The sequence below is a fragment of the Nicotiana tomentosiformis genome, chromosome 3, assembly GCF_000390325.3.
Source record: "Nicotiana tomentosiformis chromosome 3, ASM39032v3, whole genome shotgun sequence".
Lineage (NCBI taxonomy): Eukaryota > Viridiplantae > Streptophyta > Magnoliopsida > Solanales > Solanaceae > Nicotiana > Nicotiana tomentosiformis.
In genome coordinates, this window is record NC_090814.1 from 81913454 (window position 1) to 81985142 (window position 71689).

Below are 71689 nucleotides of genomic sequence, written 5' to 3' on the forward strand. Positions count from 1 at the left end.
TCGTGAGTTATTGTAACAAAATTCTAAACTCATCTTTATTGAAAGCAATAAAAGGTCGGGAATGGTGTACCCCGAAAACAAAATAGAGACTAGACAATGGAGACCCTATGACTAAAATAAAAGAAACTAGGGAGTGGAGACCCTATATTGGAAAAACGACTAGGGATTGGTATACCCTGATACTGGTAAGGAAATGTAACCAGGGGGTTTGTACCCTGTATTACGGAAAAAGAATGTAATCAAGGGTTGGTACCCTGTATTACTGAAAAGAATGTAGTCATGGGATGAAGTCCTGTATTACTGAAAGGAAATGTAACCAGAGGATGACACCTTGTATTACGGAAAAGAAATATAACCAGGGGTTGGTACCCTGTAGTACTGAAATGAAAATGAATCCCCTAGGAGAAAAGGTTATACCTAGGTTAAAATGCGAAAAGCGAGACTAGGCGAAGAGTACTTCTACCTGGAATATAAGCTGGATCCCCATAGGCGAAAAGTTTCTACCTGGGTCAAGCTACGTAAAACAACCTGAGCGAAGAATACTTCTACCCGGAATATGAGCTGGATCCCCCTAGGCAAAAAGGTTCTACCTGGGTTAAGCTATGTAAAACATCTTGAGCGAAGAGTACTTCTACCCGGAACTATGAGTCGGATCCCCCTAGGCGAAACGGTTCTACCTGGGTTAAGCTACGAAAAACAGCCTAGGCGAAGAGTACTTCTACCCAGAACTATGAGCTGGATCCCCTTAGGCGAAAAGTTCTACCTGGGTTAAACTATGAAAAACAGCCTCGGCGAAGAGTACTTCTACCCGGAACTATGAGCCGGATCCCCCTAGGCAAAACGGTTCTACCTGGGTTAAGCTACGAAAAACAGCCTGGGCGAAGAGTACTTCTACCCGGAACTATGAGCTGGATCCCCCTAGGCGAAAAATTCTACATGGGTTAAGCTATGAAAAACAGCCTGGGCGAAGAGTACTTCTACCCTGAACTATGGGCTGGATCTCTCAAGGCGAAAAGGTTCTACCCTGGTTAAGCTACGAAAAATAGTGTGGGCGAAGAATACTTCTACCCGGAACTATGAGCTGGATCCCTATAGGCGAAAAGGTTCTACCTGGATTAAGCTACAAAAAATAGCCTGGGCGAAGAGTACTTTTACCCGGAACTATGGGCTGGATCCCCCTAGGCGAAAAGGTTCTACCTGGGTTAAGCTACGAAAAACAAGCCTGGGCGAAGAGTACTTCTACCCAGAAATATGAGTTGGATCTCCCTAGTCGAATATGTTCTACCTGGGTTAAGCTACGAAAATAATCTATAATAGTGATGCATGCTGAAAATAAAAGAAAATAGAGATTTTGCGAAACTCACCTTTGGTGACATTCGTCCTTTAGGAAACGCCATTCTGTACTGCTTTGTTCCTGCTGCAAACAAAGAAAAATTGTGAGTTTTAAAAGTGGTGGTCGGTTTGTGGCCTTGATGTCTTTGGCAGCTTGGCTTTGTGCCTATCTTCTTTTGATGATGATTTCAACCTGCCACTAGATGTTTCATGAATACCACTTGCATTTCTGGCCCCGGAGAGCCTTTGACTTTTCAAATTTTTAATTGATAGCTGGTCGCGTGGGACTTAACCTTTTCAACTTTATTTTGTCTTTATGACATTTCATTTTCGACTTCTTTCCTCCAAAACTTTCAATTCTAGAGCATTGGGGAACCTTTGGCTTTTCAAACTTTGCCAAAACGGTTAGCTACTTGGGACTTAACCTATTCAACTTTATTTTGCCTTGTAGGCACTTTTAATTTGATTTCCTCCTTTCAAGAGTTTTTGATTTCAAAGCATCAACCACCATGGCCAATCAGGGTTGACTTGATGCCCCTGCCAAGGCTGGGTGCCTCTTGAATATTAGCTTGTATCAAACGAAAGCCTTGTAAATCAGTCTTGCTATCCCTTCTTTGCCTTAGTTTTGGAACAGAGTTAGACCGAAATGGATTCAAAGAACAAACAATGGAATGAACGATGAATTTAGATAAGAGATATCCCTTTCGGGGGTAGGAAAGAAGGACTTATCCGGAGTATATGCGGACTTCAATGAACATGACATGCCTTTTGGACTGGATGCCCAATCTGTGTTCACTGTACGACTCTCAGAAATTCATCACAACTTTTGCCTTGAAACCGAGAAACCTTGCCTAGGACTGTGTCAATGCCAATGGGTGTGAGGATCCTCTTTTCGATCAGTAGTGCCCTTTGCGGATTTTCACCAACTAACCTTTCTCATTTCTCTTCTCGTCATCGCCTTATAGTGCTCTTTGCGAGTTTTCACTAACAAGACTCTCATTTTGGTTTCTTTACTCACCATCGCCTTGCAGTGACCGTGAGGGTTTTCACCAATAAGACTCTCATTTTACTTCTCTTATTTTGTTGTATCATATCCAAGTAACTATATCCTTCAATTCTTGAACACTCTCGTTGATTGATCGGAAGGACTTGAAAAAGATTTGGGTAAAAAGGATTTGGATTGAATTACAACTTTGGAACCTTTCAGGCGAAACTATCGCCGAACCATTGTAACATCTTCCCCAGTTTCAACTTTTGGGGGAATGTGGATTTTTGTTTTGGTGTGACTGAATCCCAGAGAAAGGCTGCCTACGTATCCTTTTAGAATCAAGTCAAACGTAGTTCAATGTAATATAAACTATTTTTTTTTCTTTTGTCTTTTTGTCTGCTTTGTTTTCTTTCTCTTTCCTTTTCCTTTTTTTTTTTTTTTGTTCTTTCTTGTTTTTCTTTTCTTTTCAATAACTCCTTCAGGTTCCAAAGAGGGTAATCAAATAAAGGTAACCGGCTCAAAGGGTTGGCAAAAAGGTTTAATGGTGTTTGGGTAGCGAGAATGAAAGCCTTCGTCATCTCAATCAAAGAGCATTAAAGGTGCGTGAAGGGTCAAACATAGTACCTTTTTGACTGCATCAATTTGGAGCCAATTTCCTTCAGCTTCTTCATGATGCGGGAGGATACATCTTAGAACGAGTTACCCCACTTCAAATTTCCTGGGCCGCACTTTCTTGTTGTAGGCACTAGCTATTCTTTGTTGGTACAACTGCTCGTGACAAATTGCGGCCAATCGCTTTTCATCAATCAGTGTTAATTGTTCCAATCGATTCTTGACACAATCTTTATCCTCAATTTCGGCTTCAACAATGATCCGAAGAGAGGGAATTTCAACTTCTTCTGATTTTATTCGGACTTGGCCTAGACCTACTATTCCAATTCTTTGTTTATTTTCTCACAAGCCTTATCTTCAACACATTCTGCTTCTTGATTCATTATTTCAAGGCCTGACAGCATTTTAGGATCTAGGCATGAAGTCCGCAAGCATGTCATATCATTAAAAGCTTTATTAACAGAACTGAAAAGAGAATAAAAAAGGTGACAAGATTAAGAAAAGAGACATTCAATGAAATATTAATTTCATTTGATTTGATTTTTTTGTTTTTAAAAAAAAATATTTTAAAGATTGAAGGGTTTACATCACAAAGTAAGACAATAAAAGTAAAACGTCCGTATTACACCCTGAAATAATCCAGACACAGAAAAGATAGCAAGACCGGCTACCGAGACTCCCATCTGACAGAGAACATTTCAGGTTTGGCGCCCGTTTTTAGGTTTCTCTTCTGCCGCGGAAATGGCTACTATGGCTTTCAGTGCTGGATCAAATTCCTCATCTTCACAGATCATTCCGATTACTGGCCCATTAGTGTGAGTAGGAAGAGGGTTGTTCATCATATTAGGGGCCTCTTCATCCCTAAGTACTATTGCCTTGACCTCGATGATGTCTTCCACTGCTCTATTAAGAATCTGACAGTCTTCTGTATCATGTCCCACTGCTCCAGAGTGGTATTCACATCTAACATTAGCCCGGTGCGCCGGTTCGGGGCTACTAGATGCAGTAGACCTAGCCCGACTAGCTTTTTTGAACAAGCTCGAGTATGATTCACCAACAGGGGTGAACTGATTCCTTCTTGGGAGGCTCTCCTTTTTTTCCTATTTTTTTTCTGAATTTATTTTTCATACCTTGATTTCTTTTTTCTTTATCTTTTTGTTGTTTTTCACTCTTTGTTTTTCTTTGTTATTTTTTTTGTCACTCTTTTCTTTCTTTTTTACTCAATTTTTTTCTTCTTTTTATTTTTGATTTATTTTTTCACCCAATTTGTTTATGGCTATGATTGAATCCGATGGGGATTGCCTACGTATCACGACGCCGCATGAATCAGATCATTACGTAGTTCAGGGAGATCAGGAATAGACTGGCCCATTTGTTTTTTATATAAAGAATTTTAATTTTTTTTTGAGTTTTTTTTTTCTTTTTATGGAATTTTGATTATTTTTAAAAAGAAGGAATTCTAAATAAGGAAGAAAATATTTTGGATTTTGATTTGAAAATTGTTTTTGTTCTTTTTTTTTCGAATGAAAGACTTCGGAAAAGAAAGAAAATATTTTGGATTAAATTTTTCTTTTTTGGATTTTCTAAGAAAATAATTCTAGAGAGGGAATAAAGGAAAGTGAAACTATTTTTTAATTTTCTTTTTTTGAAAAGTGGGGCCGGAACCAATGAGGTTTGCCTACGTATCTCACATCCGGTGAGAATCAGACCCGCGTAGTTCAGTCAATATTTCAGAAATGGGATGACACTTTTATTTTTGAGAAACATTCAATCTTATTTTGTAATAATCGTTTTGGGGTAAAATTTTGATAGGGTTTTTGGATTTTCAAATACTGAGATTTTTTAAAAACCAAGTAAATTTTCTCTCTCCTATTTTCTTTCTTCTGTTTTTCTCTCAATTCTTATTTTGTTTTTTAGAAGCCAGTCAACATGAACAAACAGAATCAAACATAATGTACATGTAGCACATAAGATGCATCAGGATAGTATTGTAATTTTCAGGTACACCTGTACTCGACGGACCCAACTCCTGTGTTGAGTCCCATAAGTCAAATGCACATGATGCAAACAAACGTTCCTACTAGGGATCCAGCGTGAGGATATGTTATTGTAGGTTTAAAATCCTGGCGAGTGTTTTAGACCTGCCTTACCCAAGCGGACAGCTCGAGCCGAGGTGGGGGCAACATACCCGGCCTAGTTACTGATCCAACCTCGTTCTATTTGGTATGACCTCTAACAGAAAAGTGGGTCACGCGTACGTGTGCCCCATAAATTCAGAAGACTCTAAAGGGAGGCGTAAGAAGGCAGTTTATATAGTTCAAATAATATCAAAGCGGTAAATGATCGGTAATTAGCACATTAGGCCCACAAACGCAGTAATATCAACAATCAAGAAAGCCAAGTATAGATCATATTACAAGCTCGAATTCTAAACCCTGAACCAGAGGTTATGGGTTCTTGTCCCCGGCAGAGTTGCCAGAGCTGTCACACCTCTTTTTTTCCGAAAAGATATATGTATTATGGATTGTTGTGGGTTAAAGAGTTTTTCCAATTAAAGTGATAAATTTGAATAGGGATTATTTTATTTACAGAGTCGCCACTTGAAATTGATATTTTGGGTATTCCAAGTCACCTTTTATTTGAATCCCTAGTCAAAGGAAGGTTTGACTCTATTATTATTGGTCTGCAAAAACAAAGGGAGGATAAGCAATGAACCTTTAAGCAGAAAAATTTCTTAAGAACTTGAATAATGAAAAAATAATTTAGAACCGAACAAGTACATCAAACCAAGGGCAAATCGGCAGATGAGCAGAAAATCTATCGACGAACCTTCTAAAATTCGAGTACGGACCGAAACTCGACTGTACCTCGTGAGGCTGCTGGTTTTTGGCGTGAGAGAGGTGACTATCAATGAAGTTTCACAAGGTGTTTTTAGGCTTAAATTTAAGGCATTTTTGGGTCTTAAACAAGGTGATAAATTACTTGAATTTTCGAAAGAAAAAATGAAATGAGTAGAAATGCCCTTAGCGTAAAAGAAGAATTTCTTTTTCTCAATTCTCTCCTCTATTTTTTCCTTCTTTCTCCTCTTTTCTCCTTACATTTCTCTTCTATTTATAGGGAAAAAATTCGGAATTTTTTCAGATTTATTATTTTATTATTATATTATTTTATTATTTTTTAATTAAAAAAAATTCCCACTTCCTATTTTTCTTCTTTCTTTTATAAAAAATAATTCCCCATTTTCCTTTACTTTTATTTTTAAATTTCCCACTTTTTTTACTTTACTTTTTTTTATTTTCCACTTATTTTACTTTTCTTTTTTTAATCTTCACTTATTTTACCTAACTTTCTTTTACTTTTTTAAAAATAAATTTCAGTTACCTTTACTTTTATTTTTTAATTTCATCTTTCTTTTACTTTTCATTTTTTTTAATTTCATCTTTCTTTTACTTTTCATTTTTTTAAATTTCCACATTCTTTTACTTTTATTTTTATAATTTTCCGCTTTCTTTTCCTTTTAAAAAAAAATCATTTTCCACCTACTTTTACTTTTAATTTTTTATTCCATACTTTTAATTTTCCTATTATTTTATTTCCATCCGAAAATTAAAAAAATATTTAATTTTTTCGTTTTTTTTTATTTTATTTTAAAATAAAGATAAAAATAAAAATAATACTAATAGTAATAATTTGTCCTTTTAATTTATTTTTAATTCTTACCCTATATTAAAAAAATGTAACAAATCTAAAAACATATATATTAAATTTTTAAAAATATTTACATAGTAAAAGATGGTAAAAATTCAAATATAGTAAAAGATTAGGTGCTCACAGCTGCCCCTCTTTGCTTGGAAACATGAAAAGTTTTCAGGCAAAGACTAGTTTAGTCATGTGACTAATTTTTGACCAAACCGTTATTCAAAAGAAAAAAAAATAAAAGATAGGGTGTAACCGAGTCCTGGTTTTGGACAGCCTACATATCCCGGGTTATAGGGGAATCAGGTCATGTGTAGTTCAAGGAGAATGGTGGAATGATGATTTGAGGAGTCGAGTGAGGTTTCGTCGAGGCTCCGGTCCGCAGTCCTGCTTTTATAAAAAAGAAACTAAACAAGCCTATCAGCTATGAGTTACAAGATTCCTATCTATAAGTCTTCTGAAACTTGATCTTGAGTCTTAACTGGTTCTTTATGCAGACTCTGATCTAAACATTGATGCTCGCTAGCTGTAGGTCCTAGTTCATTGTTCTATAGCTTTTTCTAATCAAAACGAGAATTCGGTGCTCGTGGCTTCAGTCATGTCTTGAGCATTCCACATCTTTTCAACTACTTTTGCATTTTAGATTCATTTATTTTTTCTTTTCATTTATTCTGAATTGAGACTTCTTCTTTTTCATCTCGAACCCTGTGCCTCGAGGTAAAACCTACTCAGACACCCCCAACAAATAAACGAGCAAATATTTTCTGCCCCAGTTTGCACTAGAAAAATTTCGTGAGTTATTGTAACAAAATTCTAAACTACTTCTTTATTGAAAGCAATAAAAGATCGGGAATGGTGTACCCCGAAAAAAAATAGAGACTAGGGAATGGAGACCCTATGTCTAAAATAAAAGAAACTAGGGAGTGGAGATCCTATATTGGAAAAACGAATAGGGATTGGTGTACCCTGATACTGGTAAGGAAATGTAACTAGGGATTTGTACCCTGTATTATGGAAAAAGAATGTAATCAAGAGTTGGTACCCTGTATTACTGAAAAGAATGTAGTCATGGGATGGCGTCCTGTATTACTGAAAGAAAATGTAACCAGGGGATGACACCCTGTATTATGGAAAAGAAATATAACCAGGGGTTGTGCCCTGTATTACTGAAATGAAAATGAATTCCCAAGGAGAAAAGGTTATACCTAGGTTAAAATGTGAAAAGCGAGATTGGGTGAAGAGTACTTCTACCCGGAATATGAGCTGGATCCCCCTATGCGAAAAGTTTCTACCTGGGTTAAGCTACGTAAAGCAACCTGAGCGAATAGTACTTCTACCCGGAATATGAGCTGGATCTCCCTAGGCAAAAAGGTTCTACCTGGGTTAAGCTATGTAACACATCCTGAGCGAAGAGTACTTCTACCCGGAACTATGAGCTGGATCTCCTAGGCGAAACGGTTCTACCTGGGTTAAGCTACGAAAAATAGCCTAGGCGGAGAGTACTTCTACCCGGAACTATGAGCTGGATCCCTCTAGGCAAAAGGTTCTACCTCGGTTAAGCTATGAAAAACAGCCTGGGCTAAGAGTACTTCTACCCGGAACTATGAGTTGGATTCCCCTAGGCGAAAAGGTTCTACCTGGGTTAAGCTACGAAAAACAGCCTGGGCAAAGAGTACTTTTACCTGAAACTATGAACTAGTTCCCCCTAGGCGAAAAGGTTCAACCTGGGTTAAGCTACGAAAAATAGCATGGGCGAAGAGTACTTCTACCCGAAACAATTAGCTGGATCCCCCTAGGCGAAAAGGTTCTACCTGGGTTAAGCTTTGAAAAACAGCCTGGGCGAAGAGTACTTTTACCAGAAACTATGGGCTGGATCCCCCTAGGCGAAAAGGTTCTACCTGGGTTAAGCTACGAAAAATAGCCTGGGCAAAGAATACTTCTACCCGGAACTATGAGCTGGATTCCCATAGGCGAAAAGGTTCTACCTGAGTTAAGCTACGAAAAATAGCTTGGGCGAAGAGTACTTTTACCCGAAATTATGGGCTGGATCCCCCTAGGCGAAAAGGTTCTACCTGGGTTAAGCTACGAAAAATAAACCTGGGCAAAGAGTACTTCTACCCGAAAATATGATTTGGATCTCCCTAAGCGAATATGTTCTACCTGGGTTAAGCTACGAAAATAATCTATAATAGTGATGCATGCTGAAAATAAAAGAAAATAGAGATTTTGCAAAACTCACCTTTGGTGACATTCGCCCTTTAGGAATCGCCATTATGTACTGCTTTGTTCCTGCTGCAAACAAAGAAAAATTGCGAGTTTTAAAAGTGGTGGTCGGTTTGTGCCCTTGATGTCTTTGGCAACTTGGCTTTGTGTCCATCTTCTTTTGATGATGATTTCAACCTGCCACTAGATGTTTCATGAATACCACTTGAAACATTCAGAATACTGATTCATAGTACTTCTGAAGTAAGACATAAAATAATCTCCAATGAAAAAAAACTTGACTTACATACACCCATTGAAACATCTTTCAACACATATAAGTATCTATTTTCTTTTGGTATCTTCCATATTCAACACCAAAGTAAAATTTTCTAAACATAGAAGTAACTTAACTTCTACAAAAATATCTCAAATTAGTAGGAAATGGGTCATATTTTAGAAACAGGTCATAATTCAATAATTTCTTCACCCAAATGACTAAGAGACCCAAAGCAAAATAATATTTTAGAACCAAAAGTACAACATATTTTTTTATCTTCCAATATAAATTGGTGATAGGATAGTCTAACTGTTGTCTCACAAACTCTTCGAATTTTTTTATTATTGTGACAAAGTGAGTTTGTCAAAAAGAAAGTGTAGGTGACTAAATACATGCCTATCAGAATTGTATGACCTAAAAAATATATCTTGGTTTTATACAATTAGATTAGTTGAAAAATATGATTAATCATAGTCAATATTAATATTCAATGACAAACCTAGCACTTTGAGGCCCGTATTTACTATATACTATTATAGAAAATAATCGTGAGACCATAATGGAGCTGTAATGAACAGAAAATGTTAAGAAGAGCAATAAATAGTAATAAATGACTTTCGAGTAGTAAATGAGATAAAGACAACCCGACAAAGATGAGATTTTTGGATGTCTTTCTGACAATGATGGATGATGATGAGCATATATTCCAATCCTTCTTGGATTGGGGAGAGATAAAAAAAAAGGAAGTGTAAAGTTAAACTTTATTTCTATTCAATAAAGTGGGAATCCTGTACAGAGAATGTTGATGAAATTCTTCATAAAATGTCCAATTCCCTTTCTAATTTACATCTCTTCCTATTTGTAAGAGCACATGTGTCACTAAACCTTAGAGAGTGCAACATAAAGGAATATCCATTAGAATATTCTCTAGGGAATCTAAATCCTAAAACTGGTCGTCACTTCGTACCGAAGGCGGATGCTCGTCCTCGTCCTCGTCTTCTGTTAAACCATTTTGACATTCGACAATGATTCATCCTCTACATCTAACCTCGACCTTTTGGAGTCAGGTTGACATGTCACAACCTTCAGGGGCTCTATTGCCATTGACCGGATCAAACACATAAAATGAAGTTTTCGCCCATACAGTTAGTCCTTCCGCTTGTCGAGGTCATCCTCAGGGACGAGCTTGATAAGTGGATAATAACAGTCATGGTTGTCGTCAGAGGCGGATGATGTGGCGTTACGAGAGTGCATATTTCGAACTCTTGTCATCTTAATTTTCTCATGTGCCCTTTGAAGATTACCTGACATGGATGAGATGCGACGTCATTCATCATAATGACGTCTGTTCCCAATGCGTCCGTTTCGACTGTGGCTGCCATTATGACGAGTCGCTTCGAATCCCAAGGTTCTTCCTTTTAAAAAAGGGATGATCACTGTTATTTGAATCTTTCCTTTACTTTCGCCGCAAGAATTTTCTTCACTTTCTCTGAATTTTCCTTCCTTGCCCACCATTCTCGAAAGCTTCCTCCCATTTTCGCAACTCTTTCCTTCCCTAAACTACATACCTCTACAAACATGTCTAGCTCACCTTCTGGCATTCATGATGGAGGTTTTTCTAATGTGAATGAGAAGATTATGGTCACTCCATTGGTTGTTGCGGCCCCTGTCCGCGGGGGAGATGCCACCACCACCATTGAAGTAGAGGCCCTTCCTTCTGTGTCCTAATGTAAAATCGGACCTACGACGGTATCCGGAGGTGATGGCTAAGGTTTTCCGATCTTCTTTAACGGCCAAGCATTTGGCGGAGTTTAAGGCCAAATATGATGTTCCTAATCAAGTGGAGCTCGTACATGCGGACGATGGCGAGGTGTATATTCATCGGCCAGGATATTATGCCCTGTATGCCTACCCATTCACCGTCGGCTTTTCATTTCCTCTTCCCCCTTTGGTGGAGGAATTCTTCCACCATTATCGGGTCTGCCTGGCGCAACTTGCACCCTTGGTGTACAAAGTAATAAAAATGTTGTCCAAGTTCACCGAGTTGGCCAACGTAGATATCACTCTGTGGCATATCACACATCTATTCATGCCCAACTTTTATCTGGGTATGATGTTGAACATTCGCCACTGTGGAAGTAAATCCTTGGTCGTCAAGGCGGACGTAAGGTCATATCCTCGGGGGGCAAGGGGTGGGCCAGAGGATAGAGGTGGAGCAGGAGACAAGGGAGGTAAGGGGAACAATAGAGCCCAGAGGTTGAGAATTGGGTCATGGAATATAGGAACATTAACTGGTAAGTCTATAGAGTTGGAAAAGATGCTCCATAAGAGGAAGGTCAATATAGCGTGTGTCCAGGAGACAATGTGGGTAGGATCGAAGGTGGGGGATGCAGACTGGTATAAGCTTTGGTAATCTGTAGTTCGGAAGGGTAAGAATGGAGTAGGTATTCTGGTGGATAGGGAACTTAGAGAGTCTGTGGTAGAGGTTAGGTGAGTAAATGATAGATTAATGACTATTAAGTTTGTAGTTGGAGAGTGCACCCTAAATATCGTTAGCGCTTACGCGACACATGCGGGCATGAATGAGGAGGTTAAAAGGCACTTCTGGGAGGGGTTGTATGAGATTGTGCGTAATGTTCTGCCTGCTGAGAGGTTATTTATAGAAGGGGATTCCAATGGACATATTGGGTCGTCTACAAGTGGCTATAGCGAGGTGCATGAAGGCTTCAGTTTTGGGGATATGAACGGAGGAGGTACTTCACTGTTGGATTTCGTTAAGGCTTTTGAGTTGGTGATTGCAAACTTAAGTTTTCCGAAGAGGGAGGAGTACTTGGTTACTTTCCAAAGTGCGGTGGCGAAGACTCATATTGACTATCTCCTCCTCAGGAGATGTGACAGAGGGCTGTGTAAGGATTGCAAGGTTATCTCGGGTGAAATCCTCGCGACGCAGCATAGGCTCTTAGTGATAGACACTGGTATTATGTGGACAATCGAGGATCATGTGGGGAGCCTTGACTAAGGATAAAACTCAGGAGTTGGAAGGGAGGTTAGCGGCAATGGGAGCCTGGAGTAGTAGAGGGGACGCGAGCGTTATGTGGGCGAAGACGACAGACTGTATAAGGGAGGCTGCAAGAGAAGTGTTAGGGGTCTCGACGGGCTACTCTAGCAGACACAAAGGTGACTGGTGGTGGAATGAAGTGGTCCAAGGTAAAGTGGAAGCGTAGAAGGCGACATACCTAAAGTTAGTAGGGAGCACAAATGAGGAGAAGAGAAGAGCGAGCAGGGAGAGGTATAAGGTAGGAAGGAGGCTAAGACTGTAACTTTTGGTCGTCTCTAAGAGGAACTGGGGGACAAAGGCGGGGAGAAGAAGTTATTCCGGCTGGCCAAGGTGAGAGAGAGGAAGGCCCGGGATTTGGACCAAATAAGGTCCATCAAAGACGAGGATTATATAGTATTGATGTGTAACGATCCGGCCAGTCGTTTTGAGTATTACAACCCTGTTTCCCCATTTACTGCTCAAATTATACTTTACAGTTGTTGTGTGAATTGCCGGGGCAATTGGTTCGGGTTCGGTGAGGTTTTGGAATGAATTGGAATACTTAGTTCCAAGGTTTAAAGCTTAAGTTAAAATAGTGACCGGATGTTGACTTATGTGTAAATGACATCGGAATTTAATTCTGATGATTCCAATAGCTCTGTATGGTAATTTTGGACTTAGGAGCGTGTCCGAAAAATTATTTGGAGGTCCGTAGTAGGATTAGGCTTGAAATGCCGAAAGATAATTTTTGGGAAGTTTGACCGGGGGTTGACTTTTGATATCGAGGTTGAAATATGATTCTGAAAATTTGAATAGGTCCGTAATGTGAAATGTGACTTGTGTGCAAAATTTGAGGTCAATCACACGTGATTTAATAGGTTTCGGCGTCGTTTGTAGAATTTGAAAATTTAAAAATTTATTAGGCTTGAATCTGTGTGTAGTTCGTATTTTGAGGTTGTTAGGTATGATTTGAGGTCTCGAGTAGGTCCGTGTTATGTTATGGGACTTGTTTATATAGTTAGTTGAGGTCCCAGGGACCTCGGGTGAGTTTGAGATGGTTAACGGATTGAATTTTGGACTTACTACTGGAGTGATCGCACCTGTAAAGAGTTTGATCGCAGGTGCGAAGCCGCATGTGTGTGAAAAAAGCCGCAGAAGCGGCCAAGAGTGGGAATGGGCAGTGCTCGCAGGTGCGAGGAATTTGCCGCATCTGCGAAGCCGCAGGTGCGAAGGTATTGGCGCAGATGCGGACTGGGACTGGCTTGGGGCGAACGCAGGTGCGAAGGGTTTGCGCATCTGCGAGCCCGCAGATGCGAGAAGGGCGCCGCAGATGCGAGGTTTTGAAATATTGGCATGGTCCGCAGGCGCGCAATTTGTTCCGCAAATGCGGATGCGCAGGTGCAAGCCTAAGCACCGCAAGTGCGAAAATGCCTGGGCAGTGTTTAAAACGAGGGTTCCGAGATTTTTTCTCATTTTGGACATTTTGGAGCTCGGTTTGGGCGATTTTGGAGAGGAAATTTTTCACACAACTTGGGGTAAGTGTTCTTAACTCCCTTATGATTATATTCTATGAATTAATCTTCATTTTTGGTGTAAGATTATTGAATCTTCAAGAGAAATAGAAGGAAATTTCTATATTGTCACAAAACGAATTTTTCAAGTTTGAATACCGATTTGGAGTCGGATTTGAGTGAAATTAGTTCTGTTGAACTTGTAATTGGATGGGTTACAGTATTTTGTGAGTTTCGTCGGATTTCGAGACGTGGGCACCACGGATGATTTTGGGGGCGTAATTTTGGATTTTGTGAAAAATATTAGCATTTTGATAGGGAATTAATTCCTATAAATTGTGTGGACTGAATCAAATTAATTGTGACTAGATTCGAGCCGTTCGAAGGTTGATATGTGCAGAATGGAATTTCTGAAGCATTGTTTAACTTGCTCGACATTGGATTCGGCTTGTTCGAGGTAAGTAACTCTTCTAATCTTTGAGTTGAGGGTATGAACCCTAAATATATGTATTTTATGAATTGTTGGGAGGTGACGCACATGCTAGGTGATGGGCGTGTGGGCGTGCACTATAGAAATTGTGACATAATTATTTCTGTGAAATTTTATAGTTAAATAATCTTGGCATTTTCCATGCGGTTTTATGAGTTAAAGAAATTGAGCTGAAAAGCATATTAAAAATCATGTTGAGGCTATGTGCCAGTATTATTGGGACCCACAAAGGTCATATTGCTGTGAATTATTGGTTATATTGAAATTTCATACTCAGTCATATTCATTTCATTGCATATCATATCTCACACTCTATTGTTATTTATTGATACATCATATCATCATTTTTGGGCTATTCTCATGACATTGTGAGCCCATGAGAGAGAGACTGGAGAAATTGATGACTGAGGGAGGCCAAGGGCCTGATTATGAGGATATTTTTGGGATCGGGATGCACGCCGCAGCAGGCCATATTGGCTTTATATATATTATTACTATTATATGGATTGGGGCTGCTGCCTGCAGCAGGCCTTATTGGCTTATTATTGCATGTAAGTTGGCCGTGCGGATCCTTATATTATTATTGCAAGTGAGTTGGCCGTGCAACACGTGAGTTGGCCATGCAGATCCTTATATTATTATTGCACGTGAGTTGGCCGTGTGGATCCTTATATTATTATTGCACGTGAGTTGGCCGTGCAGTACGTGAGTTGGCCGTGCGGATCCAGATATTTATATTATGGCACGTGAGTTGTCCGTGCAGCACGTGAGTTGTCCGTACTTATAGCGCTTGGGCTGTATGAGCCCCTCATGAGTCTGTACATACCCCTAGTGAGTGCAGTCGACTATAAACAGGAATCGGGCTGCACGCCGCAGCAGGTATTATAGTGCGCTGAGTGATTGAGTGTGCTGAGCACAGTGAGAGAGAATGCGAGACAATGAGAGTGAGTACTCTGAGAGAGTGTGAGTACATGAGTGCAATCTCTGAAATACATTGCATTGACATGCATACATGATATATATGCATAGAGATGTGTTTTTCTCATGTTGTACGGTATCACATTATTCATGATTTCTCACACATGTTGATAGATGGGCATAGTGATGCATTTGTTTTACACTGGTTATCTGGGAAGAAAATGAGATATTTTATTTATTATTGAAAGGATTTTGGAAAAATTACTGTTTTCAAACTTATTCATATTTTTGGTAATTTTGGTAAATGATTTGGGTTTTCATTGATGTACTTGAAAGGCAGAACTATTTTCAGAAGTCATGATTTAGCTGAGCATTTATTCTTTGAGTTACTTCTGGTATTACTTATTTAATATTGTTATGAACTATTATTGGTTATGGAAGTTGGACTCCGACCTTGGTAGAAGCTCGTCACTACTTTCATCCTACGGCTAGGTTTGTTACTTACTCAGTACATGGGGTTGGTTGTACTGATATTACATTTCTGCACATTGTGTGCAGATGTTGGCTGTTGTTGCAGCTGTGCTCGATGGTTGCGCGATTTGTAGATGTACCTGCGTTCCTGTTGTAGCTACCTTTTGTTCATGGTGACCTTAGATTTATAAAAGCTCTGTTTCTGTACTAATTCAAACAGACTATGTATTTATTTCATTTCCGCTTTGTATACTCTATTCTTAGAAGCTCTCGATTTGTACTACCAGTTCTTGGGGAAATGTATTGGTTTTAGTTATTCTCTTTTAAATAATTGCTATTGTAATTGGATAATTGAAAGTTGGCTTACCTAGCGGGTTGGGTTAGGTGCCATCATGACTAGTTAGATTTTAGGTCGTGACAGAGTGGTATCAGAGCTCTAGGTTTATAGGTTCTATAAGTCATGAGCAAGTATCTAGTAGAGTTTTGCGGATCGGTATGATGACGTCCATACTTATCTTCGAGAGGCTATAAGGCATTTAGGATATATACTTCCCATCTTTTTTTCTTTATCGTGCGGAATTGATTCAGCTTGAAATATAATTCTTTGAATTCCTTCCACGCTTTCGTATGTGCGCACATGAGCGCTCGGTATCAGCTGTGCATCGCCGACTTATGATTCCATAAATGAAGTTCGAGATGAGTATTCTATGTTTTGGTGATGGCCAGTCTGGAGGACTTGAGGCCAGGTTTAGACCGCAGCTTAAGCTCGGTAGCTTCAGTTGTAACTTGTACAATTGGACTCATATGTCCGGTGATGACCCTATAGTGAAATTTATGGCTCGATGAGCGGTGAAATGGCGGTATGATAGGTATGATGTGACCGCGGGATGTGTTAAGACGATTTGAACATAACGAGAAGTGTTTCCTTCATATGTAAAAGGAAGGCTATTGGATGCTTGATTTTTGATTTGATGTGACGTACAGTCTCGAGTGTGAATGTTTTGAAAGATCTTTCACGTGTTTAAATTGTGGGACAAATTAAAATCTCAGGTCTGCTTAATGAGTTTGGATTTAGAAAGATTTAGTGATTGCGTAGAAATTGTGGCTGCGAAAAGATATAATAAGATGCCAATTTGAGGCTAGAGAGGTGGGTTATCTCCTGGAGAGTAATCTATGTAGGTGTGTCCCTTGTAATATGGGTGAAGGGTTTCTTTTCTGCCAGTGGGGCATATGTGTGGAGATTTGAATTCGAATTTGGTTGAGAAAGTTGACTTGTGTGTTAAGAGGATGAATGCGAGCTTAGCGGATAATTGAGGTATTTTTATGGTTGGCGTTGCATGAGTTTGAGAAGAAGCTTTGTTGAACTGACTGTGGCATTATGACAGTAATAGAGTATTGGTATTGTGAGTTATGGAATGTTCTAATCTATGGCTTTGAGCCAAGTGGGGCAGCCTGCTATAGACAAATCAATTCATGGGTATGTGTCAAATTTTGTTTGGGTCTAAAGTATACTTGGGAATCAGTGATGAGTGGAGTTCGAAAATGACTCGAATAAGGAAAATTCCTGGTTACGGATTATATTGCACGGATGAGTATATAAAAAATTGTGGGATGAGTGAGTTGTTATTGGTGAATGATGTAGTGCGCACGGAGTATGAATTTGATATGTTGTGTTAAAGTAGAGTTACTTCTTTGAGTGTTGTGGTGCTAATGGAGCATGTGTCTTTTGGCCCATTTGGGCGGTGCAATTAAGATGTGAGCAAAGTGGGTGACTCCCGAGAAAATTCCAGTGGGTTTGAGAATTATATATAGCAATTGAGAATGTTTCTGGACTTATGTATGGATAAAATCTGAGATTTGCGTTTGATGGTGCATGGACTTGCGGAAATTTTATATGACTATGGATTCTACATTTTTGTGTAAGGAAGGTAAGAAGAACAATTTCAAATTCACATAAAGTATTCTCAGAGTGAGTGTTATAGTGTGGTATTTTTGAAGGTGCTTAAGAAGAATACAGTTGTTTATGGGTCATAGGGCGTTGTGGTTCAATGCTAAGGTCTGTAGGGTGAGTTGTGGTTAAAGATCATGGTATTTTAGCAAGAAGAAGTATCAATTTGAAGACAAATTCGGAAGGGACTCAGAGAAAATAGGACAACTAGGTAGTAGGTTGGATCAGTATGGTAATGGATATGATCGGTTCTTTGGGTGCTTATGATGTGGGGGTTTTCTACAGGATCCTTGTGGCAATACACCTGGACTTGGCGACCTGCGTGGCTTGGTCAAGTTAGAGGAATTTAGTTTTAAGGGCTTGATTATGTGCAAATGGATTCCAAAGTATTCTTAATGGTTTCTACCGGTGTGGAGAACGTGTTGTGTATTGTGATTATCTCCTGGAAAGAAGCAAGAGAAACGTGGGTATATAAATTATTGGTGACTCAAAGTTGATAATAAGATTCTTATGCTTTTCACATAAGGGCAAGATAGATGCGGTGTATTGTGTGGGATTAAGGTTGGCGTGTACAAGGTCATGATTTGGCTTTGAAGGGGAGGTCATAAATTCTTAGAGGGCATGAACGGTTTTCGATGTTTAGATGAATGCTATAACTATTTGGTATTGCGTGAGTAGAGTGTACATTTCAGAAGGCGCAATATGTCTTGAATTATGGATATTTCATAGGTATTGCGGCATTTTCCTGGTTGATCGACTGCTGATGTCCAAATTTTTGCCTTGTGGCATAGAAGAATTTTAGAAATATTCCTCGTGGGATGATCGTGTATGAGAGGTGTGTTAGACATTCAGGCGGTGGAGATGGGACCAGAAATGGTGGTGCGTGTGTTCTATGGATTTGGAGACTAGGAGTTGTCAGGAGCAGATTGTTTCATGGCGGTGGACTGTGAGGTCGTGGCCGAAGCTAGCCAGATGATAGTATGTATTATGATTCAGTCATTATGGATTTTCGGAGGAAATTTTTATCTATTTGTGGGTAACCCGAGTTGATTTGGGGGTCCATAGGTAGGCCCAATTAAGATGTGTATTCTACACTGAGCCGGAATGGTTGGCTCCATACTGCTATTATTAAGGGATGTGTCATCTGGTTGATGTTGAACTTATTCGTGTTCTTAAATGATCTGTGAGTTACTCCTTTATGCTACGAGGAGTTGTGATTCATTGGTTATGTGCACAGATGGTGCGGTTCTATTTGAGCTTTATAGCGAAATTTGAGTGTGATGAGTACTTGGGTATTGCATGATCGATAGCGTAATGGTTATGTCCTTTAAGGTTTTGTGTGGTATTTTTGTCATTTGCCTCTCTGTCATTATTAATTTGGAGCAGGGTGGCTCGGAGTATATAATATGAACCTCGTGTTAGAATCGGGTGATGCTTCTATGGTGTATGATGAATTTTTATCGTTTCGTTGTGGCAGTACTTGTTAATCTGGTGGGGCAATTCTCTCATTTGAGTCATTTTTTCATGACTGGGTACATTTGAATTGTTGCATATTGTGCACGGATGGCACGGGTTGAGGCTCCGAGTTATATTGGTGCGGTATGTCTGTGGAACAGTTATATTTAGTAATATAAGGTCATTGGACCTAGAATGGGTACTATCAGGTTTAATTTCGGTATATTCGAGAGTATAATATTGAAAGTTGGCTCAGAAAGTGATTATGGTTCCGGTAGGGGCGAGAGATCTCCGTATCTTGTTGATCTGGTAAGTGGTCATGAAATTTCGCGTGCTTCTTTTATTATCAACAGTGTACGAAGTTTTTGGGATGAGGTTTGGTTCGATATGGGTTTAATACTAGTATGCGGTTGGCTTTGGAGTAGTCACTGCGATCAGGAATGGTGCTACGAGCATGCGAGTTGTGTAATATGTTGGTTGGTTATATCCGTGGTTATAGTTATAGCTCGATGCAACTTGTTCGGACTTATACAGTGTGTAAATGTAAGATTTGTATCTTAAAAGAAATTCTAAAGGTTGGAAATTAAACTCAAAGGTTTATGAGCTAAGGTTAGATTAATGATTTTCAGTTGTATTGTGTAGTCAAGCCTATGTGGAATAGGGTGATGTGGGTTCACCCTCGGGTACATGTGTGGTAAGATGGAACAATGATTTTATGGCTTGGAAACAACTCTTGGCACGTTCGAGGACGAACATATGTTTAAGTGGGGGAGAATGTAATGACCCGGCCGGTCGTTTTGAGTATTACAACCCCGTTTCCACATTTACTGCTCAAATTATACTTTACAGTTGTTGTGTGAATTGCCGGGGCAATTGGTTAGGGTCCGGTGAGGTTTTGGAATGAATTGGAATACTTAGTTCCAAGGTTTAAAGCTTAAGTTAAAATAGTGAACGGATATTGACTAATGTGTAAACGACCTCGGAATTTAATTCTGATGATTCCAATAGCTTTGTATGGTGATTTTGGACTTAGGAGCGTGTCCGGAAAATTATTTGGAGGTCCGTAGTGGAATTAGGGTTGAAATACCGAAAGATAAATTTTTGGGAAGTTTGACCGAGAATTGTCTTTTGATATTGAGGTCGAAATCTAATTCTGAAAATTTGAATAGGTCCGCAATGTGAAATGTGACTTGTGTGCAAAATTTGAGGTCAATCGCACGTGATTAGATAGGTTTCGGCGTCATTTGTAGAATTTAGAAATTTGGAAATTTATTAGGCTTGAATCCGTGTGTAGTTTGTATTTTTGAGGTTGTTAGGTATGATTTGAGGTCTCAGGTAGGTTTGTATTATGTAATGGGACTTGTTGATATAGTTGGCTGAGGTCCCGGGGGCCTCGCGTGAGTTTCAGATGGTTAAAGGATTGATTTTTGGACTTAAGGAAATGCTGGAACTGCTGTCTACTGGTGTGATCGCACCTGCAGAGATTTTGATCGCAGGTGCGAAGACGCATGCGCGTGAAATAAGCCGCAGAAGCGGCCAAGAGTGGGACTGGGCAGTGCTCTCAGGTGCAAGGAATTTGCCGCATCTGCGAGGCCGTAGGTGCGAAAGTATTGGCGCAGATGCGGACTGGGGCTGGCCTAGGGCGAACGCAGGTGCGAAGGGTTTGCGCATCTGCGAGCCCGCAAATTCGAGAAGGGCACCGCAGATGCGAGAAGGGCACTGCAGATGAGAGGTTTTGAAAGGTTGGCATTGTCCGTAGGCGCGCAATTTGTTCTGCAAATGCGGATGCGCAGGTGCGAGCCCAGGCACCGCAGGTGCGAAAATGCCTGGGCAGTGTTTAAAACGAGGGTTCCGAGATTTTTTCTCATTTTGGATATTTTGGAGCTCGGTTTGGGCGATTTTGGAGAGAAAATTTTCCACACAACTTGGGGTAAGTGTTCTTAATACCCTTGTGATTATATTCCATGAATTAATCTTCATTTTTAGTGTAAGATTATTGAATCTTCAAGAGAAGTAGAAGGAAATTACTATAATGTCACAAAACGAATTTTTCAAGTTTGAATGCCGATTTGGAGTCGGATTTGAGTGAAATTAGTATGGTTGAACTTGTAATTGGATGGGTTGTCGTATTTTGTAAGTTTTGTCGGATTTCGAGACATGGGCACCACGGGTAATCTTTGGGGCGTAATTTCGGATTTTGTGGAAAATATTAGCATTTTGTATGGAATTAATTATTATAAGTTGTGTGGACTAAATCAAATTAATTGTGACTAGATTCGAGCCGTTCGAAGGTTGATATGTGCAGAATGGAATTTCTGAAGCATTGTTTAACTTGCTCGATATTGGATTCGACTTGTTTGAGGTAAGTAACTCTTCTAATCTTTGAGTTGAGGGTATGAACCCTAAATATATGTATTTTGTGAATTGTTGGGAGGTGACGCACATGCTAGGTGACGGGCGTGTGGGCGTGCACTATAGAAATTGTGACATAATTATTTCTGTGGAATTTTGTAGTTAAATAATCTTGGCATTTTTCATGCGGTTTTATGAGTTAAAGAAATTGAGCTGAAAAGCATATTAAAAATCATGTTGAGGCTATGTGCCAGTATTATTGGGACCCACAAAGGTCATATTGCTGTGAATTATTGGTTATATTGAAACTTCATACTCAGTCATATTCATTTCATTGCATATCATATCTCAGTCTCTGTTGTTATTTATTGATACATCATATCATCATTTTTGGGCTATTCTCATGACATTGTGAGCCCATGAGAGAGAGACTGGAGAGATTGATGACTGAGGGAGGCCGAGGGCCTGATTGTGAGGATATTTTTGGGATCGGGCTGCACGCCGCAGCAAGCCATGTTAACTTTATATATATATATATATATATATATATATATATATATATATATATATATATTATTACTATTATATGGATCGGGGCTGCCGCCTGCAACAGGCCTTATTGGCTTATTATTGCACGTGAGTTGGCCGTGCGGATCCTTATATTATTATTGCACGTGAGTTGGCCGTGCAGATCCTTATATTATTATTGCACGCGAGTTGGTCATCTAACACGTGAGTTGGCCATGCGGATCCTTATATTATTATTGCACGTGAGTTGGTCATGCAGCACGTGAGTTGGCCGTACGGATCCAACTATTTATATTATGGCATGTGAGTTGTCCGTGCAGCATGTGAGTTATCCGTGCTTATAGCGCTTGAGCTGTAGGAGCCCCTCATGAGTCTGTACACACCCCTAGTGAGCGCAGTCGTCTATAAACAGGGATCGGGCTGCACGCCGCAGCAGGTATTGTATGGCGCTGATTGATTAAGTGTGCTGAGCACAGTGAGAGAGAATGCGAGACAATGAGATTGAGTACTCTAAGAGATGTGAGTACATGAGTGCAATCTCTGAGATACATTGCATTGACATGCACACTTGACATATATGCATAGAGATGTGTTTTCCTCATGCTATACGGTATCACATTATTCATGATTTCTCACACATGTTGATAGATGGGCATAGTGATGCATTTGTTTTACACTGGTTATCTGGGAAGAAAATGAGATATTTTATTTATTATTGAAAGGATTTTGGAAAAATTACTGTTTTTAAACTTATTCATATTTTTGGTAACTTCGGTAAACGATTTGGGTTTTCATTGATGTACTTGAAAGGCAGAACTATTTTCAGAAGTCATGATTTAGCTGAGCATTTATTCTTTGAGTTACTTCTGGTATTACTTGTTTAATATTGTTATGAACTATTATTGGTTATGGAAGTTGGACTTCGACCTTAGTAGAAGCTCGTCACTACTTTCAACCTACAGCTAGGTTTGTTACTTACTCAGTACATGGGGTCGGTTGTACTGATACTACACTTCTGCACATTGCGTGCAGATGTTGGCTGTTGTTGTTGCTGTGCTCGATGGTTGCGGGATTTGAAGATGTACCTGCGTTCCTGTTGTAGCTGCCTCTTATTCATGGTAGCCTTAGATTTATAAAAGCTCTGTTTATGTACTATTCAAACAGACTATGTATTTATTTCATTTCCGCTTTGTATACTCTATTCTTAGAAGCTCATGATTTATACTACTAGTTCTTGGGGAAATGTATTCGTTTTAGATATTCTCATTTAAATAATTGCTATTGTAATTGGATAATTGAAAGTTGGCTTACCTAGTGGGTTGGGTTAGGTGCCATTATGACTAGTTGGATTTTGGGTCGTGACATGATGGGTGAGGCCCAGATAAAGAGGATATGGCAGACTTATTTTCATAAACTTTTGAATGAAGAAGGGGATCGGGATGTTGTGCTATGTGATTTGGAGAATTCCGAGAGTCACTATGACTTTGGGTAATGTAGGCGCATTAAGGTTGAGGGGGGTGGGAGCTATGCGTAATATGAGTAGGGCCAGAGCGACCGGTCGAGACAAAATTCCGATAGAATTTTGGAGATGTGTGGGAAGAGCAGGCTTGGAGTGGTTCACTGGGCTATTTAATATTATTTTAGGACGAAGAGGATGCCAGATGAGTGGAGGTGGAGTACGGTGGTTCCGTTGTATAAGAACAAAGGTGGTATCCAGAGTTGTAACAACTATAGGGGTATCAAACTACTAAGTCATACCATAAAAGTTTGAGAGAGGGTGGTAGAAATGAGGGTAAGAAGGACAGTGTCCATATCCAACAACCAGTTCGGGTTCATGCCGGATCGTTCTACTACGGATGCTATCCACCTTATTAGTAGGTTGGTAGAGTAGTACAATGATAGGAAGAAGGATCTGCATATGGTGTTTATTGACCCGGAGAAAGCGTATGATAAGGTTCCTAGAGAAGTTCTCTGGAGATGCTTGGAGACAAAATGTGTGTCGGCTGCCAACATTAGGGCGATTAAGGACATGTATGATGGATCTAAGACTCGGGTTAGGAGAGTAGGAGGCGACTCAGAGCATTTTTCGGTTGTTATGGGGTTACACCAAGGATCTGCGCTCAGTCCATTCTTATTTTCCTTGGTGATGGACGCACTAACACACCGTATTTAAGAGGAGGTGCCATGGTGTATGTTATTCGCTGATGACATAGTTCTGATTGATGAGATGCGAGGTGGTGTTAAATAGAGGCTGGAGGTTTGGAGACAGGACCTTGAGTCTAAGTGTTTTAAGTTGAGCAGGACCAAGACAGAATACCTGGAGTGCAATTTCAGCGTCGAACCGAGGGAAGCGGGCATGGACGTGAGGCTTGAATCATAGGTCATTCCCAGTAGAGGCAGTTTCAAGTACCTTGGATCAGTTATCCAGGGGAATGGGGAGATCGAGGAGGATGTCACACACCGTATTGGGGTGGGTAGATGAAGTGGAGGTTAGCATCTGGAGTCTTGTGTGACAAGAAAGTGCCACTGTTACTCAAATATAAGTTTTATAGAACGGTGGTTAGACCGGCCATGGGATACAGGGCTGAGTGTTGGCCAGTAAAGAACTCGCATATCACAAAAATAAAAGTAGCATAAATGAGGATGTTGAGGTAGATGTGCGGGCACACACGGATGGATAATATTAGGAATGATGATATTTGGGAGAAGGTGGACGTGGCTCCCATTGATGACAAGATGCGGGAAAAGAGACTCAGATGGTTCGAGCATATTTTCAGAGAAAAAGCCCAGATGCACCGGTAAGGAGGTGTGAGCGGCTGGTTTCGGAAGGCACGAGAAGAGGTAGGGGCGGCCTAAGAAGTATTAGGGAGAGGTGATCATGCAGGGCATGTCGCGACTTCAGATTTTCGAGGATATGGCCCTTGATAGGAAGCTGTGGAGGTTGAGTATTAGGGTTGTAGGGCAGGGTCATAACTTTGTGGGGCTAGTCTGATAGGATTTTTGTCTTAGACTGCTAGTGGTTAATATTTTGTTCTCACTACTCTTTCGTTTTATAGTGCATGATTTATTTACTAGTTATTGTTATTGTTTTCATATATTTTCTGTGTTTTATGATGCTATTATTATTCCTTTGGTTTCTGTTGAGGGTACTGATATATTGTCTCTTTTCATCTTCTTGAGCTGAGGGTCTTTCGGAAACAATCTCTCTACTCCCTCGGGGTAGGGGTAAGGTCTGCATACACATTACCCTCCCCAGACCCCACTAGTGGAATTTTACTGGTTCATTGTTGTTGTTGTTATTGTTGTTGTTGTTATTGTTGTTGTTGTTGTATGTTTATAACACTCAGAAGGTCACTCAACCAAAATTGTCAAACTTCCGATGGCCAAAAATCTATTTTACACTCTAAATTATCAATCTTTGTCTCTCTTTTTTAATTTTTAATGTTATGAAATAAGTAAAAAAGTGAAAAAGAATTTTCAATCATATAAATTATTGTATTAATAAAATAATTAAGTCAAAAATTTCCTTAGAATCATTTATTTGTATCATAATTTTGACAATAATAATAAAAACTCAAAAAAATCATTTACACAATTGAGAATAAGAGAGAATAAAGTTTTTAAAACATATATTTCATGCATGTGATATAAAAATAATTATTTAAAATAAAATATACAATTATATATGGTTGAAAACGGTTCTCATTATTCCAAATTAATGGTTAACTATCGACACAAAAATACAATGATCTAAGTTTTGGGGTACAGAAAACTTTTGACAGGACTGTTATATGAGCTGTTACTGAGATCATATGGGTAAATCATCTGAAAAACAACTAAAAGTTTAACAAAAGAAATTATGCACAGGAAGAACCTATGCCCTTCTCAGTTTTTGGCACACAAAGATAAAAGGAGATAAAAAGAGTCCTTTTGGATGGAGGGGCTATGCCTCAGGTATTTAAATTCATAACTAGGTTTTGTACGTGTTTGAGTGTATAAATAAAATTTGGATCTGAACTCACACAAAATCACCATAAAATTTCAACTATTATTTGAATTTGACTCATTCCAAATCTTAAATATTCCCTCTCATATATATCCAAATATCTCCAGACAAAATCACTCTAAATACGTCAAATAACCTATCATATACATGCCCATCTAATTTTCATTTTTGGGTTGGGAGAGAAGAGATTTTAATTTTTGTAACCGCATTTTGATCAGAATATCTAATTAAACTCTGGTATTCAAGATGATTCGTACTACTCAACTGCCAGAAAACACAACACAATTCATAAGTATTAACAGGAGGGTAAATTCTTGAGAAACCAAAACCATTGAGATCTTAAAAGTAACAAGTCCTGTCAATGTGCATGGCTTCCATCGAACAAGTGGAGCGGTCAATATCCATTTTCTAAGGGTCATTAATTCATCTTTAATTTGTACAACTATTGTTAGCTAGATTTCAAGATAGAAAATGCTCTGATGATACTAGATTATATAGGATCGCAACCAGATCAAAGCTTGTTTATCGAGCAAATCAAACTCCAACATATTCAAATGGTTTAGGAAATTAGCTACAATGAATAGAGCTTAAATTCTTGGACAATGTATCTTGTTGAAGAGATGAGCTTGAGTTCCATATATTAAGTTAGAAAGCTCACTGATCAGCCAGAGAGTATTAAGATAGGTTAGCAGTTGGTCCCTGTATATGCAAATTGCCGTATCATTCGGTATAGGTGTTGCATATCAATCTTTCGCAAAGGCCAAATACCTAGAGCTAATTAAGTATGAATTTTGTAATGGCAAAATGTGTGGCTAAACACAAAAAAGCTGTGTATCAAAACTTAGTATAACAATTTTGTAATTACAAAATGTGTGGCTAAACACAAAAAAACTGTGTATCAAAACTTTGTATTAGGTTGTTCATGCAGAAGGGTCTTAATTTTCGTATACATTCATGTTTCATTCTTTCCTTAATAACTATAAATAGGAGCCTACGCTTCCTTCCTGGAACAACATACAATAACTCAGCTAATACTTTTCTTTTAAACAACCAGTTATTTAAAGAAGGAATATGGCAGCCATGAAGTTCATTGTTTCCCTTGTTCTGCTAGCAATTGTGCTTCAAAGCCGAGTGATTGAATGTCAGGGACAAATGACTTGCTCTGTATCACTTAATAACCTGAACGTGTGCGCGCCATTTGTGGTGCCAGGGACAACCAACCCGACCCCCAGTGCCGACTGTTGTTCGGCACTCCAGTCAGTGGACCATGAGTGCCTTTGCAACACTCTCCGCATCTCTGCCCGCCTTCCTGCTCAATGCAACCTTCCTCCCCTCTCTTGTGCTGGTCAGTAATATGAAAATGACGATATTAATTTTTTGAGTTTAATATTTATACACCGGCAGTGCGAAAGAAATTTTATACTATCATGCCACTGAAAAATACTACTATCCATTAAAAAGGATATCTTTACACTTTCATGTATATAAGGTAAATCCTAATTTCCTAGGGTGACTTCTGGTAAAGTAACATTCTTACTGCTTACAGTTACTGAATTTTTATTTTTTGTTGCAGCAAACTGAGTCGTCTGATGACGATGCCAATAACCACAGCTATTAGGCGAATAATGTCTAGAGTTCTACGGCAATAAATTATATGCGACCCTCGCTTTCTCTTTTGTTTGCTTTGTTCTTTAGGGAGATGTTTTATGTCCTCTGATCTGCAATTTAGTCATATGATGTAATGTAGGTCAGACAAGAGTACACTGTGTGTTATGTGAAATCAATAAGAGGAAGATGTTCCCATTCTCATACTACGTACAGACTCTTTAAGTTTGATATTTCGAGCTCGTTTCTAAATTTGCGGGGTTAGGAAGGGTTATCCCAATTTCTCATAAAATCTGATATGTCTAACTAATCACAACAAAATTATGCCTTCGCTTTCATATGTTAACTTAAACTAAACATGATTTTACATATGATAGCTTTGTCATGAGAGGCGGATCCACAATTTTAACTTCTAAATTTTAGAACGACGACTTCAAGTACTAATATATAACTGATTCTATATTTAACATTTGTACTAAAGTTTTTAACAAAAATACACTACTTAATCAAAAGCTACTGGATTCGACCGAACCTGCACTCCGGCTTCAAGCTCCTCCCCTGTTTGTCATTTAGAATAAGGAAAAGGGTAATAAAAGGAACCAAGACTCCCCTACTTCCTAGGGCTGCTTAGAGAGCGGATTGTTACGCTTAAAGGTTCGGCTTATCGGTTCTCGGTTTGTAAATGTACTAATTCGCTAGCCAAACCGATAACATATCGGGCAGATTGGTATAGGTTTAGCGATTATCGGGCGATTTACCGGCTAAATCAAATAGACAATGAGTGCACATACCACTTGACATTAAATCACTAAATTTAAATCTTGAATTCAACCCGTTTATATGACGATGTCATGCCCGAATATTCAAACCATTTCGAGAAGTCACTAACTAGAAATTTATGTTTTCTCCGTAGAAGATCTAGTCAGAATGCATATAGCCATATACTAAATTAGTGTTGCGTAGGGCTCTTTTCTTTCTGCTATTGCATCAAGCAATATAGCCATATGCAAGTGCATTTTCACTAACTGGCAGAAGTCACTCAAATTTGAAAGTGCATTTTCAATAGTCTATGATAGAAACTAAGGATCTACCAAACTATATAGAGAACCAGGTTCTCTATTAGTTCCACATAATACACACACACACACACACACACACATAACAGTTAGTAAATAACACAATAGAGTTTTACGTGGAAAACTCCCAGCTCATGGGATTAAAAAACCATGACCTACACTCGTAGAATTTCAACTTCACTACTGAGAAAACTTTAGATTACAAACTATTGTAACCTAGGAATTAATTTTTTAATCCCTCACTAACTTGTAATAACTCATACAAGCCCCTTTGTAATAACTCTATTACAAAGCTTACAACTCGACTAACTCTAGCCAAGACACAAACACAAGGTTTATGGTTTTACAAAAGATTTCCTACATAATGCTTCTAACTAAGCTAAGTAGGAATTACAAGTAAATCACTTTAACAAAGGTACAACACAACTAAGGATATATAATGACTCAATGCAGGAAACGAGTCCTTCGTTATGTTGTTCTTTGTTCTTGACGCCTTGAATGTCACTTACAAGTTGACAACATACTTGACAGGAAGCTTGATGAATTCTGGAATGTGCAAGTGTGATGTTTTTCCTTTGCTTCATGTTAATATTACATAAGTGACATCACTTGAATGATGTAAATATGTTTGGTACACGGGCATTCCCCATAAAGTGACTGGTGCACTGTTTCCACTATTGCGTGTGTGCTGAGATACAGTTGCAGCCACTTTACAGCTGTGGGGAGTTGACTGGTACAGCCAGCAAGGGAACTGATATTCATCTGTTGTTTATTTGATTCTGAGTGTTGGAACATGTCCCAGACTTGAAACTTGTTAATCTTGAGCGCTTTGAGGAAGTGGAGCAGGTTCCCCATCTGGTTCTTAACATTAAGTTTATTAGATCATCAAAATATAACAGGACACATAACTTATCAATTTTCTCCTTTTTGATGATGACAAACTTGTAATAAAATTTCCCTTGAGAACCAGAATACCATAAATAGTACCAAAAAAAAGTTTTGTATTCCCCCTGAACCTTGTTTCCCCCCTCTGTTCCCCCTCAATTACTTTTTCCCCTTTTGGCATCATAAAAAGATTAGTAACAAGGAAGAAATAAAAATAAGTCTAGTAAGGTTAACTCATGCCGCATATGTGTACACAAACATGACTAAAAGTAGAGCAGAAGAGCAATGTATGCAAAGCAAAAGGACGGGACATTCATTAACTTTTGGAAATAAACAGGGAGCAGTACCATTTGTTACATAATCATCCACAAAAATAAAACAACAAAAAGAAGTACCAGCCACTAAACATATCCAAACAAAGGAGACCAAAAACAGAGGACAGACAACTTGAACTTGACACTGGGAAGGGAACGATTTTAAGGAGCACTGGAAGGGGGAGGCAGAGATGAAGAAGAAAGAGTTCTAAGGAGGATATCCATTCGAGCATTTACGGACCTTTGCTCAGTAAGTAATCTCTCCTTTAGGTCCTCAACCTATTTCCTGAGATCAACATTCTCCTTGGTCAGACGGGCAACCTCTGTGCTTTGTGTGCTTCTGGAACCAGGTGCCTCCTGGGTCAGACTAAGCTGTCCCTTGAGAATAACATTTTGTGCCTTCAACTTCCTTATCTCTTCATTGGAAATATTCTGAGCTTCAATCATTTGAGAGATAGTGGAGTATGAGTCCAATGCTTCAATGAGGAACAAGTCTGCTCGTGATGTAATGGAATATCTTTCTGCACGAGGGAGCAAAACCTTGTTCACCATCTCGAATAAAAATTAGAACACTGGAAGGAGGGCCTTCTTGTGTACTCGTTCCCCCTCCTGTACTGCATCATCCTTCAAAATGATAGTTCTGAAGTTTGATGAACAAGTCCCCTCAATGGAGGATATTCCGTCAGTAGGCACTCCCAAGATGGTTCCCAACACAGCCTCATCCATCACAAAGTCAACACCATTCACCTTCATGCATATGTTGTCATCCTCGACTGTGAAAAAGTCGGCATAGAAACTACGCACCTCTGCCTCATACACCATAGGACTCTTATTTGTGAACAAATGTGTCCCCTATTGAAAGTCACAGATATCAACCAGTTGGCGTATTCCTATCATGTCAAGAATATCAGGGGCAAATGTTCTGCCTCATAGCACCTTCTGGTTTCTCAGATTTTCCCTTTCTTCATTCTTGGCCACACCTACTTTGGCCTTCTTGGAGGAACCGGGTTCCTTGTTGGCTCCAGCCTTCCGTTTCACTAATTTTCTCACACTTTTCTCTTTCTCTGCAGATTTCTCAGACACCTTCTCAGACACAGATTTCTCAAACACTTTCTCACCAGACTCCTCAGCCACTTTCTCTCCAGACTCTCCCACTTCAACATTGCTAACCTCCATCATTCTCGCAGATGACTCTTTCCCATGTTTTGAAACAGTAGGTTTCGTAGAGAACTTACGAATTAAGGGACTGGGTTCCTCCTCCACCTCATCATCAACGTCAATAACGAGTGTTGTAGGCACTACCTCTCAATGTACTAACTTTCCACCCTTTACCAACCTTCTCCTCTTCTTTTATTTCTTACTTTTCTTCAGAGCTGACTCAAGAGCTTCCTTCTTTTGCAGCCTAGTAGTAGGTCTTTTAAGAGTGGGCATTTTTGGAGTTGCCCTTCTACTCCTAGCACTAAAAAAGCTCGCAAGAGCCACATTGTCATAGTCTTCTTCACTACCTTCATTCTCTTCCTCAGACAGAGATCTCATCTCAGGTGTGACAATGGTCAATGGCTCAGCATAAAAATAAGGAGAGGGAGCGGGATCAATACTGACCCGAGGTTCTATTGACGAACAAGGGGTTTCATCCCAAGTAGGAACAGAGGGCTCCTCTTGGGCGGAGGGATCGGGTCCCTCATATGGTTCCCCAATAGTATTTTCAGGTGCCAGATTTTCGACAGGAACCAGTTCCCTACCCTCTTCCTATAGGCCATCACCTTCCCCTTGAGACCCATTTGTTTCAGACACACCTTCATAACCACCAACCAAACATCCCTCAGTAGCTATTGACAACATATTCTCTAAGGCCTCTTGTTCTTTTAACCCCAAAGTAAACTCAGAAGGCACATGAGGAATATTACCTGTATGATCTGCAACATTCAAATCGAGACCTGGGTAGTTATTGCTGATATGTCACCAGTACGAACCATACCTTGTTGTGCCTCAGAACTCTCTTCCAAACGCAGACTAGAAACTTTCTGATTTTCTTCTCCCTCTATTGTTTCTCTCTCAGCCATTTTTTCTGGCGAGGCAATGGGAGAGGTCATAGCCACAAACCTCTTGGGATTTGAAGTTTTGTGACTCCAATGATAACCAAAACTTGATTGGGTTGGAGAAAAGGCAGTGGGTGGTTGGGAATCTTACTTAGGGTTTGGACTGGGTGGCGTAGGGTACTTAGACTCTGTTACTGGTGCTTCAAGAGATGAAGACACAGTGGGGACGATACTGGGACATTTTAGGCTTCGAGATTCTTAGACATTATGGAGTGTAGTGAGAGTTTATGAAAGAAGAGAGTGTTTGGTTGTTGAGAGAAAAGGGAAATTTTGGCTTTTGATGTGAACAGTGTGAGAGTGACAGAGTTTGGGTTTATTTAAAGGGGGTGAGGGACCGGTTAGGAACGGGTATTGATTTTCTGGGTAGACGGGTCATTTTATTACGGGTAGGACGCTTGGGTTCTAAAAAGGGAAAAAGGAGAAACTGATATTTTAATGACGTGGCACCTTTTTTAGCCGTTTAAGAAGTTGTGCATGAGAGTACAAAGGAACTACTAATCTGTGTCAAAGGAACCAGGTTCCTTGACAGATTTTATAAATGTAAGCCTCATCCTTTTATCAAAGTGCAATACCATTAACTCCTTGTTTGCTCTGTGATCGCCATGTGTGTCTACCTGTAACGGTATAGAAATGAGTTAGATCTTGCCAGAAAATACTTTTTAGCTATTTTACCTGTTCATTTCTTTCATAGCCAATCATCAAGGGACTATGTTCTCAGCTTGATTTTATCAACCCAAGTGCCAAACGATTCTTTTCAAAGTGCTCTCTACTCAGTGCTTTGGTGAAGACGTCTGCAATTTGATCTTCTGAGCTGCAAAACTTCATGCAGATAAGCCCTTTTTCAACATTGTCTCTAAGAAAATGATGCCGCACATCAATGTGCTTTGTTCTCTTATGCTGAACTAAGTTCTTTGCCATGTTGAGAGCACTGGTGTTATCACAGAGTAATGGCACACAATCAGAAAATATGCCAAAATCCTCTAACTAGTGCTTGATCCACAACAATTGAGCACCGCAAGAGGCAGCTACCATATACTCAGCTTCTGCAGTTAAAAGAGCCACTGAGTTTTGTTTTCTTGTACCCCATGAAATTAGACACGACCCAGAAAGTGTGCCATGCCAGAAGTGCTTTTCCTATCTACCAGATAACCAGCATAATCAGCGTCGGCATACGCGATCAAGTCGAAATTATCTTCTGAGGGGTAGTAGAGAACCAGGTCCTGCGTTCCTTTTAGATATCTCAGGAATCTCCTTGCCAGCAGTTGCCGGATTAGCCTTCGGACTTTCCTTACCCGCCTTTATTGAGAAAGAAGAGATCTAAAGGTTGGACATCCATCGCTGGCAGCCTTCAGATGAGATTCATTTGGATTTGATTGAAACCTGGCACATAGTCCCACACTGAAAACGATATATGGTCTACTTGTTGTGAGATACAAGAGTGACCCAATGATACCTCTGTACATGGTCTCGTTCACAAGGGAACCAGGTTCATCCATGTCCAGACGAGTGGCAGTGTCAATAGGAGTATCAATGATTTTTGAGCTTTCCATTTCAAATCTTTTCAGAAGCTCTTTGATATACTTCTGCTGACCTATCATTGCGCCCTTAGGAGTTTGCTTGACTTGCAGACCCAAGAGGAAATTCAATTCTCCCATCATGCTCATTTCAAACTCACTTTCCATGAGCTTTGCAAACTCCTCACACAAAGAATCATTTGTTATACCAAAGATGATGTCGTCAACATAAACTTGTACAATGAGCAGGTTCCTCCCCCGTTTCTTCAGAAATAAGGTGTTGTCAATTTTTCCTCTTGTAAGGCCATTTTCTAGGAGAAATTTGGACAACCTTTCATACCATGCATGAGGAGCCTGCTTCAGCCTATATAAGGCCTTGTCGAGTTTAAAACATGCTCAGGATGCGACATTCGAAGCCAGGTGGTTGCTTGACGAAGACTTCTTCTTTTAGAAAGCCATTCAGAAATGCACTTTTGACATCCATTTGGAACAATTTGAATTCCATATGAGATGCAAAGGTAATGAGGATTCTGATGGCCTCCATTCGAGCAACTGGAGCAAAAATTTCATCATAGTCAATTCCTTCTTCTTGATTATAGCCTTGAACTACCAGCCTTGCCTTGTTGTGTTCCCAAACTCATCAAGTTTGTTTCTAAATACCCACCTGGTTCCTATAATAGTTTTGTCAGCAGGTCGAGGAACCATGTGCCATACGCTTGAGACTTGTTGATCTTGAGTACTTTGAGAATATGGAACAGGTTCCCCATCTGGTTCTTAACATTAAGTTTGTTGGATCATCAAAATATAACAGGACACATAACTTATCAGTCTAATACCACTAAGTTAGTATCTGAGATAAAACAATAACAGTTAGTGTCTTAGTGAACCTTCTGATCGTGAATAATAACTGCTACTTTGAGAGCAACCAGAATATTCTGCTAAGTGCTAAGTGTTGACCGCTAAGGGAAATTAGAAATTAGGGATTTAGATTTTAGGTTTACAAACAGTGGAAGTGATATTTAATATAAATAGGGGTAAAAATGCAAAATTCTTAATGGTTTAACGGTTTATCCGTAAAGAAAATTGAATAATCCGCCCAAAATCGATAAGCCGCTAATTGTAAAATTTCAATCCGTTCATCAACCGTTAATCCAATAACCTGATAGCAATAAGCTATTAAGTCAATTTTGTGGTTCGATTTTCGGTTACGGTTCGATTTTGAACTGCCCTACTACTTCCCAAAGCAAGGGGAAAAAAGTTTTTAACAAAAAAGAAAAGTGAATGGGTTGCCAACAATTATGAGAACCAAATATAATTAAAGAGTTACTTCTCTTCTGGAAGTTTGTCAGTTAAATCCCTCATATTTGTTCTACTGTATACTGTAGACCCAAAAGAAAAATTAAGAATCAAAATCAACAGAGAGCTTTAGAGTATACAATTTAGAACATCAACCAAATAAGCTAGTTCAAGACCAGGTTGTGATTTGGGGCCAACTTGCCTTCATGGCCCATTGACAACTACAAGACCGGGAGATGTCCAATATGTGAAGATCTTTATGATTGACAACTACAAGTAATTGCAAGTTTGCTTAGCGAAGTGGAACAAATAAGAGTATCATACTGCTAGTCATTTTTTTAATTAAAACTTCTAAAATAGATATTTCAAATCAACTTCGAATGTCACATTAGTTACCATAAATAAATGATAAAATAAACATTATAGTAATGTCAAACATCTTCAGGCATGTCAAAATAAATTGAGAACAAAAGAAATTGAAAATGTCGAATCCGACACGAACAAAACTTAAACATACCAAGGCTCAAAAATAACTACAATACTGAACTAATGACCAGTCCCTCAATTTTGTCTCCCTTATTAAGACCAGAAAAACAAAAAGGAATTATATGCCATCATTAAATTAAAAAAAACGTATGCCATACACGTGGAATTAAAAAAGAAAAACAAAAAGAGAGGAATCAAACAAGGATTCTTTCATTTAGACATTATGATGAGAAAAATATTGTATATTAACACAAAGGTATAGAGAAGGCTGAGATATTGTAATGTGAGGACGGAAGAGTGGGCGCCATTGGAGAAGCACAAGGACCCAATTCTTACCTGTCAAAAGTCGTCCTCTTTTACATTTATAGGGTCCCCAATTTCCAACCACCCTTATAAACCAAGCTCATAGCGCGTCTCGCCCCATACTTCTCTAACCTCGCGTGTTCTTCATTACCACTCTCTCACCAGCAAAATTGCTCTTTTCTCTTCTTGTAACTTATGCTTCTCTTGCAAATTAATTGCAAAATGAATTGCTTATGATACATGGGTAAAGCCAGCAGATGGTTACGTTCGCTTTTGGGCTCCAAGAAATCTCCGTCGTCGGAATCATCGCCGGCGGCGAGGGAGGGAAAGAATAAGAAGTGGGGTCTGGGGAAATCTTCCAATGGTAGTGGGAGAAGCATTGTCGGAGGTGGGGGAACAGAGATTGTTAATTATGGGAATGAAGACCCACCCCCGAGCCCTTACGCGGAAGCGTTGGACGCGAACAAGCACGCGATAGCGGTGGCAGCAGCCACTGCGGCGGTTGCTGAGGCTGCTTTAGCGGCGGCTCAGGCGGCGGCTGAAGTCGTTAGGCTGACAAGCGGTAGTAGGTCCGCAAAGGCTTACGTCAGTAGTAACAGTGACCGCCGCCGTGAATGGGCTGCCGTTAAAATTCAGTCTGAATTTCGAGCTTACCTGGTTAGTAGTTTTCACTTAAATTTTTACTGCATTTATTTTTCTTAGGAATTAATAATTTTAAAATTCTGAATTTAGGAAAATTAGTTGATATTAAGGTTTGATGGTTGGGGACGAGAATGGAGCGAAGCCAACTGACAAGTTGCATAGTGACTTCACAATCGCAATGAAATGATAGCATGTGTGGTTTCAAAATTATCCATTCCTTCTTGTCTGTCACGTCACTGTCATTCTTCTTTTAAATCTTCCATTATTCAATTGCTACTCTCTTTTTTTTTTTTGGCTAAACATTTTTGAGTTTCAAAAAAGTATAGAAATTTTCTTCTTTTTAACAGTATCAACACAGAAATAATGCTGTTTATTTTAATGTTTAGAAAAGAAGTTTGATTTGTTTAATTTCTTAAGACTTCTTCATTTTCCTACCTACCTTGACACAATCTATCTACAATAAATAAGACGGGGTACGGACATAACACACCGAAAGGAACGGTGTAGGAAAAGGCAAAACGTGTTTGTTCACTTCCTGAAGTAGGATGCTTTGTGATGCTAGAAATAGCCTTATTTTAATTGTTTTTGTACGTTAACGATATTTTGAAAATATGGGGTGGCCTCATTGAAAAAGATAGTACTAGTAATTACTCTAGAGAATACTGTGGTATGTGCGTTTTGAAATTTTGTTGGCTCCAATCATCTTATGTAGTACTACCAAATATAGGACCTTATTGAACCATTTATTAGAGTTTTCAGATCTGTCTTTTGATTTGTTTTTCTCTAGTGAATTGATTCTTCTAATGTCTTGGTCAACCATAGTACTGGACTAGCTAAATACTAAGGTGACTCATCTTCCTATCCCTTTCTGAAGCGGATATCAGTGTCTTTCACTGCTATAATATTTTTGTCTTCTTCAGGTGTGTTATGAGGTGGTTAAGTGGTGCCAAGATTGACGAAAAGGACTTCCCAACAACTACCCTATTTCTCCCGTGAAGAAAATGAGATGCAGCACTAGGCCGACGCTTTTAGTGGGGCGTGGGTGTTAAAATTAACAAATTACTGATCACTGATGTCCATGGACATATTAGAATCCGACGAGGAATATACTGATGAGTCTTTTGATAATCTTGTTTCTGGAGAGATTTCTATTTAGACAAATCCTACAATTTAGATCAATGGTGCAGTGTACCACTGCACAACTACACTATGTGACTATAGGTGCAGGTTTAATATACATTTTTTTTTTATATTTGAAAATTTTCAGTTATATATGTAGAGTCCGAGAGGTGGAGGACGAATTCAGCTTCAGCTACTGCTGACAATAGACAGCCGCATTGGTGCTAAATGAAAACTTAACATAAAGCCGCCTTTAGACCTGTCTTAAGTGAATTTCATTTTAAATGGTGTCTGTTCTCACTGGATAATACCTACTAGATGAAATTAATATGACAGATGCAGCATGGTTTAAGAAAAAGAGTGATAACCTTTCTGCTGTTTCTCTGTTTGCTCCACATCATTTATCGGCATAGTAGTTTGTATTCAACTATAACTAATCATTTTTGTATCTAGTGCTCAAGTATCATATCAATTTTTGACTCAGGCAACCCACCTGAGATGTGGGATTAAATGAGACTGCAATATCTCTTAGGTGATATAGAATTTAGATTCATGCATGATAGCTAAGATGAATCAACCTTTAACGTTCTGTGGGGCATGTTGCAGGCTAGAAGGGCATTGAGGGCACTGAAAGGACTAGTGAAACTGCAAGCATTAGTCAGAGGTCGTATTGTGAGGAAACAAAGTGCAGATATGCTCCGACGTATGCAAGCCATGGCTCGAATCCAGGCTCGAGCTTCTGCCAACCGGACTATAACTTCAGATCCTCCTTATTCCAGCATCAAAGCATCACGATTCGAGCATCCTGTAAGTATTATATTTTAGAGATGAGCTCAGTAAAAGCTAGGTTCTTTTGTATGTTTCTTTTGACAAATTAATCTTGTTAATCTCCTTCAATTGATAGGATCTTGAAGTTTACATGGTAGCATGCAGGAATATTCTTAGATTAATACTTTACGTCAAATATTTTGTTCAAAGCAACTATTGACATGGATTAATTTTGAACTTGTACATTGATTGTATTGTATGGTAATCATTTTATCTTCTTCCACAAATCATTTGCAGGGCATTGCAACTCCGAGAAAATATGATCCCCAACAGTATTCATTCAATTGCAAATATCATGGGCCAAACCTGAAGGTACCACTCTCCAGTAATTCTGATTTATATTTTATTGTCTTCCTAAGCTTCACACATGGTTGGACCTCGGAAGCATATTCATTCCCAGAGATGTCTGAAGCTCCTAGAAGTAAAAGGGACCTTATACTAACCATTTACGCTGAACTGCTATGCCTACGTTCTCAGTGTGCCATTCTAACAATCAGAGTAGTGGATTTCTTTGCTTATAACTGAACTAAACACAACATAAAAACTCATTTCAGTTAGATGTCCGCCAATTTCAGTCATGCATGCATTGATGCATCCTGAATTTTTTCGTTATTAAATGCAGAAATCTGGTTCTAAATTGAATGCACATGAGAGCTTCGGTCAGGATAGATCGCATTTGGCTTCACAGTGGATACATAACTGGATGGAGGAATGTGCAACAAATGGCTACGGAGACATTTCCCTACAAAAAGGTGTTGGAGATCAAGATGAGAGCACTGACAAGATACTTGAGATAGACACATGGAAACCTCGTCTAAACCCCAAACCAAGTGAGAAAAACTCTCACAATTCACATTATTTTTCATCTTGGAACGATAATGCACAGGGAACGAGAACTGTCAACTCTATATCAAGGCATTTGGCAAACCATATGAAACCAAATCCTAGTATATCTTCAGGGGAAGTTTCATCTTTAAGGTCACTGGCATTTTGTCAAGAAACTGATCAGTCAGCGGCTTGGACTGTTGAGCGCAGCCCTGGCGTGCACTCCACATTGTCCAGGCCAGGGAGTAGCAGTAGAAGAGGCCCTTCTCCTTCGAGGAGCGAGTGCTCACGAAGCTTGTTCGGGGAGTACCCAGGTCACCCCAACTATATGTCTAATACAGAATCATACCTTGCGAAACTTCGGTCGCATAGCGCACCCAGACAAAGATTGCAGTTTGAGAAAGTTGGTTCGAGAAAGCAAGTTGATGGACTTGTGGATGCAGATACAAATTCAGAGAAGAGTTGGAGATCACTTGGTAACTTTAGGAGCAAAGCAAAACCAGGATCAGGTCGCTCAGACAGAGTAGGGACACCTGATCATCAACGTGCTGTCCGTTTCAGCTCCCCCTTCGGCTCGAGACAGTAGAGATGCTTCCTTTGACAATTGCGAAGCAATTTAGTCATGCTGTACAAATTGTAATAGTAAAAATCAGGCTTGGTCTCAATGTAACCAGAGGTACTTACTTGCCAAGTTGACGCAAGACTTGTGTCTGTAGAGTGAAAAATAACGGGTTTGCAGTTAATTATCTTGTTTGATGCTTGTCTTGGTATGTCTTCTGTTAATTTGTTAATGTTGCTTGTTACAACATTTGATAAAATGTAACATTTTACCGTCCCTTGAAAGTTAAGGACTTGTAAAAATGTATGTTAGTTTTACACTATCAATGTGACAGGAGTAACTGTTAAGCATATGAAGCAACAAAAGAATGTTGTTGCTGAGGCACTTTTGACTTCACCGGCGTGACTGGTTTTCCTTCTCAACTCCATATGCATTTTAGTGGAACATATATTACTTTCGAGCTGGAATTCTTTGGTCATATGATGATTTATTGTTAACTCTTAACAAATATCCAGTCAGTTTCAATTTTAAAATCCTAACAGTTACTATAAGACGGCTAGCAATTGATGGTCATAGTAATTTAAGAGATTTTTCTTGTTTTTTTCTTTCTTCCCTTTTTTTTTTGCCTATTTATCTGTGTAACGCAGAAAAAAGAAATGTATGGAAAGTCACATTCAGTTTTTGTTTTGCTGTCATTTTTTACATGAACTATGCATTCACGGAGGTATTACCTTTTATGTCTACGCTAAAGTTCTTTACTTTTAAGCTGCCTTTTATTAGGCGACTTTAGACCCCAAATGGTTGCACAATCATTAGTAAAAGTGAAATATTTCTTCCCATATATTTTGGGTCCCATGAGACTGCCTCAATTAAAGAGGATAGTCCGATACACAAGCAGGGTATCCCTAGGAGTGTTGATGTAAACAGCAAAGATCCCGCATTTATATAAGGTCCAAAAAAAAGTCGTATCATAATATAAATATTAGTGACTGTTTTCACAATTTAAACATGTGACTTATGGATCATGAGGAGAGAACTTATCATTACTCAAAAGACTCCCTCCTGTTTGCGCCTCAATTGAAGAATAAAATGCCAAAAATACTAGTCTTTCGCATGCTCTTGAATGGGTATTGGCTAAAAAAGGCACTCCTTTGGAACCCAGCAACCCCACATGAAGCTGATCCCAAAGTTATACAGCTGCACTTTTTACTTTTCTCTTATGTTTTCTTGTGGATTTACCCAAGATGGTGACGTGCTAACAAACAAATTGGAACCCATGGATACTTTGATCGAGGCAAGTAAGGAGTAGCGAAAAAGTTAAACTAGTGGGTTGCTGCCTTTTTACTTTCTCCGTGGGTAAGAGACGAGACAAATTTTTATTCTAAAGAGCAAGTAGATTACTAATTTTTGTCATTTTTCTTTCTTTTGTTTTCAGTTTCATGTAAGGTTTTCTCCTATTTCTATTTTTTAGTTTTTGTAGAATTTCTTCTCTATAATGCATTGCATAGCCTGCTGTGAGTCAATGTTGAGCAGTCTACATATTGTTTATTTATTCACATCATTCTACTCCGCAAAGAAAGTGAACTAATCTTTGTTTAGTTTCCCTTGTAATACAATAGGGGGAGGAAGACATGATAGGTGCTTTAACTCAGCTCATGTGAAGGTTCATTTCTAGGTAGCAACAATGAGAAAGCAAAGGTAAAGTCCTTTAATAGTATGTGTGTCATTACGTGCTACTATCTCCTCCATGGAAAAAAAAGGAAAGAACAATATTTTCAGTACATTAAAAACAAAATACAAACTGTTATATATAGTAAGGTTGCTCTTCTTGATTAGAGTGAAGGTAAGTGTAATTCATTCTTCAGCATCACTTTCCAGAGACCATATTGTTATGAGACACTGCAAAGAGAGAAGAAAAGATTGATCAGACATTGTGATAAAACTATGAAATATTAACCACCAAGGTGTGTGGTGGATGGTTAGAATACCTCCACCTCTTAAGACAAAGTTTTCGGGTTTTCACCCCGGGAGTAGAGAACTTCTTTAACCAGAGCAAATCACGATTAATAGGACCAGTGGACCTTGAATATCGGATGGCTAAACCAACAAACAAAGTATGAAATATTAGGTGATAAGAAACTTATGGTTGTCTTACTTACTATTCACAGTCAGTGTTAGGGTCAATGGTGAAACCAAGAGAAACACCACAGAAACCAGGCAGAGTGGCAATGGCAGTAGCATTTGGGTTGTAAGTAGTAATAAGGTCCATCACGCATCTACAGACGGCCTGGCGCATCTCGGTGGAGCTAGCTATGTTGCTTAGGGTCGTCATAGCGACGCAGCATGGTGCACCTGGAGTTGGATCTGGTGTGCCATAGTTCACAAAGCTGGAGCATGCTGCTACCAGTGCTGTCACTGTGCTACATTCTTCAGCAGTTCCAGTGCCCTGAATTATTATGGCAACCCCCAAAACCATCACCATACACATTACAGATTTCTCTCTTGCCATTTCCTCCAATTTTCTTTACTTTTACCTTCTGAATTTTCCAAGTTACATGGTAACATTTCTTCTACTGGTGTCCCAAATAAATATTAGTCTGGTTGTTGTATAATGGAGAGCGTGTGACCATTTCATCCAGGTTGCATGACTCACTAGTCAGGTCTAACATGCATCCAACACTGGACTCTCAAGGGTTGTTCCATATGTAAGTAAACGTTTAGTCCTGGGCCTAATTAGTACTTCATTTTTCTTCTCTTTGTTCTGTTTATTTTCTTCTTTTCATTTCAAGCCGTAGAATCAACCGCTGATGTTTGTATCAGGGTAGGCTGCCTACATCACACACCCTTGGGATACGACCTTTCTCCAGACCCTGCGTGAAAGAGTAGCCTTGTGTGTAAGCACAGCAGTAAAAAGCGGAATGCTTCGCGCACCAGACTGTCCCTTATTTCCTTCTTTTTATCTCAGCATTACAAAAAAATATAGAAGTAAAGGCAAAAAGTGTTGAAATTGTCAAAAGTCCCACATCGGTGGATGACAATTTTGAACGGAAATTTCACCCTATAAAAGGAGGCCTAATGTTTAGGATTTAAGTACACCTCTCATTTGCCTTTTTATCTTCTTAAGGCATTTGTATCTTCTCTCTTTAGTATTATTTCACTTGTAATTTTGGAGTGGAATAAAATATTGATTGTGTACGAGGAAGTAGGCAAAATTGGCCGAACCTCGTAAATTCTGGTGTTCTTTTATTGTTGTCTTATTGTCTTGTTTATTATTTAGTGGTTGTCATAATTTTTGGTATAATAGTTGTGACTCATTCACACTATATACATTTGGCTTCCACAACAATTGGTATCAGAGCCAAGGTACTATCTAAGTATGCTCTGTGGTTGCAGCATAGTCTGATCTTCCACATCAGAAAAGATCTATCTTGGTAACTGAGTCAAGGTTCTGTCTGAGTATGCTCTGTGGTTGCAGCTTAGTCTGATCTTCCATACCAGAAAGAAAATAATCTTGATTTGTGTCGTCAGCTACTAAATAATATTTGTGTCAAAATGGAAGATAATAAACAAGAAGAATCTACATCAAGTGTCAATAATACGTCATCGTTGGCATCTTCGCTTATGACAAGAATTGTGTCAAATGTGAAATTTGCGATAGAAATTTTTGATGGGTCAGGACATTTTGGGATGTGGCAAGGCGAGGTTCTAGATGTTCTTTTTCAACAAGGGCTAGATCTTGCCATTGAAGAAAAGAAGCCAAGTGTTATTGGAGAAGAAGATTGGAAAATTATCAATCGTGTTGCTTGCGGTACCATTCGATCCTACCTTGCTAGAGAGCAAAAATTCCATACACAAAGAAAACTTCTGCAAGTAAATTATGGAAAGAACTGGAGGATAAATTTTTGAAGAAAAACAGTCAAAATAAATTATACATGAAGAAGAGACTATTTCGCTTCTCCTATGTTCCTGGTACCACAATGAATGAACATACCACCAGTTTCAATAAGTTGGTCACAGATTTGCAAAATATGGATGCAACTTTTGATGATGATGACTTGACCTTGATGTTGTTAGGGTCACTTTCTAATAAGTACGAGCACCTTGAAACTACTCTACTCCATGGAAATGACAAAATTTCTCTCAGAGAAGTTTGTTCGGCTTTGTACAGCTATGAACAAAGAAAGGGAGAAAAACAGAAGGGCGGAGAAGGAGAAGCACTAATTGTGAGGGGTCGTCCTCAAAATCAAACGAGGACTAAGAAGGGAAGATCCAAGTCGAGATCTAGACCCAGCAAAGATGAATGTGCCTTTTGTCGAGAAAAGGGGCACTGGAAGAAAGACTGTCCGAAGTTGAAGAATAAGGCCAGACATAACAATGGAAAGGCCATTATGGATTCAAATGTAGCTGATTGTGATGATTCAGACTTCTCATTAGTTACAACAGAGTTATCAACATCATCAGACATATGGTTGATGGACTCGGCTTGTAGCTATCATATGTGTCCCAACAAGGACTGGTTCGTGAATTTTCAAGAAGGAGAATATGGAGTCATCCACACAGCGGATAACAGCCCTCTTACCTCATATGGCATTGGTTCAATAAGATTAAGAAGCCATGATGGAATGATCAGAATATTAACAGATGTTCGATATGTACCGGGTTTGAAGAAGAATCTCATCTCTGTGGGAGCCCTAGAATCAAAAGGGTTCAAAATCATTGCAGAAAATGGAGTGATGAGAATATGCTCCGGTGCACTAGTAGTAATGAAGGCCAATCAAAAGAACAATAACATGTACCGCTATCGTGGTAGTACAGTTATTGGGACAACGACAGTGACATCCAGTGATGACAAAGAGGCAGAAGCAACCAGGCTACAGCACATGCGCTTGGGATATGCTGGAGGGAAATCCTTGAAAGCTCTATCTGATCAAGGATTGTTAAAAGGCGTAAAGACTTGCAACTTGGAGTTTTGCGAGCATTGTGTCAAAGAGAAACAGACAAGGGTTAAATTTGGTACAGCGATCCATAATACTAAAAGCATTTTGGATTATGTACACTCTGATGTTTGGGGTTCTTCCAAAACACCTTCATTGGGTGGGAAGCACTATTTTGTAACCTTTGTTGATGATTTTTCCCGAAGAGTGTGGGTGTATACAATGAAGAGGAAAGATGAAGTGTTGGGAATTTTTCTTAAATGGAAGACGATGGTGGAGAATCAAACAGGCAGGAGGATCAAGTTGTATTCACACAGACAATGGAGGTGAATAAAAAATTGATCATTTCAATAAGGTCTGTGAAAATGATGGCATAGTCCGACACTTCACTGTCAGACATACACCACAACAGAATGGAGTGGCAGAACGTATGAACCGGACTTTACTGGAGAAGGTACGGTGTATGTTGTCCAATGCTGGCTTGGGCAAAGAATTTTGGGCTGAGACAATTACATATGCATGCCACCTCATTAATTGTCTACCATCTGCTGCTATTGATGGCAAGACACCATTTGAAAAATGGTATGGAAAATCTGCTGTAGATTATGACTCTTTGCACGTGTTTGGCTCAATTGCATACTATCATGTGAAAGAGTCAAAATTGGATCCGAGAGTAAAGAAGGCTATATTTATGGGGATTACTTCTGGAGTCAAAGGATGTCGTTTATGGTGTCCAGAGACAAGGAATATTATATTCAGCAGAGATGTTACCTTTGATGAATCTGCCATAACAGATAAGGTGGCAGTTGAAGATGTCAAACAAACTGGTGGTGCATCAAAGCAGGTGGAGTTTGAGGGAAAATTTATTTTTCCTATACAAGAAGCAGAGGAGGAAACTCATGAAGATTACCCTCTGGAAGAAGAGCCAGTAGAGAGGGAGATTCCAACTCAGGAACCTCGACAACAACTTGAATCAATAGCAACCAGCAGGCCAAAAAGGATAATAACGAAACCTGTTCGTCTCATAGAGACAGTTGCTTGTGCAACCTCAATTGTAGCTGATGGTGTTCCTACCACTTATAAAGATGCAATCCAAAGTTCAGAAGAAGATAAGTGGAGGATTGCCATGAATGAAGAAATGCAGTCCCTTCATCAGAATCATACATGGAAATTGGCCAATCTCCCGAAGGGAAAGAAAATAATTGGGTGCAAATGGGTATTTGCAAAGAAAGAAGGATTTCCTAACCAAGAAAATATTCGCTACAAAGCAAGATTGGTGGCCAAAGGATATGCTCAGAAGGAGGGAATTGATTACAATGAAGTATTTTCTCCAGTTATAAAATATTCCTCCATTAGAATTATGTTGGCTTTGGTAGCACAGTTGGATTTGGAACTAGTTCAGATGGATGTAAAAACTGTATTTTTACATGAAAACTTGGAGGAGGAAATCTACATGAATCAGCCAGAAGGATTCAAAGTTGCTGAAAAAGAAAATATGGTATGCAAACTTGAAAAATCGTTGTACGGATTGAAACAATCTTTTAGATAATGGTACAAGCAATTTGACAAGTTTATGTTGCGGTAAGGGTACATGAGAAGCAAATACGATCATTGTGTGTATTTGCGCAAACTTAATGATGGTTCCTTTGTATATCTTCTCCTATATGTTGATGATATGTTGATAACTTCCAAGAATTCGGAAGAAATTGATAAGTTGAAGATTCAACTGAAAGAGGAGCTCGAGAAGAAGGATCTGGGTGAGGCAAAGAAAATTCTTGGCATGGAGATAATAAGAGATAGACGTTCAAAGAAACTCTGTTTATCTCAGAAAGAATATTTGAAGAGATTACTACAGTGTTTTGGCATAGATAAGAAGACTAAGCCAATTAGTACGCCACTTACTCCCCATTTTAAGCTAAGTACTACTATGTTGCCAAAGGATGAAACTGAACAGGAGTATATGTCAAGGGTACCATACGCAAATGTTGTTGGTAGCTTGATGTATGCAATGGTTTGTACGAGACCTGACATTTTACAAGCCGTTGGAGTTATTAGCAGATATATGCATAATCCAGGAAAGGAGCATTGGCAAGCTGTGAAATGGATTCTACGGTATATTCATAGTACTGTAGATGTTGGGTTAATTTTTGAGCAGGAAGGCAATCGGTCTGTAGTTGGATATTGTGACTCAGATTTTGCGGGTGATCTGGACAAACGAAGGTCAACTACTGGTTATGTGTTTACTTTTGCAAAGGCACCAGTTAGTCGGGAGTCTACTTTGCAGTCAATAGTTGCTTTGTCTACAACAGAGGCAGAGTACATGGCTATTACAGAGGCTGTGAAGGAGGCAATTTGGCTTCAGGGGTTGCTAAAGGAGCTTGGTATTGAACAAAAAAATATTATAATTTTTTGTGATAGTCAAAGTGCTATTCAATTAGCGAAGAACCAAGTTTATCATGCAAGGACGAAGCACATTGATGTTCGGTATCATTTCGTACGAGAAATCATAGAAGAAGGTGGAGTCACGGTGAAGAAAATTCATACTACGGAGAACCCTGCTGATATGCTGACAAAAGTGGTGACTGCGGTCAAGTTTCAACATTGTTTGGATTTGATCAACATTGTTGAACACTAAAGATTGAAGATGAAGACACAACCAAAATTTGTTATTGAGAGAAAATTGAAGATGTGGAATTTTGCCAAGGTGGAGATTTGTTGAAATTGTCAAAAGTCCCACATCGGTGGATGACAATTTTGAATGAGAATTTCACCCTATAAAAGGAGGCCTAATGTTTAGGATTTAAGTACACCTCTCATTTGCCTTTTTTATTTTCTTAAGGCATTTGTATCTTCTCTCTTTAGTATTATTTCACTTGTAATTTTAGAGTGGAATAAAATATTAATTGTGTCCGAGGAAGTAGACAAAAATGGACGAACCTCGTAAATTCTGGTATTCTTTTATTGTTGTCTTATTATCTTGTTTATTATTTAGTGGTTGTCATAATTTTTGGTATAATAGTTGTGACTCATTCACACTATATACATTTGGCTTCCGCAACAAAAAGCAAATATGATTCAAAAGCCATCTAATTTTATCCAAGGCAAAATTATCAACAAGAATTATCTAATGAGAATCTGTCTATTTAGTAGGGGGGGAACCGTAATAATGACACGAACTAAATCTAGATATCTAGTGCTAAAAACTAAAAAGAGGAAAACATGCTAAAAGAAATAATGATCTAATGACTGCTTCACAGGCCAAAGTGGAAAATTCTTCAAGCCAAACTTTGCAACCATCTCTAATTTCCGTCACACTTCCATTTAGAGGTGGGAACACAGCTTAGGTAGTGACACCAGTGACAATGATCATATCCATTAGCCCCTCGGAATAGCATCACAAGCCCGACAATAAACCTGCATTTTGAAGCACAAACAGATAATCTGATCAGGGGCATCCGATATTTCTTTCAGATGAAAAAGAAGTATGACCAATAGTAACTGTATATACTCATAATACTACTTGTAGAGCCAAAGTAGAATGTTAAGACTAACCCTGCTACCAGCAGCATCAGAGAAAGCAGCCCCAATACGTATTGGTAACCCTTGTATTTGGAATTCACACGAACACCAGCTGGACGATTCTGACGTTCCATCCACCCTAGTTGAGGATGTGGAAGCAGAATAAAACCAAGGAGAAATCCAGTCAAGAATCCACCAATGTGAGCAAAATTATCCACATGAGGCAAGATTCCAACTGCTAGGTTGATCACAACTATCACCAAAAGCGTCAACAGTGCACAAACCTATGGAAACATCAAAAGGACGATAAGCAGAAATGGTGCAACGTTCTTATTCCACCCTATAGTTTCTAATAGGGACATTATCTGAACCTTTTTTCAAATTAAATTGGCTTAGAAAATGATTCCTGTAACCATTGTTTTGGAAACCAATGACTAGAATTACAAACCTTGTTCGTGTAAATTGACCAGTTCGTGATAAGCTCCGAAAGCATAGCGCCAAGTAGGCCAAAGAGTGCCCCTGAAGCACCAACAGAGATGCTCCTCTGAATAAACAAGGAAGAAAGTATGCTCCCACCAACACCTGAAAATAAGTATATAATTCCAATGCGCACTGCAAAAGAAAAGACCAGTTTTAACTGAGTATATAATTGCATTCAGGAGGCAAGTGAAAGAATTCAGTATAAAAACGAAAAATATGAGAGGGAAAATCCAAAACTGCGAAGAGCATAACATATAACATACCAAAGCCACATTGTTGTTCAAGGCGTATGCCAATAATTACAAGACTCAACATATTTGCAATCAGATGAATAACACCAGCATGTAACCAGATACATGTGATAAGCCTCCATCCTTGATGCTGATGGACCACTTTCTTCCACTCAAGAGCGCCCAGCCTCTGTAACCTTCAGCAAGAACAAAACATATATTTTACCAAAGGCATTTCTCCATCCTAATATAGCAATTTATATTTTGGGTAGAAACACTTTAAACTCTGTATATCCGATAATTTCTTAAACACAAAGGAGAAAAAGAATCACTTCCAAAAGCACCAACTCAAGAAACCAGAATTAACATAGATGTAGAAAGTAAAACCTTAAATAGCTAGAAACACTGATGCCTTGTCAAAGTTTGCTCTATTCAATAAGGGAGAAGTCTTTGCATGCACCAACTTGAGGCATGCAAATAAAGAGTAGGGATAACTCCCTCCAGGTGCACTCAAATTGGAGGAAGGACCCCATAATAAGTTTCTTCAAGAATTGCTGGATGTTAGTTAACTCTCTGATTCCGCTATGTGCAAAGCACATGAGTAGGTTGACAATCAGTGTAAAAATTCTCAAACTGTGATCAGGGGAGGATTTAGGGGGACGGAAGGGGTTCACCCGAAATCCCCTTCGCCAAAAAATTACACTCTATATATAAAGCAAAATCTATTTTTTATCTTTATATATTATGTTTTGAATTCCTTTGACACAACCCAAAAGCATAGCTTAGTGGTCAAGGGGGTTCAAAACCTTGATGAGATAATTGGTTCAATTCCCACTAGCTACAATCTCTTTTAATTTTTTAACTTTTTTTTTAACCCCCTTAATGGAAATCTTGCCTCCGTCATGATTCCAATCCTCTGTATCTATTAGCTGACCAGTTTAGGATAAATGTATAGCTGACTTAATATATCAGTCCATCTTTGGGCTGATTGAACTCAAAGTCGTAACAAGTGGAAATAACTAAATGAAAGTATTACCACAATGAAAAACATACTCGCCCCATTAGCATGCATATAACGGAGCAACCAGCCCCCTTCAACATCTCTCATAATGTGTTCTAGGCTCTTAATCAATCAAACCAAAGTCCATAAAAATAACAAATAAATTTCCTGGTCCATGAAGATGTAATTAAATTTATATGGGCCATGTAGAGGAACTGGTGCATGTGACATGGCCAATGTTAAACAGCAGGAATCTGCTCACTAGTCACGTCAAACAGCAAAGAAACACAAATTTCACATGCATAATTCAAAGCCAGAAAAGTCCCACACAGCAGGTACTTCAACCAGGTAATGGGAAGCTTAAACAAAAACTGCACAAATATTCAAGAAATAATTCATATTGAAGCCAACCCTTAAGCAATCCTGTAAATTCTAGGGTCGAAAACACAAGAAACAGTTACTGAAAAGAAAATCCTATAAACAGACCAAATACAGCTAGGAATTGTATCTCCACCTGCTTAATCCTATAGTAAACAAGTTAAAGACACAAACTTTAACCAAAAAAAAGTCTCAAATTATCTCAAGAGTACATAAATTTACAGAAATTGCAACATGGGGTATTAAAAGAAAATTAAAATTGATGCTTACGTTGAAGAAGAAGGACCAAAGAGAGGATTTTCTCTTAACGGCTGGAAAGAGAACCTTCCAAGAAACCTAGCGACACAGCCCGAATTATCATGCTTAGGGCAATTGTTAAAATACATGACAACAACGAACATAACAACGTTAGCCACCACAAACAAAGGGATCAACCAAGAAATCCATGTTGTATCTCTGTGATCTTCAACTGCATACGCGGAAGCATAATTCCTTCCCCTGTCTTTTTCTCCCCTACTTTCTATATCTCCTCCTCTCATCTCTCTGTCGTTTTCTTGTTTTCTTTTCCGAACTTTTAACTCAAAACTACTGTTATATATTTAAATACCTAACAAAAGGATATGTTAGCGTTAGAATTTGATGGAGTAAGTAATGGGGTTTAATGGGGGAAGAACGTGGGTTGTGTAAAGAGAGAGAGAGAGAGAGAGAGAAACAGGGGAGTAGTTGTTAATATTGTTGTTTCTGCTGATGAAGTGAAGATCGTGGGAAAAAGCAAGAGAGTGACCCACGGATAATGGGATTATGACTTGATTTTAGTCAGTTTAGTGCGTTTCAGTTTTGTGGTTTTGTTAATATATCTTGCTTAATAGAGTGTTATTAAGCAAATTAATAATGGGTGGACCATTAGAATTTATAGGAGATTAGAGAACAAAAAGAGTTTTTGTTTAACCCAAAAAGCTACGGAGACTACTTTGGGAAGATTTCTGAAACCGGTAATATATGGGTTTTGGGCTTTTGATTAGACTTGCTTTTATTGGAAATATTCGCATTTTTGTAACTTTTTATATTATTAATATGTGAAAATAGCATCCATTTTTGGACTAATAATTAAAAAATAATCAGTGTTTGTAAAATCATTGAAACAAAATTAATATTTTGCTGTAACACGAAAAGTTCCAGCATAATATACTGGAGATTGGTACACCATGTGTATGAACTTCCAATATATTATACTGGAAGTTCACATGTAAAAAATTTGAACTCCAATATATTATGTTAGAATATTTTCTGAATTTTGAACATTGTTTTCGTTCAAATTTATCTTTACATGAAAAGTGACTAAATTTCGATTAATTTTAAAATTGTGGCTATTTTTGAATTTCATTATTAATCGTGGTTACTAAAAATAATTGTCTCAAACTATTTTTCTCTTTAGATGTTCCAGACAAAGTTATATATCTTTTTCCCTTTTTATCCTTAGTAATAATTATCCTTGGAGACTATAAACTCTTAACTTTATTCAAATACCAATGAACAAAGATTAAATATTAATACATAAATAAGGGTAAAGTAGTTAAAATCTTATTCTAATTAATTTTTTATAAGGAAAATGTATAAAAGAATCAAAGACAGATAATATGAGACGGATGGAGTTAAACCTTTTTTTTTTTTAAGTAACTAGATAAGCCGTTATCAAAATTGAGAAGGACAACTGGCGAGGAAATTCAGGAAACATAGTAACAAAATACATGGTGCATGACGTGATTGTTTATCGGGATATTGGTCACGGTAATCATTCGCAGCTCAAAACAAGTTTTAATTGGCCTGGTATGATTCTTTTTTCTTCTTCTTTTTAATAATTTAATTTAGTCATAATAAAAAGAAAGGTTCTTGTAATAATTCAAAATTTGTAAGTACAAGCATGGAAGAGCGAAGCGTTATAGTTTTATTCATAATAATTGATTTATGTTTTAATATTTCTAGCTTAATAAAGATTTACATTTGAAAACACATTCAAAACTCTAACCGCGGAGGCATTCTTCCCCTTGCCTTGGCCTACAAATAAAAAAATGTGCATTATAGCCTATGCATGCGAGCAGCTTCACCACTTGAAATATTTATTGCACGGTCTCTGTAAGTTAGACCAGTTAGGCTGCAACACTAAGCCACAAGAAAATCTTCCAAGTCTTGTCATGTCAAATAGAAGATGGAGATGAATAGAAGAGACAAAAAACGGAAGCTTGTAGATGCCCAAAGAAAGAAGCATATCCATATACTATAAGATATAGGAGTATCATATTTTATTTATCATCCGTGGCTTCCAGGATAGCATTTCAAGTTACGTGTCCCAATTGCAAGGAAACAGTGAGAGGGGGTTAAGCACAACTTACAGCTATTTGTAACACGTGAACGCCTTAAAACAAACTAACTTGATTCCTTTTGCACCTTTGTTAGTTGTTATTAGAGTTTTTGGCAAAAATAACCTTGAATTATAGCCCAAACCTAAAGTACATCCCTGTGATGTTTTAGTGAAAAAAAAATATCCTTAAACTATTTAAACTATTGCAAGAATCATTCTTTCCTTAATTTTTGTCAAGAAAACTAAGGGATAAGCAAAAGAGCATGCCAAACACGTGAGTTTTCCCCTAAAATTTTCAAGAATGTCCCTCCTGTCCATCGTCTTCCACCTTCACAAAAAAAGATACATCAAAAAATAAAGTTTCTTTCCATATGAACTTCAGAGAATTATCTAGGGCATATTCCCGAGCAAAAAGAGAAGCAAGGGCTATTGTTTCACGCCTCACAAACAAGGTAAAGAATCAATAGTCAAAAAGTTAGAGATTTTTCAATTCTATTGAGATTTTTGCTATATCTCAAACTGAATTAGTTGGTTAATGTATTTGCTTTTTACCGTACGTCTTCTCACTTTAATTTGACAAAGATTACTGCATGTGTAAAGGACAATTAGAAGTAACCATGTCCCTTACTTGTTTGTTGAAATGTCAGAAAGATATACTAAATTTTTTTTCCTCGTTCTGGTTTGAATAAACCCAATGTTGCACTCATTTTGCCCCCAAAAGAAAATATTGGAGAAGAGGATATTAGTTTAGAAGTTCTTCATCTAGAATTAGAATTGTTAGTTTCAGAAGTCTACATTCGATAACTACATTTTCTGCCGCAAAAGAAAATATTTTTCTAGTTACAAGTTTACATCAAAGACCATTTCATTCGGAAAGATATTTAAATTTTTTCTCTTTGTTGCAGCAACGGTGGAATAGCATAATGTAAGATCCTTCATGTGATTCAAAATCTCTCAGGAAAAGTGGTTGATCGCGAAGTATAATTTAAAGATCGTTGCAACAATGAGAAGCAAATTGGAGAAATTGGATGTCGCGGTTAAACAAGAGCAACGAATAGTCTTAAAATTCGAGAGAAGAATTGAGAAATGAAAGAGAAAAAATTGAGGCAAAATCTGATTGTAATACTCGTTTATTTGCAGTTTTATATTAAATTTGTTATGTATGTACAAGTTCAATAAAAAGTATGTCTCGTTGCCTAAGAGTATCATTTTGTTTCTTCTGACAAGTGCACTAATACCACTAATTCTGTTATAAGAAAAATCAAATTATGATGGATGTCTATCTTCCTCCATGATCTTTCTCTCAAATACTTAATGACATATTGAATGACACATTTCTTCAGTTTTCATGCCTATATAAAGGTATTGTAATAGATGGAAAGAACATACAATTTAAAAAGAATAAATTCTCTTCCTTCCCTCTATCTCCATTTCTTGTTCATATTTTACTAAATTACTTTTATTTCATAACATGTTATCAATACGAGACTCTACCGTCTCAATAAGCTCTTTGAGAAGACTAAGGTATAATTTTTCTCCTCTTTTAATTATGACTGATATTATGAAAAGAAAGTTCGTTGCCCTTGAAATTTCGGGCAAGAACTATATGACATGGGTGTTGGATACTGAAATCCATTTAGATGCAATGGGTCTTTGAGACGCCATTAAAGATAGAAATAAAGTATTTATCAGTTAACTTTTCATTTTCGTTAATAGTTAAAACCAATGAAAAACTAGCAACAAGGGACACCTTTATACCCTTTACTACTTGATACCTTTAGACCATCACACTAGCACCAGCAAGAGGCAATAATGAGAAGGGAAAAACAACAAAAAAAAGCAAAAAAAAAACAACAATAATTTTCAGCAAAAAGATTCAGCTGAAGGATCAATATTTTTGGAGAATAATATATCATTTTCGTCCAAGGTATAATCAGAATCTTCAAAATTATCATCATGAGAATCATCACTATTTGCTCTCCTACATCAATTGTTGGCAAATAATTCATTTCTGTTTCCTCGTAATATTGATTTTCATCATCATAGAAATTCAAATGTTCAAAATATATCTCAACTACTCTATCCTTTGGAATGCAACTAGCAACTCTAGCAGCTTCACTGTTGCTCTCGACTAACCGAATCTTATAAAGGTTTAAACTATACTTGTGCCAAAACACCACTGACTCCTTGTCATAGCCACATTGCTCGGCCATATTCTTAAAATCTGATAGTTGTATCGTTTTCCCATTTACATAGTCAAAGTATTTCACTTTTTCACCTATGTAGCCTCTTGTTGGTGTATGCACAAACGATCCACCATGGTGTACTTTGATTGTAAAAAGTGAGGCCTCAGAGATAGGATCTGCACATAAATATGAATATATAAATCCAACAAAGAAAAATTAAAATACCAGAATTCTATATCAAACAAAAAAGTTATTAGAACTTTGCAAAATCTATAGTAATTGCATAAATTATTGTGAAAGTTATTGTGTATAATACTAGATAATCATCACTAGCAGATAATATGTTCAATAACATAGACTTAGGTCTTGAATATTAATAATACAATAGTTGGGTGTGGATGATCGGCCACTTAGACATCGAGCCAACATTCTTTCTATTGTTTCTTTTACTTCAACTCACAATATCTGATGCTTTAAAGAGTGAAGAAATTCCGTTTGAGAAATAGCAAAAATCGTTATAGAATTGGAACAGCTCTAACTTTTTTGACTATTGATTCTTTACCTTATTTGTGAGGCGTGAAACAATAGCCCTTGCTTCTCTTTTTGCTCAGGAGTTTGCCCTAGATAATTTTTTGCATTTCATAGGGAAATAAGCTTTTATTTTTGAAGCCTTAATCTTTTTTTGTGAAGGTGGAAGATGATTGGGCGGGAGGAGCACTCTTAGAAATTTTAGGAGTAAACCCACGTGCTTGATATGCTCTTTTGCTTAGCCGTTAGTTTTTTTCTCTTTTGCTTAGCCGTTAGTTTTTTTGACAAAAACTAACGGAATGATGATTCTTGCAATAGCTTAAATAGTACAAGGATATTTTTTGTTCACTAAAGTATTACAAGGATGTATCTTAGGTTTGGGCCATAGTTCAAGGATGCTTTTTGCCAAAAACTCTTGTTATTGCTACCATTTTCTTAGTTCTTTTTGTGGAGAAGCTGATCGATGACTATCAAATACGCCACCTCCTTAATTTTCTTAATTAAAAAAAATGAGTGCCTCGGAGGGAGTTTGTTCTGGCAGCAGAATCACTGCTGGAAAATGTCAATATTTCGACCACTATTTCCGTCGAAAATCGGTCGGAAATTAATTATTTCTGATGGATTTTCGACGAAAATGAAGTGGTCGGAATATAGATGGTTGCAAAATATATTCGACCAACATAATCGAAAATTTGCAACCAAAACAGTCGCAAAGAAGAAAAATTGAGTGACCGTAATAAATTCAACTTTTGCGACCGATTTGACCGGTAACTTTATGAACGAATCTGTCGCAGATTTAAATTGAATATTAATATTTTTAATTATTTCCAACCGATTTGGTCGGTACATTTAATAATTAATTTAAATAATTTCATCATTTCTGACCAAATAGGTCGGAAAGATTAAAATTAAATTAATAAATATTTAAATTTTCCGACCAATTCAGTCGTAAATCTGGAAATTCCCAGTTAAGTTTTCCGACCAAAGTAGTCGTAAAATCTGAAAATTTTTAGTAGAATACTGCTGCATTTTAAGCTACACCACCTGCAATTCAAAATCAATCATTCAACGTAACATGTGTCACAATTGCTCAAGCAATTGAACACAAAACATCAAATACCAAACTACGAAACTATACAACACTTTCAAACAAGTGTAAACACATCTATTAAAATATATTAAAGTATAAAAACTTCAACCGAATGATATTCAAGTCTAAAACACATAATCCAAATGTAAAACGAACCAAGCCGAAATAAATAAAGTCTAAATATCATATTACATTCAAAATTACTACCGATCCTTATCTGTTTCAGTCTCCTCATTGTTAGATTCTTCCATTGTACATTATTTTCCATGGTTTGCCATGAATGTCCTCATCATACTTATTGTTTCTTGAGCATTATTCCATTATTGAGATAATTCATTGATTTGTGTTCGCATTGTCACAATTACTTCGGGTGAAGCAGAAGCACCACTAAATAATGAGACTGGACGATTGGACGACGACTGCACTCCAAGTTCGTAGACTCTACCTTTATTTATTTTCATGAGAAATTGTCACGACCCAATTTTCTTTATAGGCCGTGAGGGCGCCAAACGTCGCCGCTAGGTAAGCCAACGTTGAACTAAACCATGTTATTTCTCTTTTAATATGTTTTTCAAGTAATTAATTTTTATTTAATAATAAATTAAGGAGTGAGAAATTTAATAATTGAAATGAATACAACTGAATAGCAATCATGATGATATAAGTACTCCAAAACCATAAAGTCTACTAGTGTGTGTGCCAAGACCTGGTATCATAAGTGTATGAGCAACTAGTAGAATATACAAAACTCTAACTATTGTCCGAAATAAAGTAGACAGAATATAAATACAAAAGAGAGACTCTAGGGGCTGCAGAATGGCTCAGGAAGCAGCTCACCACTAGACCTCGGGATATCTGGGATGCGCGCCGGTGGGACTGCCAGATGCACCTGCCTCAGATCCTGCACGGTTAGTGCAGAAGTGTAGCGTGAGTACATAAACAATATGTACCTAGTAAGTATCAAGTATAACCTCGAAGAAGTAGTGACGAGGGGTCGACGTCGACACTTACTAAGGGCTAATAGTAAAGAAATACAGAATTCTAAATAAGCATGGGTTATGTAAATAATGACAATAACTCAATAACAAACAGAAAGTAAATAATCTTTTCACACATGGTAAGTTACAAATAAATTTCCATCTTATATAATTTTTCCTCTCAAGGCGGGGAAGGATATCAAATATATGATTACACTTCGAGTGTTATCACGCACGATTATGCCGAGATCGTACGGCCCGATCCAGAATAATGTGTACATTGACGTTGTCGAGCGGCACGAACCATAGATGCATCTATCTACTGTCGAGGCGTTCGGCCCTCTCCACAAAAAGAGAGGATACTTTATAAACAACAGGTTTAAGAGCTAATACAAGGCTAATGTACAACGAAACATAATTTTTATTAACAGTCAAGTAACCCGCCAGAACTCAAATGAGTGATATCCGGTCCTTTATAATACCTCTAACAAGTTCCAATATAATTAGGCACTTTAATTAATAAGTAGGGTGCAAATATTACAAATATTTCATGATTCGGGTCCTAAACTACCCGGACATAAGCATGATTAATAGCTACACACGAGCTCTCGTCACCTCATACGTACGTAGCCCCAATAATTAGAAGCAAATATCAATTTAAAGCACCTATGTGGTAAATTACCTCTTACAAGGTTAGGCAAGAGACTTACCTTGTCTCAAAGCTCGCTTTCCGACCTCAAATTGGAAGATTCTAAATATTCACCCCAGGGCCCACGTGCCCGGATTCTGAAAAGTTTTGAAGAAAGTTGTTACCCATAACCTCATGAGCTAAAATATATAATTTTCACTCAATCCCATAACCATTTTCGTGGATAAATCTCATTTTTATCAAAACCTAGGATTATTCATCTAAATCCATAATTTTCACAAATGTTTATGTTAAAATCTACCCATTATTTATGTATTTAACTCACATTGGATAGAAATTACTTACCTCAGGTAGCTAGGTGGAAACCCCTCTCCAAAAGCCCCAAAATCGCCCAAGAAAATGAAAGAAATGAGTCAAAACAATGGTCTAAGCCCGTCTTAAACGACCTCACTGCCTTCAGTGATTTTGCTTCTGCGGACGGTCAACCGCATCTGCAGAACCACTTCTGCGGAAGCCACGTCGCATCAACGGTCAGGCTTGGCCAGCCTTCAAGCGCATCTGTGGTCGCTTCCTCACAGAAGCGTGTCCGCTTCTGCGGAAATGTCACCGCTTTTGCTATCTACAGGCCCATGTCCCAGGCCGCTTCTGCGGTAGAAATCTCGCACCTGCGACTCCGTAAATGCGGCTCTTTCCTCGCATCTGCGACCACGAGTCAGCCCACTCCCTTGCGCTTCTGCGGCCCTAGGCTCACTTCTACGAGCTCGCATCTGTAGACAAAAGCTCACAGATGCGGGCACACCAGAACTGGTGCACCAGCAGCCCTTTTGGGCTCTAAATCGATCCGAGCATCATCCAGATTGCACCCGAGGCCCCCGAGGACTCCTCCAAACATACCAACAAGCTCGTAAATATAAAACGGACTCATTCGCACCCTCAAAATGCGGAAAACAACATTAGAACTAATAATCGCAACCCAAAAGCAATAGAATCAACTTATGAACTTCAAGTTCTTCTAACTCGCTCCGAACGCGTCGAATCATACCTAAACTACTCGGAATGACACCAAATTTTGTGTGCAAGTCTTAGATCACCATACGGAACTAGTCCCTTATCGAAATCCCAAACAAACCTTGATAATACCAAAACCTACTTCAAACCTAATTTAAAGAACTTTTAAACCTTCAATAAGAAAACTTTCAACCTTAAGCGTTGAAACGCTCCCGGGTCATGCAAAACCCAATCCGAACATACGCCCAAGTCCAAAATCATCATACAAACCTATTGGAACCGCCAAATCCTGGTTCCGAGGTTGTTTACTCAAAATATTGACCAAAGTCAAACTTAGCCTTTTAAAAGCCAACTAAGGAACTAAGCATTCCGATTTCACCCCGAACCCTTCCAAATCCCGAACTAACCATACCCGCAAGTCATAAAGCAGTTAAAGCACATACGGGGAGTCTTATTTAGGGGAACGATGATCTAGAAAGAAAAATGACTGGTCGGATCGTTACATTCTCCACCTCTTAAACAAACGCTCGACCTTGAACGAGTCTAGAATCATACTTGGAGTGCTGAATAAGTGTGGATATCTGCTTTGCATGTCCTCCTCGGCCTCCCAAGTTGCCTCCTCGACTGGTTGGCCCCTCCACTGAACTTTTACCGCAGAAATCTTCTTGGACCTCAACTGGCAAACCTTTCTATCAATAATGGCAACTGGCTCCTCCTCATAACCCATGCTCTCATCTAACTGAGCCGTGTTATAGTCTTAACACATGCGACCTGTCGGCATGATACCTCCGGAGCATAGACACGTGAAAAAACGGATGAATTCCGGATAGACTAGGAGGTAAAGCAAGCTCATAAGCAACCTCCCCAACTCGCCTCAACACCTCAAATGTACCTATAAACCTTGGGCTCAACTTGCCCTTCTTTCTGAATCTCATGATCCCCTTCATCGGCGAGACCTTCAAGAGAACTTTCTCGCCTACCATAAATGATAAATCACGCGCCTTCTGATCCGTGTAACTCTTCTGTCTGGACTGTGCTGTGCGAAGTCGCTCCTGAATCAACTTTACCTTTTCCAAGGCATCCTTCACCAAATCAGTACCATATAACTTAGCCTCACCGGGCTCAAACCATATGATGGGAGAGCGACATCGCCGATCATATAAAGCCTCAAATGGAGCCATCTCAATGATGGACTGATAACTTTTGTTGTAAGCAAACTCGGCCAAAGGCAAGAATCGATCCCACTGCCCTATGAAGTCAATCACACATGCTCTGAGCATATCCTCCAAGATCTGAACTATCCGCTCTGACTACCCGTCAGTCTGCGGATGAAAGGCTGTGCTGAGCTCTACCCAGGTGCCCAACTCACTCTGTACCGCTCTCCAGAAATGTGAAGTAAATTGAGGGCCTCTATCTGATATAATGGAGACAGGCAGACCATGCAACCGAACAATCTCCTGAATATAAATCTGGGCCAACCTCTCTAAAGAATATGTGCTCACAACCGGAATAAAGTGTGCCGACTTGATCAACCTGTCGACAATGACCCAAACTGCATCAAACTTCCGTGTGGTCTGCGGCAACCCAACTACGAAGTCCATAGTAATGCGCTAATATTTCCACCCAGGTCTAGTCATCTCCTAAAGTAGACCACCTGGCCTCTGATGCTCATACTTAACTTGCTGGCAATTATGGCACCTCGCTACATACTCAACTATATCCTTCTTCATCCACCGCCACCAATAATGCTGCCCCAGGTCGCGATACATCTTTGTAGCACCTGGATGAATAGAATACCGAGAACTCTGTGCCTATTCTAGGATCTTCTCCATCAAGCCATCAATATTAGGAACACATAGGCGACCCTGGAGTCGCAGAACACCATCCTCACCGAGAGTAACCTCCTAGGCACTACCCTGTAGTACCGTCTCTCTAAGAACTAACAAGTGCAAATCATCAAACTGGCGAGCCTTGATCTGCTTGAATAGTGAAGACTGAGCGACGACACATGCAAGAACTCGGCTGGGCTCTGAGATATCCAACCTCACAAGTCTGTTAGCCAAGGACTGAATAGCTAAAGCCAATGGCCTCTCCTCCGCTGAAATGAATGCCAAACTACCCATACTCTCCGCCTTTCTGCTCAAGGTATCTGCAACTACATTCGTCTTGCCCGGATGATAAAGGATGGTAATATCTTAATCTTTTAGTAACTCGAGCCACCTGCGCTGCCTCAAATTGAGATCCCTCTACTTGAACAAATCCTGCAAGCTGCGATGATCGGTGTAAAACTCACAGGACACCCCATAAAGATAGTGCATCCAGATCTTAAGTGCATGAACAATCACAACCAACTCCAAATCGTGTACATGGTAATTCTTCTCATGGGGCTTCAGCTGACGCGAAGCATATGCAATAACTCGCCCCTCCTGCATCAATACACAATCCAAACCAATACGCAAAATATCACAATACACAATATACAACCCTGAACCGGAAGGCAACACTAACACCGGTGCTGAAGTCAATGCGGTCTTGAGCTTCAGAAAGCTCACCTCACAATCATCGGATCATCGGAACGGAGCACCCTTCTGGATCAATCTAGTCAAAGGTGATGTAATAAATGAGAAGCCCTCCACAAACCGAAAATAATAACCTGCTAACCCCAAGAAGCTCCTGATCTCAGTCGCTGTGGTAGGACGAGGCCAACTCTGAACTGCCTCGATCTTCTTGGGGTCTACTTTAATACCCTCGGCTGATACAATATGCCCTATGAATGCCACAGAATCCAACCAAAACTCACACTTGGAGAACTTAGCATATAGCTTCTGTTCCTGCAAGGTCTGAAGCACCACTCTCAAATACTGCTTGTGCTCTTCCATGCTACGTGAGTAGATCAAAATGTCATCAATGAAGACAATGACAAACGAATCAATATAAGGCCTGAACACTCAGTTCATCAAATCCATAAATGCCGCCGGGGTGTTAGTCAAGCCAAAGGACATCACTAGAAACTCATAATGGCCATATCTAGTCTGGAAAGCCGTCTTCGGGACATCGGAATCCCGAATCTTCAGCTGATGGTACCCTGATCTCAAGTCAATCTTAGAGAACACCCTAGCACCCTGCAACTGCTCAAACAAATTATCAATACATGGCAACAGGTACTTGTTCTTAATGGTAACTTTGTTCAACTAGCCCGTAATCAATGCACATCCGCATAGTCCTATCTTTATTCTTCACAAATAACACCGGTGCACCCCAAGGCGACAAACTCGGTCTGACAAATCCCTTTGCTAGCAACTCCTTATGCTGTTCCTTCAACTCTTTCGGAGCCATGCGGTATGGTGGAATAGATATAGGCTGGGTACCTAGAGCTAAATCAATACAGAAATCAATATCACAATCTAGTGGCATGCCTGGGAGATCAGAAGGGAACACATCGGAGAACTCTCTGACTACGGGAACTGAATTGGTCACCGGAGTCTCTGTAGTAGTATCCCGAACATAAGCTAGATAAGCCAAACAACCCTTCTCGACCATGTGTCAAGCCTTTAGAAAAGAAATAACCCGACTAGATGCACTGCCAGACGAACCCCTCCACTCCAGTCTAGGCAACTTTGGCATTGCTAAGGTAACAGTCTTGGCATGGCAATCAAGGATGGCGTGATATGGAGACAACCAATCCATACCCATGATGACCTCAAAGTCGGTCATATCAAGCAACAAAAGATCTGCTTTAGTCTCATAACCACAGAATATAACAATGCAGGACCGATAGATCTGATCCACAATAATAGAAACGCCCACTGGTGTGGATACATAAACATGAGTACCCAAGGACTCACGAGGAACACCCAAGTAATGAGCAAACAAAGATGTAACATATGAATATGTATACCCTGGATCAAATAGTACCGAAACATCCCTACCGCAAACAGAAATAGTACATGTAATCATGTCATCTGAGGCCACTGCATCTGGTCTGGCTGGAAAGGCATAGAATCTGGCTAGAGCACCTCCTAGCTGGCCTCCACCTCTAGGACGGCCCCTATCCACCTGCCCTCCGCCTCTGGGTGGCCAGACGACTGGTGGGGAAACTTGTGCTGGAATCATAGGCTGTTGACCCTGCTGCACTGCCTTGCCCCCGAAGCCTGGGGAAGAACCTCCACACGTGACCAAGGTCCCCGCACTCAAAACAAGCTCTCGGTACGGTGGACTACTGACCTAAAGTATGACCTTGATGACCGGGATATCCACTAGAGGATCCCTGAATTGCTGGCGGGCGGTAAGAACTCTATGGCATGGCGCTGAAATAAGGTTGCACTGGAACACCCAGAGGAGGCGGCGGTGCTAAATATGTGGGCCTGCTGGACTGACTCCTCACGAACTGACCCCTGCCCCCAGCCGGGGCACTACTGGACTCTCCAGAATATCGAAACTGCTTATCCCTCATCGTCTGCTCTCGGCTCCACTGACGAACACGCTCGATCCTCCGAGCTATCTCCATAACTAGCCCTTAAGAAGTCCCCATCTCCACCTCCCGAGCCATGTTGGCCTGGATACCAGAGTGCAACCCGGCAACAAACCTCTGCACTCTCTCTGTATCGGTCAGAAGTATCATAAGTGCATGGCGGGATAACTCAAAGAATCTCGCCTCATAGTCGGTCACCGATATCTGGCCCTGCTGGAGCTGCTCGAACTGAAATCGCAACTCTTCCCTATAAGAGGGTGGAATATATCTGTCCAAGAAGAGGCGCGTAAACTGATCCCAAGTCATGGGAGGAGAACCGACTGGTCTGCAAGAAGATAAGACTGCCACCATCTACGGGCCCTGCCCTCTAGCTGAAAGGTAGTAAAATCCACCCCATGGGACTCCAATATCCTCATGTTGTGCAGTATGTCCTTACACTGATCAATAAAGTCCTGGGGTCCTCATACCGCTCACCCCCAAAGACAGGAGAATATAGCCTAGTCCATCTGTCCAATAGCTTCTGCAGATCGCCGTCCATTGTTGGTCTCAGCTCATGTATAGCTGCTGCAACTGGCTGAGCTCCACCCATGAGTAGTGCGCCCGGGGTTTGATACACGACAACTACATGCCCTGAAGCCTAAGCGGCAGGAGTCTGTGCTCCCCCTCCCACCTGAGATGTGGCTGAGTTTGGTGGAAATAAACCAGCCTGGGTCATAGAATCCATGAACCGCAGCATACGGCCCATGACCTCCCGAAATCCCGGTGTGGACATGAAATCCACCGGGGCTGGCTCTTCTACAGGTATCTCGCCCTGCTCCTTAATAATAGGATCCTCTACTGGATCCACTGGTGGCATAGTTGGAGCAACTCTGGGACGTCCTCGTCCCCTACCACGGGCTGGAGCCCTCTCTTGGCCTCTGCCTTGGCCTCTAGTAACATGGGGATCAGCTCCTCCATGGTCTGGAACATCCGCCGTTCTCAATATCTGTGAGAGAATAAATGAAAGACACTTAGTACCACATCAACTGCACGATAGGATATTAAGAAAGAGTAGTTTCCTAACACAGTATAGCCTCTCAAAGATAAGTATGGATGTCTCCGCACTGATCCGTAAGACTCTATTAGGCATGCTTTTAACTTGTGAGACCTACGTGAACCTAGTGCTCTAATACCATGTTATCACGACCCAATTTCCTTTATAGGCCGTGATGGCACCCAACGTCGCCGCTAGGCAAGCCAACAATGAACTAAACCATGTTATTTCTCATTTAATAAGTTTTTCAAGTAATTAAATTCTATCTAATAATAAATTAAGGAGTGAAAAATTTAATAACTGAAATGAAGACAACTGAATGGCAATCATGATGACATAAATACTTCAAAATCATAAAGTCTACTAGTGTGTGTGCCAAGACTCGGTGTCACAAGTGTATGAGCAACTAGTAGAACATACAAAACTCTAACTACTGTCCGAAATAAAGTAAACAAGATATAAATACAAAAGAGAGACTCTAGGGGCTGCATAACGGCTCAGGAAGCAGCTCAACACTAGACCTCGGGATATTTGGGATGCACACCGGTAGGAACGCCAGATGCACCTGCCTCAGATCCTGAACGGTTAGTGCAGAAGTGTAGCGTGAGTACATAAACAATATGTACCCAGTAAGTATCAAGTCTAACCTCGAAGAAGTAGTGACGAGGGTGATAAGTACGGATTTTAGCCTATTAATTGCTCTCTTTTACTTGTGTTTTGGGCCAACAATGCGTGAAGGTATTCCCGAAAACTAACTTAATATGCTTGCTTGCAGGGATTGTTCAAAGTGAGCCAAATGAGCCATAATCAACTCATAAAGGAGTCAAAACTTGAACAAAAACCAAGACTGGGGCGAAGAGGTATGGAACGCGGACCGTGACAAAAATATGCGGCCGCAAAAGTATCAACACGGACACAACCATTATTTCGCAGTCCGCGATATGAAGAATTAGAGAGATGTTTTTTTAGGCACAAACATGAACGCGGATCGTGACAAGAAGATGTAGCCGCGAAAGTACCAGCACGGCCGTGATGGAAATTCGGCGGACCGCGGTTGCTAAGGTTCATAGAGTGCATAATTCAAGCAAAAATGAGAATGGCGGTCCACGTCAAAGTTACGCGGTCGCAGAAGTCTCTCACGCGGATGCGGTGGAAATTACGCGGTCTGCGAAACAAGGTTCAACCCAGGTCCAGATGTGAATAAACGCGGACCGCGATCAGAATTATGCTGCCGCGAAAGCAATTGTGCGGCCGCGGTCAGAATTACGCGGTCGTGAAACTTCTGCAGGGGTATTTTTGTCCCGAAGTTTCAGCTTAGTATAAATAGATTTTGTTGTCAATTTTAGGTTATGTTATGTTTTTCCTGAGTACGTGAGACGGCTAGGTTTTCCTTTTTGGGAAATTTTGTGCAAGATTTACCTTATAACATTAGATTTTCATCTTTTAATTTAGTATTATGGATTATATCTTCTCTTTATCTTTGATTTCTGCTATTATTATGAGTAGCTAGACCCATAGCTAGGGTTGTGACTCAACCCTAGTGTGGGTATTTAATGGGTATTGAATTTTAGGGCTTGAATGTTTATGGGTTAGTGATATTTAGCCTAGTTCTTGCTAGAATTATAGAATTAGTGATTGCAAACACTTATTCATGCCTCTATGATTTGGTCTCTTCTTGATAAAGAGGGATTAAGTCTGGGAAAACTAGGCTAACAAGGAATTGGGGTGAACTCAAGAAATTGATTGCCCCAATTAAAGGGTTAAACCTAGAGATAGTAATACCCGACTTGAGCTAATATCACATAACTTGCATGAATACCCATTTGGACTTGAGAAAGCCAACTTGGGCAAAATCACTCAAACTATCGAGAGGTATAGAGTGAGTACTTGGGCGTGATAGCTATATTACGATCCCAAATTAATCAAGCTTGCCCTAGATTCTTACTACCCGTTAGATATTCACCTAGGCAAAAGTCACTATCCTAATCCTTTTAAACACTTGAAAACCAACATTAAAAATATTTTACTTAGCTTTAATCTTAGCATACAATAGAAATAAAAATAGAAGTAGAATCAACACCTTCATGTTTGGAAGTGCAATTAGGAACAAAACACGCATCTAGACTTAGATATAAACCTAATTCCAAATCAATTAACTCCCTGTGGATTCGATCCTGACCTTGTTGGTTAAAACTGCATCGACCATCCTCGCTATTCAATAGTAGTGCAAGCTTGGACCCGATCAATATTTGGTGCCGATGACGGGGAGTTAGACGGTCTTAGCTATATATCTAACTATTTGTGTGTTTTGTTTTTCTTTCCTTCCGTTTTTCTAATTTTTGTGTGTCAATTGCTTTTACGTACCAAATGGCTCTCAACGAGGTCCTCAGATATATTCCTCAGGGGGAAGAGGTAGATGAAAATGAAGTGGATGAGGTACATCTTGAATCTCAAGTACAAAGAAGAGGCCGCCCGTCTCATAACAACGGTCCAAACCCCCCACCTCCTCCAAGGGTAGCACACCGAGTGTTGCCCAATGAAGGTTACACAAGTACAATTGTCCCGCCCCGGATTCGGGCGGGCAATTTTCAAATAACCAATGTCATGCTTACTCTATTGGAACAAAGGGGTTTCTTCACCGGAGCTCCACATCAGAACGCATATAAGCATCTCAAAGGTTTTGTAGACACATGCTGGGGGAGCAAGCCGACAAATATATCTGAAGACGCTTTGAGGTTGAGGCTTTTCCCTTTCTCACTTAGAGGGAAGGCGTTGGATTGGCCATAGAGGCTACCCAACCATTCTTTCACCACTTGGATGAGTTGGCCGAGAAGTTCATAGCAAAGTTCTTTTCTTCGAGACATATGGCAGCATTGAGAGATGAAATCCTTGCTTTTAAACAAGAACCAAATAAACCGTTACATGAGATTTGGGAACGGTACCGGACAATGATCAAAGAATTCCCAAACAACGATATGACTGAAGCAATGATCTAGCAAACCTTTTATAGGGGTATCAACACAACTAACCAGTGTGTGGTGAATCAGCTCGCATGGGGTAACTTCATGAACACTCCATATTCAGAAGCATGCAAAATATTAGATGAGATGGCGGACACCTCTTCAGCTTGGGAAAGTCGGGCCCAACGTTCCTCAGGGTGACCCTAATGTTATCCACCTTCACAAGGAACTCCATGATCACGGACAAGCCATAGCAGAGTTGACAACTACCATGAATCAGTTAGCTAAGGCACAACTTCAGCAGGTTCAGGGGCCAAAGCAATTAAATGCCATGGAAGGAATGAGTAATGGTTAACAAGAGGAGACAAAGAGGTCAACAAGTTCAACACAATCAGGATCAATTTGAGCAAAGTGGTAGTGGGTACAACCAAGATGACTCTTATGACGATCAAAGAAAAGAGGTTCAATATGTGAACAATTACCAAGGTCAACAGAGCAATGCTCCAAATCAACAACAGTGGAGATCACACGGAAACAATCAAAATTGGGGCAACCAAGGCCAAGAGAATTGGAATAGTGACAACCTTCTTAAGGGATCGAGTCCGTTTTCTTTTTGTTTTGGTGTATATAGTAGTAGTAATGAATAAAAGTGTTTCAAGCAGGCTTCACTTGGTACTAACACATTTACCTTCGACCTCATGGTTAGAGACAAGTTGATTGGCAAAGATTGGCTCTAAATGTGACCTTTAGACTCTTGCATTGGCTAAAACAATCATCGAGTGGTTTCCTTGAGCCATTTGTGATTTTTAATCTTAGCTATGGTTGTTGTGGGCCCTCGTCTCTATTCTCTTTAACAATCCAGCGGCTTGAGAGGTGAGGCATTGAATTGCAAGTCCAAATCCCGTGCCAATAAGTCTAGAACTTGCCCTGAATATTTGTCTAGGCGAAATTCTAAGTGTAGCTCGACTTGAGAAATAATTGTAGGCTCTCCTTGGTCCAAGTTGAACTTTGAAAGCTTCCGTAGCCTACCAATATGATATCCCTAGTCAACTCCTTTGAGCCTAAGCCTTTTTCATTCAATAGCCACATTACAAGCCTTTATCCGTTCTATAATGACCCTCTCTTGGTACCCAATCTTTCCTTAGCATTCATGATGAACAATTGGCAAAAGCATAAGTTTGGGGGAGAGACGAGTAATTTGAAAGTGATAAAAGGTTCAAAGAAGAAAAAGAATTGTTGAAAATGAAAGGCAAAGAAAAGGAAGAAAAGCCAAAAAGAAATTCGTCAAAAAGAAAGAGAAGGTTGAAGGGATTCAAAGAACATAATGATGAAAGGCAAGGAATGATGAGAAAAGGAGAAAAATGATTGTCATAAGTAAGAAAGAGTGACGGTTTGTCTCTCTAGTTCCCCTAAGGAAGAAGAAAAATGACTCAAAGAGTCAAGAAAGTATGATCCGAAATGAGAAAATGGAGTGCTTAAGGAAAGATGAAACCATCATAGTTCATTATGTCCTACCTTAATCCAAAAGCCTTCATTACATCCCTGCTAAAGACCTATATGATTTCACGTTGAGTGAGCTTACATTAGTGGTGATTTACATAAGGGGCAAGCTTATGGTACTTAGAGCCGGACTTGTGGCATTCTTTTGAGAGTGATGAGCGCACTTCTTCACAATCCTTGTTTTAAGGGTTACATTCTAAAAAGCGAGATTTGCTCATGGAGAGTAGAGGAGGAGGAGTTTGGGATCCACAATGACCTATGTGATAGAGAGAGCTTCCTTGATGAATTGACTCAACTCTTGATGCTCTAGTGTCACATTAGAACTATGGAACTCAAAAGGGCATAACACGACGTTATTGATAATTCATTTGTGTTGAGAGTAATTGTTAGTCCCAACTGATGCTTGATGAAGTCACCTTAGGCCTCCTGAAATATCCTTTTCTTTTTCTTGTGGAGGTGGGAATTACCATATTTGCTTGAGGACAAGCAAAAGCTTAAGTTTGGGGGAGTTGATAAGTAGGGATTTTAGCCTATTAATTACTCTCTTTTACTTGTGTTTTGTGCCAAGAATGCATGAAGGTATTCCCGAAAACTAACTTAATATGCTTGCTTGTAGGGATTGTTCAAAATGAGCCAAAGGAGCCATAATTAACTCATAAAGTAGTCAAAACTTGAACAAAAACCAAGACTGGGACAAGAGGTGTGGAACGCGGACCGCGACAAAAAAGTGCGGCCGCGAAAGTATCAACGCGGACGCGGCCATTATTTTGCGGTCTGTGATATGAAGAATCAAAGAGATGTTTTTTTGGGCACAAACATGAATGCGAACCGTGACAAGAAGATGCGTCCGTGAAAGTACCAGCACGACCGCGATGGAAATTCCGCGGACCGCGGTTGCTAAGGTTCAAAGAGTGCACAATTCAAGCAAAAATGAGAATGGCAGTCCACGTCAAAGTTACACGGTCGCGGAAGTCTCTCACACGGACGTAGTGGAAATTACGCGGTCCGCAAAACAAGGTTCAACCCAGGTCCAGATGTGAAGAAACTCGGACCGCTATCAGAATTACGCGACCGCGAAAGCAATTGTGCGGCCGCGGTCAGAATTATGCGGCCGCGAAACTTCCGCAGGGGTATTTTTGTCCGAAAATTTCAGCTTAGTATAAATAGATCTTGTTGTCAATTTTAGGTTATGTTATGTTTTTGCTGAGTAAGTGAGACGGCTAGGTTTTCCTTTTTGGGCAATTTTGTACAAGATTTACCTTATAACATTAGATTTTCATCTTTTAATTTAGTATTATGGATTATATCTTCTCTTTATCTTTGATTTCTACTATTATTATGAGTAGCTAGACCCATAGCTAGGGTTGTGACTCAACCCTAGTGTGGGTATTTAATGGGTCTTGAATTTTAGGGCTTGAATGTTTATGGGTTAGTGATATTTAGCCTAGTTCTTGCTAGAATTATAGAATTAGTGGTTGCAAACACTGATTCAAGCCTTTATGATTTGGTCTCTTCTTGAGAAAGAGGGATTAAGTCTAGGAAAACTAGGCTACCAAAGAATTGGGGTGAACTCAAGAAATTGATAGCCCCAATTAAAGGGTTAAACCTAGAGATAGTAATACCCGACTTGAGCTAATATCACATGACTTGCATGAATACCCATTTGGACTTGAGAAAGCCAACTTGGGCAAAATCACTCAAACTATCGAGAGGTATAGAGTGAGTACTTGGGTGTGATAGCTATATTACGATCCCAAATTAATCAAGCTTGCCCTAGATTCTTACTACCTGTTAGATGTCCACCTAGGCGAAAGTCACTACCCTAGTCCTTTTAAATACTTGAAAACCAACATTAAAAATATTGTACTTAGCTTTAATCTTAGCATACAATAGAAATAAAAATAGAAGTAGAATCGACACCTTCATGTTTGGAAGTGCAATTAGGAACAAAACACGCATCTAGACTTAGATATAAACCTAATTCCAAAACAATTAACTCCCTTTGGATTCGATCCCGACCTTGTTGGGAAAAACTGCATCGACCATCCTCGCTATTTAATAGTAGTGCAGGCTTGGACCCGATCAGAGGGGTCGACATCGACACTTACTATGGGATAATAGTAAAGAAATACAGAATTCTAAATGAGCACGGGTTATGTAAATAATGACAATAACTCAATAACAAGCATAAAGTAAATAATCCTTTCACACATGGTAAGTTCCAAATAAATTTCCATCCTATAGAATTTTGCCTCTCAAGCCGGGGAAGGATATCAAATATATGATTACACTTCGAGTGTTGTCAAGCACGACTATGCCAAGGTCGTACGACCCGATCCAGAATAATGTGTACAATGTCGAGGGTCGAGCGACACGAACCATAGATGGATCTATCTACTGCCGAAGCATTCAACCCGCTCCATAAGAAGAGAGGATACTTTATAAATAACCGGTTTAAGAGCTAATACAAGGCTAATGTACAACGAAACACAATTTTCATTAACGGTCAAGTAACCCTCCAGAACTCAAGTGAGTGAAATTCGGTTTTTTAAAATTCCTCTAACAAGTTCCAATATAATTTAGGCTCTTTAATTAACAAGTAGGGTGCAAACATTACAAATATTTCTTGATTCGGGTCCTAAACTACCCGGACATAAGCATGATTAGTAGCTACGCACGGACTCTCATCACCTCATGCATACGTAGCCCCCATAATTAGAAGCAAATAGCAATTTAAAGCACCTATGGGGTAAATTCCCTCTTACAAGGTTAGGCAAGAGACCTACCTTGTCTCAAAGCTCGCTTTCCGGCCTCAAATTCGCTCTAAAGCCCCAACTTGGTGCCGAAAAATCCGGAACTAATCAAATGTTATTTAAATTAATCAATATATGCTCCAAAGTTCATAATTTAACTATTAGAGTAATTATCCAAGCTAAATTGGAAGATTCTAAAAATTCACCCCGGACCCATGTGCCCGGATTCCGAAATTTTTTCAAAGAAAGTTGTTACC

The 71689-nt window shown here is 39.3% G+C and overlaps 5 protein-coding genes and 1 long non-coding RNA gene across 8 annotated transcripts; 4 read left to right on the forward strand and 2 right to left on the reverse strand.

Moving 5' to 3' along the window:
• The first annotated feature begins 11619 nt into the window (after positions 1-11619).
• Positions 11620-12129, forward strand: LOC104100560 (uncharacterized). The gene has a single exon (XM_009607818.1). The coding sequence runs from the start codon at positions 11620-11622 to the stop codon at positions 12127-12129; it is 510 nt and encodes a 169-aa protein (XP_009606113.1).
• Positions 12130-26828: 14699 nt separating this feature from the next.
• On the forward strand, positions 26829-27640 carry LOC104089144 (protein 108-like). The gene is made up of 2 exons (XM_009593981.4): positions 26829-27171; positions 27400-27640. Exons 1-2 carry the CDS (start codon positions 26898-26900, stop codon positions 27405-27407), a joined length of 282 nt encoding a protein of 93 aa, XP_009592276.1. The 5' UTR covers positions 26829-26897; the 3' UTR covers positions 27408-27640.
• A 7854-nt stretch (positions 27641-35494) lies between these two features.
• Positions 35495-39661, forward strand: LOC104089145 (protein IQ-DOMAIN 23-like). Its single transcript, XM_009593982.4, has 4 exons — positions 35495-36061; positions 37772-37972; positions 38231-38305; positions 38616-39661. Exons 1-4 carry the CDS (start codon positions 35645-35647, stop codon positions 39402-39404), a joined length of 1482 nt encoding a protein of 493 aa, XP_009592277.1. The 5' UTR covers positions 35495-35644; the 3' UTR covers positions 39405-39661.
• A 1291-nt stretch (positions 39662-40952) lies between these two features.
• On the reverse strand, positions 40953-41964 carry LOC104089146 (putative non-specific lipid-transfer protein 14). 2 transcript variants are annotated; one of them, XM_070199424.1, is made up of 2 exons: positions 41533-41964; positions 40953-41276 (listed from the first exon to the last, which is right to left on the reverse strand). In XM_070199424.1, exon 1 carries the CDS (start codon positions 41884-41886, stop codon positions 41536-41538), a length of 351 nt encoding a protein of 116 aa, XP_070055525.1. In that variant the 5' UTR covers positions 41887-41964; the 3' UTR covers positions 40953-41276; positions 41533-41535. The 2 variants fall into 2 exon arrangements, with proteins under 2 accessions (XP_070055525.1, XP_009592279.1); XM_009593984.4 differs by having other exon boundaries at positions 41537-41955.
• Positions 41965-47382: 5418 nt separating this feature from the next.
• Positions 47383-50753, reverse strand: LOC104102252 (RHOMBOID-like protein 2). 2 transcript variants are annotated; one of them, XM_009609922.4, is made up of 6 exons: positions 50354-50753; positions 50189-50254; positions 48574-48737; positions 48279-48442; positions 47864-48114; positions 47383-47725 (listed from the first exon to the last, which is right to left on the reverse strand). In XM_009609922.4, the coding sequence occupies exons 1-6, from the start codon at positions 50455-50457 to the stop codon at positions 47611-47613; spliced, it is 864 nt and encodes a 287-aa protein (XP_009608217.1). In that variant the 5' UTR covers positions 50458-50753; the 3' UTR covers positions 47383-47610. The 2 variants fall into 2 exon arrangements, with proteins under 2 accessions (XP_009608217.1, XP_009608216.1); XM_009609921.4 differs by having other exon boundaries at positions 50189-50748.
• A 1789-nt stretch (positions 50754-52542) lies between these two features.
• On the forward strand, positions 52543-53553 carry LOC108946185 (uncharacterized). Its single transcript, XR_001970414.3, has 2 exons — positions 52543-52729; positions 53183-53553. It is a non-coding gene; the product is annotated as an uncharacterized lncRNA (long non-coding RNA).
• Positions 53554-71689: the final 18136 nt, after the last annotated feature.

Bases quoted from the DNA above. Each gene is read 5' to 3' on its own strand.
- LOC104102252 (XM_009609921.4), bottom strand. From the start codon at position 50,457: ATGAGAGGAGGAGATATAGAAAGTAGGGGAGAAAAAGACAGGGGAAGG. The intron at 48,738-50,188 runs GTAAGCATCAAT...TTCTTGCTGAAG, and splicing joins TTTGGTCCTTCTTCTTCAAC to GTTACAGAGGCTGGGCGCTC. The intron at 48,443-48,573 runs GTATGTTATATG...TTTCTTTTGCAG, and splicing joins TGAACAACAATGTGGCTTTG to TGCGCATTGGAATTATATAC.
- LOC104089144 (XM_009593981.4), top strand. From the start codon at position 26,898: ATGGCAGCCATGAAGTTCATTGTTTCCCTTGTTCTGCTAGCAATTGTG.
- LOC104089145 (XM_009593982.4), top strand. From the start codon at position 35,645: ATGGGTAAAGCCAGCAGATGGTTACGTTCGCTTTTGGGCTCCAAGAAA. The intron at 37,973-38,230 runs GTAAGTATTATA...AATCATTTGCAG, and splicing joins CATCACGATTCGAGCATCCT to GGCATTGCAACTCCGAGAAA. The intron at 38,306-38,615 runs GTACCACTCTCC...TATTAAATGCAG, and splicing joins ATCATGGGCCAAACCTGAAG to AAATCTGGTTCTAAATTGAA.
- LOC104100560 (XM_009607818.1), top strand. From the start codon at position 11,620: ATGACTATTAAGTTTGTAGTTGGAGAGTGCACCCTAAATATCGTTAGC.
- LOC104089146 (XM_009593984.4), bottom strand. From the start codon at position 41,886: ATGGCAAGAGAGAAATCTGTAATGTGTATGGTGATGGTTTTGGGGGTT.